The following is a 72,089-nucleotide window of genomic DNA, read 5'->3' on the forward strand; positions in this document are numbered from 1 at the left end:
GATATGCTAGGAGGTAAGTCAGGTTCCAAGATGTGCTTCAAGGATGATATCCGATTTTATAATTTCCTAGGACCTTGATGATCTGGTATTGGTGGTGGTGAAGGAATGGCATGAAGGCACAGACACTCTGTGGGGTTCCTGTGAATCACTTTTTATAACTATTCTCTTGGTCTATTTTCTTACTTTCTCCTAAATTGCCTTCTATCTCATTTCTTGGATGTGATGAACTAGGTTAAACCAATAGGAACGTCACCTTCCTAACTCGATTCACTCTCCCCTCCCCACCCATACCCATGTCTATGTGATCCCTGCCATCAGAATCAGATGAGATCAGCCTATTCCTTAAGATGCATCATCCATGGATTGAAAGCCTTTATATTTCACTCTCCTTGACTTGGCACACCACACCCTCCATGATAAGAATCCACTGACCAGTCTAGTGGTTCCCCTCTTCCTCGCTCACTCCACACTCACTTTCATCCCTGTATTCCAATCGGATTGAAGTTCATCAGCATAGCATGGCGTCCACACCTCATGAAGCACCATGTGACTCTCCCCCATGCAGTTTGCATACACACTTCCCCTACTCCCACCCCCAACATCTTTTATGATGCTATTACTTATGTTTTAATATCAAATCAAAGTGATCTCATCTCTTGCTTTAAAGCCTTCAGGCCTGACCGGTGCATCTGGCCATCTCCCAGGCAGCACCTTATGAAGAAGACAAGCTTTGGGATTAGACCAAGAGGTTCCATACCCTCATCAGGAAATAGCATACGCATTATGAACTTGACCAAAAAAAGATTATCTAAGTCTCAATGTCCTCATCCATAGGATGGGTCTACTAATACTTTTCAAATCGAGTTGTTAGGAAGGGCAAATGTTGTAGAATGTAAAAAGCACTTGGCTCAGTGCCAAGCACAGTGCTTACTCTGTGAAGAGAAGGGATGCTTGTTATCAGTCTTCTAGTTATCATCCTACTCGTCTCACTGTTGGGTAGCTGCTGACCCACGTGGATGTCTTTTTTCTAGATGTACACTTCTTGAGGATACTGTCTGCGTAATTGGTTTTATGTCCCAGCACCTGGCACACTGCCTGCCATGTAACAGGTGCTCAATAAACACTTATTGGATGAATTATAACTCAATTATCTGCCATCTGCTTTGTCCAGACCCACATATTAGCAGGATCTAGTCTAGTGCTCCCCTATTCCATCCTTTCATCTGCCTTTATGTTTGGAGAAAGGGGAATTTGGCTTGCCTCTCCTCCTAGAATCACTTCACACTGGTCCCGCCACTCTGTTCTCACTGCCTCCCAATGTTCCTAGCCAGGATACCTTGGGTTTCAGAGACTCTGACTGCTAGGTACCCTCCTGGAAATGTAGGATTACTGATTTCCCTCAGAGTGATGCTGCTGGCCTCCTGCTGACCCCAAAGCAGATATGATGTATGGAGACTGCAGTTCTCTTTCCTGTCCCATTCTGGTAGTGAGCACTTCATACACACTAACACCCTGACAGTGTCACTAACACAGACCATTGTAAGAAACACTTAGTCAATAAAGGTATGAGAGTAACAAAGGGAGCTTGTTTTGTGGCACATGGGACAACAGTAGATATTATCATTCCTGAAGTTGATGGACTCCTTTCTCAAGGATGGGTGTTTCTTTTAGCGATCAGCGGACTGACACTCTGCAAAGGGGAGGTTGCTCACCTTCCTATATAAGTATCCATACTTCTCCAAGGCCAAAGTGCTCCACCCTGCTTCTCCTGTGCTCTTTAGAGAGAATTCTCTAATTCCCACTCATGAATAGTCCTTCCTAACTAAAAGGACCATCAATATGCTATTCTAACTTCAAGAGCAGTCTCTGCTCAAAATCCTACCTTTAGTAACTCAAAGAATTGGTAGAAGGTTTGGAATTACATGTTTTCTTTAAAGACTTTGAATATCTTAGAACAAATGTTAAACAATCTCTCTAAATGGAAAGGACATAAAACATGCATTTTATCTTTGTGTAGAGCCAACTCCAGGATCAAACTATCCTTTTCTCTTCCCTCCGTTCCCCTCCCTTCCTCTCCCTTCCCTTTCTCTTCCTTTTTTTTCCCCTTTCCTTCCTCATGTCTCCTAAGCCATAGCATCTACAAGAAGCAGGGCATAGATGAAGATATGAAAATGGATCCACTTCAACTGGCCCCTTCTCATCAGTGTATGTGGGTAGGTTCTATGGCCTAAGTTTTCCAGGAAGCCCCAGGTAGACAATACTGCTGACTTCAGAAAATAATAATTTCCTTTTCTTTGGATCTTCCCTGCTCACCTGCCATCCTTGGCTCTTTGACTCCTCTGAGAGTTCTTTACTTTTCTGCTTTATCTTTTTTTTTTTTTTTTTTCCAGAGTCTGTTCTTCTCCCAGGTTTCAGCCATTCCATTTCATTTGGGTTGTGGGAGACAATTCAGATCCTGTAGCCAGAGCATTCCCAAGACAATCAGACACCTCATCCTAAAAAATGATTTTCTGCTAGAAGACCATCCGAATGATCAAGATGGTCTTTCAACTGAGGGCTGGTCAAACTGCCTCTTCTGCTACCCTAGTGTGGTATATGTCTTGCCCTGGAGGTGAGGCAGTACCAATCAGGAATAAATCAATCTTTGATATCCTCAACTAGAAAGCCAAAGCTTGTCTTTTGCCTCTCTCCTCCTGATGGACCTCCCTTGATAGACCTGGGTCAGGTCAAGGGTCTGGACCGTGCTCCAGGCAAAATACCCAATGAGATACTAAAGCTTTGAGAGAGGATGGATTAGGAAATGGCAGCACACTCCAGTATTCTTGCCTGGAAGATTCCATGGACAGAAGAGCCTGGCGAGCTACAGTCCATGGGGTTGCAAAGAATCAGACATGACTGGGCAGCTAAGCATACATGCATGGACACATGAAAGGCAAACCTCATTGTTCCTGCTGCTACCATTCTTAGGACTTTTGTTGCAAGAAGGTGATAATATGATCCAAACCTAGAGATCAGCTGGAAGGAATTTATTTCTGGCTAACGTACAATTTAACATGTTACAAAAAGTAAGGATAATAATACAAGGAATTTCTTCTCTGAAAAGTGATTTTTAAGAGTCCAAGACTTTCAAAACCTGATCATGAGCTGGAGAGGGGAGCATGGCTGAGCTGAATGTTGAGAGAGGCATCTAGTGCGGAAGCAATGCTCTGGAGGGCTGCTCTCTGAATGGTAGATTAAGTACAGTGCAAACTCAGTAATCGGAACATCCTTTATTTGAACTGTCCCATTATTCAAATGACTCCCCGAAGCCAATTTCCTTTACCTTGTATGCTCTGACGTGCTGAAATTGAAAATTTCTCTCATTCTTCCTTTTTAAAAAATATCTGCAAACTGTATTAGTCAAACTGAACACTTTTGAGCTCTGATTTGTTCAGATAATCAAGCTCTCCATATAGTCTTGAGTCTATTACCTGATGGTAACTTTGCTTATAGGCTCCCCATCAGATGGAAGGGGCTTCCCTGGTGGCTCAGAGGTAAAGAATATGCCTGCCAAGGCAGGGGATGCAGGTTCGATCCCTGGGTTGGGAAGATCCTCTGGAGAAGGAAATGGCAACCCACTCCAGTATTCTTGCCTGGGAACCCACAGACAGAGGAGTCTGGTGGGCTATAGTCCATGGAGTTGCAAAGAGTCAGACTCGATTTAATGACTAAACAGCACTAATCAGATGGAAAATAGGAAAAGGGACATGGCCAGCAAGCAGGACTGCACGAAGAGAATGTGTTTCCATCCCTACAGTCTTGTGCATGATTACAGTCGGTCAATAAGTCCTCTACTTACTGAACTTACTCATACGATTGACAGGATGTAAAGGAATAGCACCTAGAAGTAGTGTTCGTGTGCATTTAAACCCTAACTGTCCCACCTACTCTGTGACCTTAAGCCAGTTATTTAATCTCCTTGAGCTTCAAATTCCCCAATTGTAAATTTTTTTTAAAAAGTGATAACCTCATCCATGTCATTGAAGCTGACAATAAATGAAATATAGTGGATGCTTGAGTAACACAGATGGAATACAAGGGTCCATTTATTTGTGAATCTTTTTCAATAGTAAATACCATAGTGCTACATGATCTGCAATTGTTGATTCCATAGATGTAGAGGAAATTTAGGTGCCGAGGAACCAGGCATATACAGAGGGCCCAGTGTAAGTTATATGCGAATTTTCAACCACACAAAGTGTTGGCACCCCTAACCCCGTCACTGCTCAAGGGTTAACTCTATATGTACTTAACAAGGACTGGAGACCTAGTAAGAGCTTCATAAATGAGCTATTATTACTGAATTCCAAGAAGAATTCAAATAAGTATAAGATGTTGGCACTTCAATTAGAGAGTTTGAAAGCTATTTGGAAAGTCACCGAACAGCACAACCAAGCAACTAAATACAAACACATACACACATGCACATTCACAAAACAGATCACAGAAACGTGGTCCACGTATAATGAAGCCAAATAGCCCAGGTTCAAACCCTGTTTTTGGCACTTTTGAGTTGTATGAACGTGTAAAAGGTCACTTAACATCTCAATATGTCAGTGCTCTCATATGCTATAATAATATCTACATCATAGAGTGTGGGGGGTGATTAAGTAAGGTAACATGTATGCAATGTGCTTGGAACAGTGCCTGGCATGTAAAGAGTGTCAGCAATATAATATGGCCTTAATGCTAGTAGTTCGGAAAGGACACATATATGGGAAACAGGAGCCAAAAAAGAGGTACCGGGTTCTCAGAAATAGAACATGATCTGGAGGGTGAATCGCACACAGGTGGGAAAGAAAAAGAACATTCTATAATTGGAAAGGCATGAGCTTTCTTTGGCCGATATCTAATATACTCTCACCTTTATTACTGTCCCTGGAAAGGGACTTTTCCCCTCAACAAAAGCCAGTGCTACGGCAATGCTGTTTCCCAACTAAGCTCTCCAGTAAATGGTGCTTTCACCTCATTTGTAAGCAAACTGAGCAGTCCAGGGATGTCCTTACGTTTGTAATGTAGCTTAATGTTAGTCTATCAATCGTGTCCAACTCTTTGTGATCCCATGGATTATAGACCTCCAGGCTCCTCTGTCGATGGAATTTTCCAGGCAAGAATACTGGAGTGGGTAGCCATCCCCTTCTACAGGGGATCTTTGTGACCCAGGGATCGAGCCCAGGTCTCCAGCATTGCAGGCAGATTCTTTACTGTTGAGCCAGCAGGGAAGCCCCCATTTGTAACTTAGGAGAGTGTAAACTACTCTCTTCTGAAAATGTTCTCCCTATTAAGTCCTGAGGGCTTATTTTCTCCTGCTTCACCTGTGACAGCTTCTGCTAGGTCTCCTTCCCTAGCTCCTTAGACTGAGTCTGCCACTTGGCTGCTGGTGGCCCCTGTGGCTCTGCCTTTCTCCTTTAGCTCCATGTGTTCATTTTCTATGAATAAATGCATCCATCCTCATGACTCTACTGCCACCAAATGTAGAAATCTCTTACACTAATGCCTTCAGATTTAGCATCACTCTGCACTTCCAAACTCATCTGATTATCCTGAAGGCAGTAAAACAATAGTCGAAGCTGAAATTATTATGGAAAACATCCGTCTCTTCTTCCTTCCACCTGTTCAATAATGCTCTTCTTTTCCTTCTTAGTATCAGTAACATCATCACTTTCCACCTGTCTCTACTAGAATTCTGACATCTCCATTCCCACACCCATGTATTCAATCACTGAGTCCCTCAACCTCAGAAACTTTCCCCAAGCTCATTTTCTCTTTTTCCATGTTTCTGCCACTGCATTGGCAGCTCTCTCCTCGACTTAGAAACTATGCTTTCCATAAGTCTCTCCCCACTTTCTGCCCTTCTTCACACAGTTGCTGGTGTCGGCTTCTTGGAAAGCAAATCTGCAATTGTCACTCTTTTGTTCCAACACTTATCTTGGCTCCCTATTGCTGGGGGATTAAGTCCAGATACCTCTGGTCTGTCCTTTGTTCACTCTATTGTCTCAGGCCAACTATAATAGAAGCTGGTACTGGGATCTTTGCTTTAATAGAACTCTATACTTTTCAACTTCTTGTTCCAAACAAGGTCATAAATCATAAATGATCATAGCACAGGACATAAAGAGACAAATGACCTTGTTTGTTTTGTGAAAAGCATAGGCTGTAAGGTACCCAAAGTATAATGTGGTTTATCTGAATTGACTCCTTATGTGTTGGTGTTTGGGCTTCCCTGGTGGTTCAGCATTAAAGAATCCGCCTGCCAGTGCAGGAGCCACAGGAGACATGAGTTCGATCCCTGGGTCTGGAAGATCCCCTGGAGGAGGAAATGGCAACCCATTCCAGTATTCTTGCTGGATAATCCCATGGACAGAGGAACCTGGCAGTCCATAGTGTTGCAAAAAGCTGGACACAACTGAAGCAATTGAGTATGTGAGCACGTTCCTAAATGAATAGTCCAAGAGGAGAAAGAGGGTGTAGTCAGAGCAGTTGAGGTTGCAGAACTTTGTCTCCAACTCTGGCCTCTGTTCTCATCTGCTTTGTTTCAGTCTCAGACAGGTTTTCTCTGTGTGGCTCCAAGATGGCCCCTGTAGTCCTGAGCCTGTATCATTCATGTAGCTCATGATCCTATAGACATAGAGAATCTTCCTGATTGGCTAAGCCTGGGTCACAAATCTGACAAATTGAGTTGAAGTTCTAGGTCTGCTCCTACTCAAACCAAGTGGATTGAGAGCATTTCTTTTCTTTTTTGGAGTGGGTACAGAAGCTGGGGAGAGGGAGAATATGATTTCCCAGTGAAACAGAAAAATTCTATATGCCCACTATACCTCTCAACACACATATTTTTCTTCATCCATTATGCTGAAATGCCTACAGGAAATGTTTCAGATATTCAGGCACCGAGAATAGGGCTCATAGAAATGAGAAAGATTAAAGACAAAGATTCCTGACCTAGTGAACAAAGGTGGCAGAAAGTTTTCCCAAAATGGCATTCTGGTAACAACCGCAGCAAAAGGACCACTACAGCTTTGAACCTGAATTTGACTTTCTTCAGTGTGTCTAAATCTCTGGGATCATGACCCAGAATGTTCCCACAGATTTAGTAATAATGGGCCCAGATTTCTTAAAGCAGTTATGATTGAAAGTATTCTGTTCTGAGGCCACTCCTAAGTTCACTAGCATATGTCAGATCATAGGTAACAACTGGTGGTTCAGAAAGTAAGAGCTCTACAGAAAAGGATTTCCCTTTGGGGTTTTCATTTAGCTCAAGTCTTCAGAGATTCTAGAAACTCCAGAGAAGCCACTGCCCACCTCTGTGGGAGTTAGAGAGCAGAAGTAAGGCAGAGATTGTCTGCTATGTAAATTGATGAAAGCAGGAGTGAATCTCTCATAGACAAATAGTCAGATCGAATGATGTTAAAGTGAGAGGGAACAAGGGAGGAGGAATGATATTTGTAAACAGAAAAGCATCGAAGGGCCCTTTTGCCTGATAACATAAATACCCTGAAGAATAGAAAACTGTGGGTGGATGTAGGGCCTGGTTATAGTGAATCCTACATCAGGCATTTGTAGGTGATATAAAACTCTGATGTGCTGTAAAATTTATATCACTCCCCCAAATGATCTACTGGTAGAACATATAAATTTTGCAGAAACTGTTAAGCTGTCATAAAACCTCATTGCTACAGATATAGTAGGTGTTTCAGAAATACACACCAAAGCAGAGATTTGTAATCATTTCAGTGCAGTTCATAAAAAAAAGCACATTGTGTTTCAACATCTGAGAAACCACAAAGATTCCCTTCTTCCCAAGCCTTGTTTTATCTTATTTTGCATACTTAAAAAAGAGACTAGCAGAGACAAATAAACAGTCTAAATATTTAAATGCAGGCTTTTCCTTATATGCCTGCGTTGTTAGATTGGTGAGAGCCAATGATAATTTCTTTCCCAAGTTCACATGGAGTTGTTGACTCCGTTTAATAATAGTAGATCTTGTTCAGGCTGAACAAACTGGTCCCTGTGGGGGGAATGGCAGCAATAAATCAATGCCCCAGATGTAATCTTGGTGTATAGAAAGCAGAGAGAGATTTGGGTGCATAATGGTGCTGGTTTGTCTATTGTCATTCAGACACAGGCTACATCAGAAAGGGGCTTGTGGGAACCTGATAAGAGTTGGTCAAAAGTGGGTCATAAATCACAGAGAGGCAGGATTCTGCTGATTTCACACACACACACTTTCTGGAGTGAAAAAAAGGGGTAGATCTGCAATTTACTGCTTATCACATCTGCGAGTAGTTTCTTAATACAAAAGCCTGACCTTCAATGAATAAACGCCCTGGTTGACTACCTGCTTCTGTCAAGGAAATATGGTACCCCAGTCACTGAAAGCTGGAAGCCCTCTGATGACCTATTTAACAAGCCTGTCTTTGATGGTGAGCCATGCAGGAGTGAGTTTCATTGACAAGCATCTCCTCCTTGAACAAGGAGGGGATGGTACTTACTGAAAGAAACCTGGTATTTAACTCTAGGGGAACAAATGGACCCCACGGATCATATGGACCCCACACTTGTTCAGTGCTTGTTAACTTTCTGCAGATCACTGGACCGCAACCTCCTTTCAAAGGATAGGGGAGTGAGGAGGAAGAGTCAAGGGGAAGAGAAGGGTGAGGAACCAAGGAAGTTGCCGCAGCCCAGGGAAGGCAGGACAACCTTCCCAGGCAAAGAAAGAATCACTTGGAGAAGAGAAGCAAAAATTAGTGCAAGCTTGCAGTCCACCATGCTTTACCTAAGAGTTGCGATATTTCTGTCTCATATTTCTGCCAGGGAAAGGGTTGAAAGCATTAACCTTTTTTTTTTTTTTTTACTGAAGCATTTTGAAAATTAATTTATATGTGATCCTAGTCTCAATAGAGGATGATTCATCTCTAGTTAAAAGTGCATCGGAAAACAATATATCTTTGCAATTTTAAGATATGTAAAGCAAGTCAGTATTCAAAAAGTCTTCACATTCTCTCCTAGCTCCCTGAAAGAGTGAATCTCCATTTTCCTTAAAATACTCTTCCCTGAATTAATATGTTCTGCATGGATCCAAGTTTTACTAGAAGTCTAAAAAATGTTTAAAAATTGTTTGTTAGCTAAAAGAAGGTACCAGAGAAAGTCATTTCAAGCTTGGATTTGTAATTTCAAACCTAGTTTATAAAATATATCAATTGTTTTATACTTATGCAAATGAAAAAAAAAAACCTTCTTTCTTTCAACAAATATTAGTTATTTAGCTATTGTGTAGCAGATACTCTCATAGATGCTAACTATTAGCAATGAACTAGATAACAGAAATCCCTGCCTTGGTGAAGCCTACACTTTAAATGGGAGAATATAAATAACAACTAAGTAACTACAATATATAGTCTGTCAAGGCAATAGATGCTATAAAGTAAAGAATCAGGGCAGTGTCTAGAGAATTCTGGGGTGAGTGTGGGTGATGGGAAGGGTGTATATATTATTTAAATTTGAAATACTTCCCAGTGGCCAATAGTTTAAAATTTCTCCATCATACCTTTCAGCCATGATAACAACTAGAATTGGAACTGATCCATTTGAATTTCATCTCCTTGATGTGCTCTTTTCTACCTGTGAGTGGACAGAGCTACAGAATGGCCAACAGGCCAGGAAAACCAAGACAGTATTGGCTGATCAAGTCAGCTTGTTTTACTACCTGTTACAGCACCTCTTAAAGAGAAAATTGATGTGGGTATAGATGAAAATAAGTTGCTTCAGTTGTGTCCGACTCTGTGCGACCCCATAGACGGCAGCCCACCAGGCTCCTCTGTCCCTGGGATTCTCCAGGCAAGAACTCTGGAGTGGGTTGCCATTTCCTTCTCCAATGCATGAAAGTGAAAAGTGAAAGTGAAGTCACTCAGTCGTGTTCAACTCTTAGCGACCTCATGGACTGCAGCCCACCAGGCTCCTCCGTCCACGGGATTTTCCAGGCAAGAGTACTGGACTGGGGTGCCATTGCCTTCTCCCACACATCAGTTACTAGGTCTCAAAGGATACAGGACACGCCTATTCCATTTTCTGTACAATAGTTCTTTTTTCTCTCTCTTAGCATCTTGGCAAAAGTAACAAGATTTAGGTCCTATCCTTAATTCTATCAATCTGGGCTTTGTTACTGTCTTCCTCTATTTGAGGAAATATTAGATAATGTTTCTCGGTGTAGAGTATTTTGAAAGCTTATGAAAGACTACTTGGCAGGTTCTTGATGACCACATATATTTTTCACTCAATTCTCTGGAAGAAATTGTAACAGGTGGTAACAATTGTGATGCTTTGGCTGAAGTAACAAAAACCAGCTCCCAGTGGCTTATACAACAAGGACTCTCTAGGACTCACAGAACTGGGGGTCCACAAATTGGTGGAGTGTCAAATGTCATGCCTACCACGTTCATTTCCCTCCACTCTTTCAGCTCTACTCTGCTCCTTGTGCTGGTCATTTTGTCTTGTGGCCTCAAGATAACTGTGGTCATAAAGGGTTTAGATAGGGAAAAGGAGTGGAGTGGGGAGGAGAGACAGAGAGACAGAGAAAGAGAGAGTGGAGGAGGGCATGGATTTCCCTTAAGGGCTCAGAATTTTCTCCCTCAAAACTTCTGGAAGACCAATTTATCTGTTTTACTGGCCACCATTGCCTTAATTCAGCCAATCTCTAAGTCAACTGCAAGCAAAACCATTGCATAATTGACTTCAACTCAATAGAGCCTATCTCTAAATGGCAGGGACCTGCATCTTATGTAGGCATCTCGGACCAAAACATTATGATTTCCTGTAAAGGATACCCAGTTATATAATCTATTCATTCATTAATTTAATTAATTCACTTATTTAAAGTATATATCAAGCACCTACACTTTTCCAGTTCTCAGAACAAAGGATTTATCAGTTAAAAAATTATCAGTGGAAAATCAATATGTTCCTGTCTTCATGGAGCTTAAACCCCACTGGGGGGGATGATATACAGAAAACAAATAAGCCAATCAAATGATAGAGTTTGGTGAAATCTGCATGCTTCTTTTTAGTTGTGTCTGACTCTTTGTGACTCCGTGGACTGTAGTCCTCCATGCTCTCTCTGTCTGTGTAAATTTTCCAAAAAAGAATACTGGAGTGAGTTGCCATTTCTTACTGCATTTGTGAAACCTAGTGATCTTAAGAGTGTAACTCAGTTCACAAGAACTGACAATCAGTGGAAGATTCATGAATGTCTTTCTAAACCAGAAGTGAGCTGAATACCTCTCTTATCCTACAGACCTAGCTGATATATAAGATGCTCCAACAGGTACAGAACATAGTACAGAATCATGTTCAAATATCCACACTTCTGGTTTCTTAATTCTACTTATTCAGATCTTGTTGGCCCTCACCTACACTTGAGGTTTGGAGTCATTATTTCTTGCCTCTTTTGAGTCTTTACAATTTGCTGCTTTTTAAGTCTTTCCTTGTTTGTGAATACTCACCCACTGCTGGATGAATTGGATGATTTAGCCATATTCTTATTCTTCCAGGACTGGTGTTAGGACCATAGGAGATGCTCTGCTCCTTCATTTGATATACAGTGTTTGTAGTTCATAGCATAATTATCTCATAGATTGGAAAGCTGAGATCCTATGGATCAAACAATTTGTTCAGTGTTGCACAGATAGAAGGTACCAGGGACATGATTCAGGATCCATGCTCAAGGTTCTCTTGAGCAAATCTAATGCGAAATTCAACCTCTGTAAATGATTCTTATCATGTTAAGTGTGTCCCTCTTAAGACTGTAGAAACCATGTTATATACACATCTCTTATTTCTTCTTCACACTTCTAGTACCTAACACTGTCCTGAGAGTATAGTAAAATCTGCTAATTGATAAATGACTGAGGTCAGAGTGCCTCTTTTTTTATGTAAAAACAACATAATGTCAACCTAGGAATACTATTTTTCAAACAGAAAAGTAAACAGTTATTTTTAATCAGGCGACAGTTAAGATATTAAATAATAAATGAATTTACTCTGGTGGCTATGCAGATAGGTATTAATGTGGTATCAAAGCATTTCCATCAGTTATGTGGGCACACATTGGTTCTAAACGTGACATTGTAGAAGCATTGAGACCTTTAAAAATAGTGATTAGGGAACAACATGGATCATCATTTTAGAATTACCCTTCTTCATGTTTTAAAGTACAACTGTTACCAACAATCATAACAACTCACGTTTATGGTCAGAAAGCGATCGTACTGAGCAGTTGCTGCACTGCCTGATGCTCACGTGGGATCCAGAGACCATCAATCTGCCTCTGCCATTCAAATAATGCACACCCACTGCAAATGCTGCTTGGAATTTATGCCATTCCTGAATAGTCATTCATTCGGATGACCAACACCTCGCTCAACCAAAATTAAAAAACAAAACATTTCATATACTTCAGTATGATTTAGTACATATAAACATGATGATCATAAATCAAGAGAATTTCCCCAACAGGAAAAGCATAAATTTCCCAGATCCATTTTAGAAATCTAAACAATTCATGCTCTCGCCCTCAACTGTCATGGGATCATGAAGTTGTGGTTCATGGGAACCTGGAAAAGTGTGTGCAACCATCCCTCTCCCCTTTGCAAGGCCTCCTCTCAACAAGTCCAGGAACAGGAAAGAAATGTTAGAGACCTGCAGAATGGCTTTTAACAATGTTCCAATTTTTAAATTATAAAATTTAATTATATGTTACACATATGTTATTTTTTGCTTAATGGTGGTGTCATTTTTTAAAAATTTTATCAGAATATAGTAGTTTTACAATATCTTAGTTTCTATTGTACAGCAAAGTGAATTAACTATACATGTACACATATCCCCTCTTTTTTTTGAATTTCCTTCCCAGTTAGGTTACCACAGAGCACTGAATTGAGTTCCCTGTGCTATTCAGCAGGTTCTTGTTAGTTACCTATTTTATACATAGTTTCAAGGGAAACCATTCAATATCACAGTAATCCAAGTCTATGCCCCAACCAGTAATGCTGAAGAAGCTGAAGTTGAACGGTTCTATGAAGACCTACAAGATCTTTTAGAACTAACACCCAAAAAAGATGTCCTTTTCATTATAGGGGACTAGAATGCAAAAGTAGGAAGTCAAGAAACACTTGGAGTAACAGGCAAATTTGGCCTTGGAATATGGAATGAAGCAGGGCAAAGACTAATAGAGTTTTGCCAATGCACTGGTCACCAATGCACCAAAATGCACTGGTCATAGCAAACACCCTCTTCCAACAACACAAGAGAAGACTCTATACATGGACATCACCAGATGGTCAACACCAAAATCAGATTGATTATATTCTTTGCAGTCAAGGATGGAGAAACTCTATATAGTCAGCAAAAACAAGACCAAGAGCTGACTGTGGCTCAGACCATGAACTCCTTATTGCCAAATTCAGACTTAAATTGAAGAAAGTAGGGAAAACCACTAGACCATTCAGGTATGACCTAAATCAAATCCCTTATGATTACACAGTGGAAGTGAGAAATAGATTTAAGGGCCTAGATCTGATAGATAGAGTGCCTGATTAACTATGGAATGAGGTTCGTGACATTGTACAGGAGACAGGGATCAAGACCATTCCCATAGAAAAGAAATGCAAAAAAGAAAAATGGCTGTCTGGGGAGGCCTTACAAATAGCTGTGAAAAGAAGAGAAGCGAAAAGCAAAGGAGAAAAGGAAAGATATAAGCATCTGAATGCAGAGTTCCAAAGAATAGCAAGAAGAGACAAGAACGCCTTCTTCAGCGATCAATGCAAAGAAACAGAGGAAAACAACGGAACGGGAAAGACTAGGGATCTCTTCAAGAAAATCAGAGATACCAAAGGAATATTTCATGCAAAGATGAGCTCGATAAAGGACAGAAATGGTATGGACCTAACAGAAGCAGAAGATATTAAGAAGAGATGGCAAGAATACACAGAAGAACTGTACAAAAAAGATCTTCACGACCCAGATAAACATGATGGTGTGATCACTGACCTAGAGCCAGACATCCTGGAATGTGAAGTCAAGTGGGCCTTAGAAAGCATCACTACGAACAAAGCTAGTGGAGGTGATGGAATTCAAGTTGAGCTATTCCAAATCCTGAAAGATGATACTGTGAAAGTGCTGCACTCAATATGCCAGCAAATTTGGAAAACTCAGCAGTGGCCACAGGACTGGAAAAGGTCAGTTTGCATTCCAATCCCAAAGAAAGGCAATGCCAAAGAATGCTCAAACTACCACACAATTGCACTCATCTCACACGCTAGTAAAGTCATGCTTAAAATTCTCCAAGCCAGGCTTCAGCAATATGTGAACCGTGAACTTCCTGATGTTCAAGCTGGTTTTAGAAAAGGCAGAGGAACCAGAGATCAAATTGCCAACGTCCGCTGGATCATCAAAAAAAGCAAGAGAGTTCCAGAAAAACATCTATTTCTGCTTTATTGACTATGCCAAAGCCTTTGACTGTGTGGATCACAATAAACTGTGGAAAATTCTGAAAGAGAAGGGAATACCAGACCACCTGATCTGCCTCTTGAGAAATTTGTATGCAGGTCAGGAAGCAACATTTAGAACTGGACATGGAACAACAGACTGGTTCCAAATAGGAAAAGGAGTTCTCAAGGCTGTATATTGTCACCCTGCTTGTTTAACTTATATGCAGAGTACAACATGAGAAACGCTGGACTGGAAGAAGCACAAGCTGGAATCAAGATTGCCGGGAGAAATATCAATAACCTCAGATATGCAGATGACACCACCCTTATGGCAGAAAGTGAAGAGGAACTCAAAAGCCTCTTGATGAAAGTGAAAGTGGAGAGTGAAAAAGTTGGCTTAAAGCTCAACATTCAGGAAACAAAGATCATGGCATCCGGTCCCACCACTTCATGGTAAATAGATGGGGAAACAGTGGAAACAGTATCAGACTTTATTTTTCTGGGCTCCAAATCACTCCAGATGGTGACTGCAGCCATGAAATTAAAAGACGCTTACTCCTTGGAAGGAAAGTTATGACCAACCTAGATAGCATATTCAAAAGCAGAGACATTACTTTGCCAACAAAGGTTCGTCTAGTCAAGGCTATGGTTTTTCCTGTGGTCATGTATGGATGTGAGAGCTGGACTGTGAAGAAGGCTGAGCGCTGAAGAATTGATGCTTTTGAACTGTGGTGTTGGAGAAGACTCTTGAGAGTCCCTTGGACTGCAAGGAGATCCAACCAGTCCATTCTGAAGGAGATCAGCCCTGGGATTTCTTTGGAAGGAATGATGCTAAAGCTGAAACTCCAGTACTTTGGCCACCTTATGCGAAGAGTTGACTCATTGGAAAAGACTCTGATGCTGGGAGGGATTGGGGGCAGGAGGAGAAGGGGACGACAGAGGATGAGATGGCTGGATGGCATCACTGACTCGATGGATGTGAGTCTGAGTGAACTCCGGGAGTTGGTGATGGACAGGGAGGCCTGGCGTGCTGCGATTCATGGGGTCGCAAAGAGTCGGACACGACTGAGCGACTGATCTGATCTGATCTGATCTGATCAATAGTATATATATATATATATATATAACCCAACAAAATTGTGTTTAGGGACTAGCAGGGAAATACCTGCTGAAACAAACAGAACCTGAAATGTAAAACAACTGAAATACACTAGAAGATTTTTCTTATTCACATAACAGATAAGTCAGATGTTCTTTTTTCATGGTGGTGATGTTCCTTCATCCATGGAAACACTTACTAGTTCAACACCCAAGGCTGATCAAGGCTCTAACATTTGCAACACAAGTTCTCCGAAGCATCTGTGGTGTATTCCATCCTAGGCATCCTGAAAATCTTGAAGAAGCATGTGCAGAAACTGCCTGAAAGTGGTTTCCATCACCTCCCATCACATGGCATTGTCTGGGACTCTGCTCCATGGTGAACCTAGCCGCTAGGGAGGCCGAGAACACAGCTGTGGCTGTGTGTTTATAGAGAAAAGAAGAACGTGTCTTTTGGTGAACAGTGGCTCTCCCTGTTTCAGTGATAATTATTATTGCTCTATAGAAACTCTCCCCGGAGTTATCCTACATCTTGCTTCTCAGTGCCTCACAACTCCTTCCTACTGCTTCTCTAAATTCAGTATTTATTTTGTACAAAGTTAAAACTCAGAAGAAGGTAGTCAAAAGGCCAAAAATTCCAGTTATAATTAAGTACTAGTATATAATGTGGAATCTAATGACTGTAGTTAACATTTCTGTATAATACATACAGAGTATATTCTGAGTTCTCAACACAAGGGAATTTTTTTTTCTTTTTGTATATGAGATGATGAATGTTAACTAAACTTACAGTGACAATCATGTCACAATATATGTAAGTCAAATAATTATACTGTATAATCTGAACTTGTATCAATATCAATTATATGTATCAATTATATCTCAGTATCTATATATATCAATAAATAAATATCTATATCAATTATATCTATGTATAATTATATCAATATATCAATTGCTCTATATAAATTATATCAATTACATCTCAATATCAATTATATCTCTATATTAATTATGCTGCTGCTGCTGCCAAGTTGCCTCAGTCGTGTCTGACTCTGCGACCCCATAGACAGCAGCCAACCAGGCTCCCCCGTCCCTGAGATTCTCCAGGCAAGAACACTGGAGTGGGTTGCCATTTCCTTCTCCAATGCATGAAAGTGAAAAGTGAAAGTGAAGTCACTCAATCCTGTCCGACTCTTCTCGACCCCATGGAGCGAAGAAGCCCTACCAGGCTCCTCCACCCATGGGATTTTTCAGGCAAGAGTACTGGAGTGGGATGCCATTGCCTTCTCTGATATCAATTATATCTATATATAATTGTGCTCTATATCACTTATATCTCAATAAAACTGGAAAAAATATTAAGAAGAGAAGAAAGAACAGAGAAGAAAGTGATTGACACAGTTCTTTTTCTGCTAATGCCTACAACTGTTCTCCAGACTTTATGGACACAATACTGAAGACTATTTTATTTGAACTGAAACAGATAAACAGTGTCTTTGGCCTTCTGTCTTCTCATCTCCCCCCTAAATGTCAATGACCTTCTCTCAGAAGCCTTATGTGTAAATCAATAACTGTCTCCACAGTTTACCTCTGAAAATCCCCATCTCCCAGCCTAAAATGAGTTAATCAATTCACTCTTCAGCAATGCTTGTCATCATAATAGATATGCATTTGCAATATTTTGGGAAATTTCCTCTTTTACAGTTTCCTGCACGTTTACTAAGTTTGCTTATAAAAGGTCTAACAAATCCTCTGCCTAGCTCACTTCACCTTTCCACAGTAGAACAGACATCAAATCAAATTAATTTCCATGTCTGAGAATAAGTGAGATGGTGAGATGGATTTCCAAAATGAAGCAATTTACCCGAGTCTCTTTATGTACGTTCGGTTCAGTTCAGTTCAGTCGCCCAGTCGTGTCTGACTCTTTGTAACCCCATGAATGCAGCACACCAGGCCCCCTGTCCATCACCAACTCCTCGTATTTATGCAAACTCATGTCCAACAAGTTGGTGATGCCACCCAGCCATCTCCTCCTCTGTCATCACCTTCTCCTCCTGCCCTCAATCTTTCCAGCGTCAGGGTCTTTTCAAATGAGTCAGCTCTTCGCATCAGGAGGCCAAAGTATTAGAGTTTCAGCTTCAACATCAGTCCTTCCAATGAACACCCAGGACTGATCTCCTTTAGAATGGACTGGTTGGACCTCCTTGCAGTCCAAGAGACTCTCAAGAATCTTCTCCAACATCACAGTTCAAAAGCATCAGTTCTTCGGTGCTCAGCTTTCTTTATAGTCCAGCTCTCATATCCATACATGACTACTGGAAAAAACATAGCCTTGACTAGACAGACCTTTGTTGGAAAAGTAATGTGTCTGCTTTTTAATATGCTGTCTGGGTTGGTCATAACTTTCCCTCCAAGGAGTAAGTGTCTGTTAATTTCATGGCTGCAATCACCATTTGCAGTGATTTTGGAGCATAGAAAAATAGAGTCTGCTACTGTTTCCACTGTTTCCCCATCTATTTGCCGTGAAGTGATGGGACCGGATGGCATGATCTTAGTTTTCTGAATGTTGAGCGTTAAGCCAACTTTTTCACTCTTTTCTTTCACTTTCATCAAGAGGCTCTTTAGTTCTTCACTTTCTGCCATAAGGGTGGTGTCATCTGTATATCTGAGGTTATTGATATTTATCCTGGCAATCTTGATTCCAGCTTGTGCTTCATCCAGCCCAGGACTTTGCATGATGTACTCTGCATACAAGTTAAATAAGCAGGGTGACAATATACAGCCTTGACGTACTCCTTTTCCTATTTGGAGCCAGTCTGTTGTTCCATGTCCAGTTCTAACTGTTGTTTCCTGACCTGCACACAGGTTCCTCAAGAGGTAGGTTAGGTGGTCTGGTATTCCCATCTCTTTCAGAGTTTTCCACAGTTTGTTTTGATCCACATGGTCAAAGGCTTTAGCATAGTCAATAACGCAGAAATAGATGTTTTTCTGGAACTCTCTTGCTTTTCCAATGATCCAGTGGATGTTGGCAATTTGGTCTCTGGTTCCTCTGCCTTTTCTAAAACCAGCTTGAACATCTGGAAGTTCACAGTTCACATATTGCTGAAGCCTGGCTTGGAGAATTTTTAGCATTACTTTACTAGTGTGAGATGAATGCAACTGTGCTGTAGTTTGAGCATTCTTTGGCATTGTCTTTCTTATGTACGTTAGAGACCACAGATCCAATCAGAGACTTGAGGTACACTCTAAGGGAGTCCCTGAAGATTCAGCCAGAGTTTTATAAGGTAAAAGAGTTGAAGTCAGACAGAGAAAGACAAGAACTAGATGATATCATCTATATGTAGAACCTAAAAAAGATAAACTTGTGAAAACAGAAGGTAAACGATAGTTGCCAAGGGATAGAGAATGGGGAATATTAGAGATTCTGTTTAAGGGTACAAACTTACAACCAGTGGTAAATTATCCATAGAGATCTAATGTACAATATTGTGAATATAGACAAAAATATTGTATTGTAATCATCAAACTTGCTAAGAGACTACTATTCATTATTCCAACCACTAAAAAGGAAGGATAATTACATAATGTGGTGGAGATGCTGGTTATCCCTACAATGATAATATTATAATATATAAATCCTATCCATATTACATATAAGGTGTTGTGCACTATAACTTTACTCAAGGTTGTATGTCAAATACATTTCAATACAAATTTTCAAAAATATCTTTTAAATTGTTGACGTCAGTGTACCATTTAACTGTGTTTGAATGCCCTGTTGATTCCAACGATAGCAGAGGCCATTTCAAGTGTAGCACATCGACTCAGTGAAGAGCCTGTGTACTTTATGTACTTTTGCACCTATGTTACTCATGTTAGGGAGGAAATGTCCCACCCCCAGGACTTTGAAATTCACTGAATAAATATAAAATCATAATCCTGACATTTTTGGAGGACTCCACTTCATTTTGGTATTTCTGAATTCATAGGAAAACTTTCCTATGAGTTTGTCTACCCTATTTTTCACTAATATTTCTTCCTTCTCTTTCCCTATTCCTGTTGAATTTCTTTCTTTTCTCTCCTTTAATGTATGAGGGCTAGAATTGGTCCTGATGAAGAACAAAGCAGAAGCAAGAGAATCCCTTGAAATGTTTCATTCCCACCACCTATTTCCCCTGCACTGAGACTGTCCCCAAGGAGATTTTAGCCTGGCCACCTCCCTTCCATCTTCCCCTTCCTCTTCAAGTATGTGCAGATGGCAGCAACATGATGGATCCCAGGATGGTAGATTTTATCCCCTATAACTAATGTCAAGAAGATCTCCAACTCTCAGTAAATATGTTATCAAGACATTTATTTTAATTAGTACAGGTATTGCTCTCCAGTTGTCTCCCAGACTCCAAAATTTAAGGAATTCTTGAATTCTTAAATTAAAACATGCCATCATGCTGGGAACAGCACATGGTTATGGTGTTCCCATAACAGCATATGAAACAGTTACGGTTTCAAAACTTAAGAACCCCATTTCTTCATTATAATTTGATGATCTCATTCTTAAACTGGTAAACATTCTTAAACAACAATTGTAATGGAAGCTTTGGAGTTTTATATTAGAGAACCCCAAGTTGAAATATGGGCTCTGTCACTTAGTACTAGCATGATGCTGCTACTGCTAAGTCACTTCGGTCGTGTCCGACTCTGTGCGACCTCATAGATGGCAGCCCACCAGGCTCCCGCGTCCCAGGGATTCTCCAGGCAAGAACACTGGAGTGGGTTGCAATTGCCTTCTCCAATGCATGAAAGTGAAAAGTGAAAGTGAAGTCGCTCAGTCGTGTCCTACCCTCAGCGACCCCATGGACTGCAGCCTACCAGGCTCCTTCCGCCATGGGATTTTCCAGGCAAGAGTACTGGAGTCGGGTGCCATTGCCTTCTCCGAAGCATAAGCCTGGGCAAATTACACGCCCACTCTGAACCTTACACATTTCCAAAATGGGAATAATAATCCCTATATTTTTAGGAATGGTGATTAAATGACAAACTGTAATACTGTGCTCGACATTTTAGAGATGTTCAATCTTATCTGGGCTTTATGGGCATCTTTAGAGTAGTGACCTTGTATCTGACCTTGTATTAAAAAATAAGTGAATGAATGGATGAGTAAATGAACACGTCTGTGGAATCAGTGTGCAATCAGAATCTTTCTAAACTCAAAAAACACCACTTGAGGCCCTTCCCTGGTGGTCCAGTGGCTAAGACTCTGTGCTACTAATGCAGGGGGCCTGGGTTTGATCTCTGGTCAGGAAACTAGATCCCATATGCCAAAACTAAACCTGGCACAGCCAAATTGAAAAAAAAGAAAAACGCCACTTGATACACTAACGGCCCCAAATGAGAAAAATATTAGCAGCTAAATAAAGCAATTTGGTCCAAAACAATCACAAAATATACAAACAGTTATGACCTTTTCAAAGCCATAAAATCATTTGCTAAATAACATCTGTTTCTGCAAACACCAGCACAGAACCCCCCAGGGAAACAAGAAATGCACACTTTGGGGACTATATTTCACACTGTCCTCTTTGTTGCCCTAGTATAAGGATCCAGATAGAGATAATTGGAGCGAGAACACAGAAGTCCAGAAAAAGTGTACTCCACCTCATCGCCAACCCCCTGCAAAAAAAAAAAAAAAAAAAATTTTACCTAGACTATCAAGTCAAAAATTAAGGTAATTAAAGTCGATTAAAACAAAAAACCATCCTTAGCCAAATGTTCTGATCATTAGGAATTGCTTTCTTAACATCAACTGTGATGTAGAAGTTCAGATTGAGGCAGAAGAGAACGCTGCCAGGATTTCTCAACCCTGTATTTTTATTTCTATGTTAGTATTTGAGTGCAGAATACTTTTAAACATATCTTGAGTGATCATTTTTTCCAGATATGATTTGTTCCTTTAAATACATGTCTTGAAGATATTTTCCACATTCTGACCTGTGATTTCATTGTACTCGGGGCCAGCTGCTTTCCCGTAGACTGTAGCTCTGACATTTATAATGGAATTGAACAGTGAAACAGGATTCACTTAACAAAAATGCTGCTGTGACATGAACTTTACAGGACCTTCCATTGAACAAGGGAGGCCTGTTTTAACACTGCCTTGATGCTATTTCATAGCACAAGTGGAAGCAACAAAAACACAATAGCTGGGTCTCTGCATAAATGAAGCCACATCATTTTTCTTTTTAAAAATTATTTATTTATTTTTATTGAGGTATAGTTGATTTAATATGTTGTGCTGGTTTCAACTGTATAGGCGATTTATATATATATGTATATATATATTTGAATATATATATATATTTGAATATATATATATATTCAGATTTAGATTCTTTTCCCATGTAGGTTATTGTAAAATATTGAGTATGGTTCCCTGTGCTATAATGCAGGTCCCTTGGTGAGTATCTATTTTACACATAATGGTATGTATCTGTTAATCTCATGTTCCTAATTTATCCCTTCCACCACCCTTCTTTTGGTAACCATAGGTTTGTTTTCTATGTCTATGAGTCCCTTTTTGTTTTGTAAGTAAGATCGCTTGTATCTTTTTTTTTTAGATTCCACATATAATCCACATATGATATTTGTCTTTGTCTGTCTTACTTCACTTAGTATGATCATCTCTAGGTTCATCCAGCATATCATTTCTCTATGGTAGAGACACAGTCATAAAATGATGGCAAATGTACAGCATTTCACCTTTTACTCTTTGGTAACTAAGATTCTCTGTATCTTTGTATACTTATGGAGGAGAATATTTTTATATTCTTCCAAAACATATAAGTGATCCAGTCGCCTCCTCTTTAAACCCTCTCCAAGTCTTCCAGAGTTCCTGAATCTCTGGAGCTCTGCTACTGCTTCCAAGTAGCTAATGTGATGTTATTTTACAATACTCTGCCAGAGCTGCTTTCTCTCCAACAAGAATCTTACTAGCTTTACCGTTTGGCAGCCTGTAGCATGTTAAAAAAAAATCCATAAACCAGATGGCGGAAATATAGAGTAATGTTTGGGAAACCCAGGTTATAAATATGTGCATGTTGGGAAAAGGGCAAAAAGTTGAGGTAAAACAGCTGATGCAGCTTTCGGGCTGGGCTCCAACTGGGACATTTTTAGACGGGTGCCCTGAGAGATGTCTATATGTTTATTTTCTATTGTATTTTTCCCCTTCAGGCTCAGGAAGAAACCACAGAAGCTCACTTATTTTCCCACACTGGAAACCAAACTGAATCCTGACTTGGAAGCTTTCGTCAAGGTTTTATCTGCAAAACGTATATTCTTCTGTTGAAGTGAGAGAAGGTCGATCACTTGAATGTCAACTTGCAAGTGAAGTAAGGCTGAAATGAAAATCCAAGTTAACCAAGAACGAACGCTGTGATTTACAGTTTGTGGGTGTGTTGACTGGAGTTGGGGGTGAGTGGACAGGTGAGATATGTAGTTAAAAGAATTAGGGTACAAAATGATTGGGCTTCCCTGACGGCTCAGACGGTAAAGAATCCATCTGCAATGTGGGAGGTTTGGGTTCAATCCCTGGATCGGTAAGATTCCCCTGGAGAACAGAATGGCTACCCACTCCAGTATTCTTGCCTGGAGATTTTGATAGACAGAGGAGCCTGGTGAGCTACAGTCCATGGGGTTGCAGAGAGTCAGACATGACTGAGTGGCTAACACATACACACACACACACACACAAACACATATAGACAAAATGATTGCTACAGTAAGTTTAGTTAAGGTGTATCACCACACACAGCTGCAAATTTTTTGTGTCATGAGGTCTTTTTTAAAAAAAATTGTATTGGAATATACTTGCTTTACAATGTCATATTAATTTCTATAGTACAGCAAAGTGAATCAACTATATGTATACTTATACTCCCCTTTTTAAAAATTTCCTTCGCATTTCAAATCACTCTGTTGTACACCTAAACCTATTAATAAAACAACATTATATGTCAATTACATCTCAATTAAAAATTCTAAAAGAAAAAAGAGTGTAACTTTACACGTGTGAATATGTGTTTATGTGTGTGTAGATGGAGTGACACACACGTGTAAAGATTATTACATTCATGTGCATAACAAGACCTTTTCATGCCTTAGCTGCTGAATCACACCCTTCTCTCTTCCTGTGGCCTTCGAGAGTCACATTATCACCACCATTGACTATCTTGAGCCATCAAAGTGCTGCTCACTAATCTTCCTGCCATGGCTACTATGGCTATACGGTGTACTCTTCGGGCATTGTGGATGGACAATTAAATTGCGGTAGCCTTCCTTCTTGAGATGTATGCCCTTCCATAGCACCATCCCTGCAGTCATATAAACAAAAGACTCACAAGCAACTGCAGTCTTTACATCCCTGCCCTCACCACCTTAAGGAAATGGAAAACTCGGTGACGTGTTAGCAGCAGTGGCAGGCACACAGCCCACGGGGGACAGTAAGGAGCTTAGCTATATTCATTGCTCCCTTTGTCTCCAAGCACTCCTGAGATCTCGCCCAAGTCTTCCTGGGGACTCTGGGTCTCCCTTCATTGCTGTCCCTCCTGGCCTCTGCCACCATCTGACAGGGGTGGCTGTGGATGCATCTTATTTTTCTCATAACCTCAGCAACACTGGTATAATATCACTGGACCTCTTCCTATAGCTGCTGAATGGAAGCAAAGAGAAAAATCCTCTTCCCACTGGTGTTTCATCTTTATCGGTGAAGTTCAAACAGGCAAGCTGTGTGCTTTCAGCCTCTTTAGTACTCATAGAGGCAAGTATATTTCACTGTTTACTTCTTTCAGTTTTTTGTGTCCTTCCTCTTCTTCTTGGGGTTAATCACCAATGTCAAAGGATGTGATAGGGACAAAATTCAAGTTAGCAAGGTGAGGGCTATGGCCATGGTCAATTTCATCTATCCTATTGAACCTCCAACCACAGCCCAATCACCTCCACCTTCCCAAGGACAGGGTGTTCAGAAAGTTATTATTAAATAGTTCTCTTGGATCTTCTCTGGAGATGAGCCATAAACTCCAAGAGCCTGCCAAGATAATCCTCCACAAATTGGAGATAATCCTCCAATTTTCAAGTGGTTTTATAGTTTAAGCTGTTATTCTTGCATCCTTTCCATGTAAATATTCCTTACAATGGTTCCATGTTATTATTTAGAGCTCACCATGATGAAGAGATAGTCACCTTTACATAAACTTACATATTATTTGTATCAATAAATCATAAATGGTTATTTACATTAGCTGAAAAAATGGATATTATAATTTTAGAATGTTTACAGAGATCAACGCTGTTGAATATCAAGAAAAGAACCAGCAATCTTCAGTTCTCATGAGATTCTCTAGAACTCTTTTACTAGCTTAAACAGGTATTCGAAGCCCACTGTCATTTGGCTCTGCTTTGTTCTGCCTTTTCAATTATCTAAGTAAGACAAGCCCTGGTATGGATTGAATTGTGCCCCTTCCCCCAATTTATATTTTGAAGCTCTAACCCCCAGTGCAATATTTGGAGATACGACTTGTAGGAGGTAAGTAAATTAAATGAGGTGTATGGGTGGAGCCTTGATCTAATGGATTAGTGTCCTAAGAGGAGACACCAGAGAGTTCTCTCCTCCCCCGACTTGCTCTTCTTCCTTTCACGTGCCACAGAGGAAAAGCCATGTGAGGTCATAGCTAGAAGTCAGGTGCCCTTTAGCCCGAAAGGGAGTTCTCATCAGAAACCAACTGTGTTGGACCTTGATCATGTACTTATAGCCCCCAGATTGTGAGAAACCACATTTCCAATATTAGGCCATCCAGTCTATGGTGGTTTGTTGTGGCAGCCCATACAAAATAATATAAGCCCATCAAAATGGACCTGATATCTAGTTCCACCAAACCAGTGTTCCTCCATTAGAGGAGCAAAGCAAAGAAAAACAAACAAAACACATGCCAATCTGTTTTTGGGAAGAGAAGAGGAGAGAGAGAGGACCTAACAGCTCAAGAGAAGTGAGTAAAGTGGGGTATAGAAGACATTTCCTGTGAAGCTCTATTCAGAGGCAAAATACAAAAGCAGAGAAAGCTAGATACCCTGGAGTAGGGGAAAAAAGTTAATTTATCAAACTTAGGAATATTTTTTTAGAGCCAAATGCAAGCTTCTTTTTTTTTTTGTCTGAGAAAGGTTCCTTCTTGTTTACAAAATGCAAGTCTGGCCCTATCCAGCAGTTCATTTATAGCTATGGACTTTGGATGTGTAGGAGGACTTTCCAGCCAGAATTTTTCCACTTTCCTTGCAAATATTTCCATCCTGGCTTGAAAGAAGACAGAAGATTTTCAGGCTTTTATCTGTGTAAGAAAAAAAAAAATCTCTTTCATAAGGAATTGGATTCTTTATTTACTGCATTGTATCTTCTTCCCTGGTTCTTTACCATCATGTTTTCATGCCTTGATTTTTCAATCTTTCTGTTGCAATCTCTTCTGTTTTAGCTCTAAGAACTTTCGTATATACTATTACTATATTAATTTCAGTTCAGTTCAGTTGCTCAGTAGTGTCTGACTCTTTGCGACCCTATGGACTGCAGCACATCAGGTTTCCCTATGCATCACCAACTCCCAGAGCTTGCTCAAACTCATGTCCATCGAGTTGGTGATGCCATCCAACAATCCAACTATATTACTTCTATTATATTCTATATAACAACTATATTACTTCATCCAGCTATATTACTTTTGTTGTATGAGTTTATCCTTCTGTGTGTAGATTAGTCACAAATCTATGTTTTCATCTTGATCTTTCTTGTAAGTTCAAGATCCATAAATCCAAGGGACTTGTAGGTATTTCTTATAGAATATTACACATAGTCATCTCTTACATCTCATATCCAAAATAGAAGTCATTGTTTTTTCCCCAAAACTATCCTACCTCATGTATTCAAGACTCGATTGCCTCATCTATCCAAATTTCTCAACCAAATGAAAGACACATTCAGCTTGTCTCTCTCCTTGGCTCCCTCCAGTCTCATGCTCTATAATCTAGTCACTTATCAGATCCCTTTGTTCCCACCACAGATATGAGTCTCAAAACTTGACAGTCCATGTTTTTCGACCATCGCTGTCACTGCCTTAGTGAAGATTTTCTTAGTTTAGTGTCCATATTCCCACAATCTCCTGGTTCATCTCCCAGCCTCAATACCACTAGAGCAGGGGTTTTCCAGATTCAGACTCACACTTTGAGTCTCCACAGGCTTTTATCCTGAGCCCTTTCTCAAAATTATCTTATCAAAGTTGCCAATTATGCCTCAGATATAAAATCCAATGGGTTCTTTTCTGTCACTTTTATCTTGGCCTCTCATTAGCATATAATGCTGTTGACTACTTTATTCAATAAAGTCTCTCTTAGCAGGTCTTGGACTAGATTTCCCTGGTTGGTTTTCTACTTTCTTATAATTTCTGCCCATCTCCATTGTTGACTCTTCACGGTGACTTTGACATTGACTAGATGTAGTAATTCTCTTCAGTTTGTTTTTTAATCTCTAGTAATGCTTTTCCTTTAGGGACTAGCTTGCTTGACATGAATATTAGTCATAGTAGCATATAACATGTAAATTACTCTGCTTTGAAGAAATTTTGTTTTCCTCAAATGTTTGCTTTTATGAAGAACCTTGGGATGAGCTTCTTTATTTACACATTTTGTAAGTCTTGGTGGCTCAGATGGTAAAGAATCTGCCAGCAATGTGGGAAACTCGGATTCAATCCTTGGGTCAGGAAGATCCCTTGGAGAAGGGAATGGTTACCCACCCCAGTATTTTTGCCTGGAGAATTCCATGGACAGAGGAGCCTGGCAGGCTATAGTCAGTGGGGTCACAAAGAGTCAGACACGACTGAGTAACTAACAACACTGAAAATTTTCATTTCTTGTACAAATTCCTAGAAGAGAAATTTCAGCCTCAAAGATGTATTTTTAAACATTTTGTAATGCATGGTTATTGCTGAGTATTCCCACTAGAAAAAAATGAACCAACTAATACTCTTATCAACAGTTTAGGAGAATGACCTTTTCCCAATTCCTTCATCATTAGCAGAACCTTTATCTCTGATATTGTGACAAGTAAAAACAAACAAAAACAAGGGGTCTTTTGTTATTTTATATTTCTCATGTTTTCAGGCTTTTTAATCATATAATGTACTCATTTTAAAAAATATTTCTTTTTGATATGTAAGAAACCTATGTAGTTAATAGTGATATTAACTAACCCCTTTTCCTATGTGCATGCTGTTGCTTCAGTCATGTCTGGCTTTTGCAACCCTATGACCTGTAGCCTGCCAGGCTCCTCCATCCATGGGATTCTCCAGGCAAGAATACTAGAGTGGGTTGCCATGCCCTCTTCCAGGGGATCATCTTAACCCAGAGACTGAATCTGTGTCTCTTACGTCTCTTGCATTGGCAGGCAGTTTCTTTACCACTAGTGCCACCTGGAAAGCTCCTCTTTCTTATACCCTTGAGATATTTTTAAAATTTGTTATTTTTTTTAAATTTTGTTAAGTGTTCTTTTGTACAGATGTCTACTTTTATATTTCTCAGTAACAAAATATAATACTCTCTTTATTTTTAGATTATCTTTATTATATTTAGAATGATCTTCCCTCCAAAGATCATAAGATAAATGTTCAATTATAATTTTCCTAGATCTTTTATATATAGTTTATAGATTTTTTTTCAATATCACTTGTGATAAATGTCTTAACTCTGGAATTTCAGTTGATAAATTCTTTGAATACGATTTCTTTTTCAAATAAGTAATTAGGAATTGTGTAATAACAGTTCCTAGTTACTTTTTTGAAAAATGTATTATATATTCTTTTTTCACTGATGTGCAGTGCTACATTTATTGTAAATTGAATTATATAGATTCTCCATTTGTTTCTAGACTATTTTTTCTCATTCACCTATTCCTTTTTAGACTGTTTCATTGATTGTCTGTTTGCTCTGTGATTAGACCATACTCTTTTAAATATCATTCCTTTATTATACATTTGATTATCTAACAGTTTAAGTGCATATCACTTTTTATATTCGAATGTTTATGGGATATTTTTGTCTGGTTACTTTTTCAGACAAACAATTGTGTGTGTGTGTGTGAGTGTGTGTGTGTGTGTGTGTGTGTGAAATCTTTTCCCCCAAATATCCTTTTGGGAATTTGATTAGACATATCAATTTTACAAAGTAACTCAGGAACTAAGACTCTCCTATATGGCATAACTTTAATTCTAGTTAATGGAAAAGTAGAAATGATGACTAGTTGATGCTCTACTTATGAGAAGTAGGTAAATAACATAAGCATTTCTGTAAGAGATGATTCTCTTGCTTTTGCCCTGCATCTCATAGACATAAGGCTTGGAAAGGGGGTTTTCTTTCAGGGTCTTCCGTGCCTTTTCCCCATGTAGAACATTTCACAGCTTGTCTCATTACAGCATTTATAAAAACACAGTCTGAAAGCAGTGGTGCATAAATGAATTATTTAAGTTTTGCAGCAAATCGCCCTCATCTTGCTTGCTGCCTCTTAATGCACTTTAAGTGAGCCCAGGGAAGCGAATCATAGAAGGCATGGCGTGGAATGTAAACCAAGTTTTATTAGCCACAAAAAGCCACACTATAACATTTATTAAGTATCAGAGACAGTGTGTTTAAATAAGTTTGATTTGCTGAATAATCACCAATGTTGCAGCCATCTTCCCCAGATAGGAACACTCCCTTGTCAAAAACATTTATTTTCTTGTCACTTCTGCTAATATAATGGGCTCTTGGGGTTTTGTGAGTTTCTTAGCAAATCGTGATTTTCAGCAAATTACTATGTGTCTCCCACTGAATACAGCTTTAATAGCTGGGGGTGGAGGAGAGGAAAACCACACACATCATTGACTGAAAATGTATCATCCTATTATGGGTGCAACTGTTAGGGGTTGCAGCTGCCCTAAGAAAATGAGGAAACAAACACCCTCTCAAGTCCATTCCAGTCCTTCCACCAATGAACAACGTCAATAAACTTGATGTCCCCACTTCAGACTGGCCTGAGGCTGAATTCTGTTTTCTTTTCTTTTTTTTTAAAGAGGTGAATCAGCTCTTAAGACCAAATGATTTATACTGTAGTTACCAACTCTTCCTTTCCCATCTTATTCATTTCCCTGATACAAAATCAAACAGACAGATGCTCAGAACATTTCTGAACCTTGGAGCACCTTCCTAAACTTGTATCAATGGGGTGAGCTGAGGATAGGTGATTCTATGATGCTCTGCTGTATACATCTGTGTTCTAAGTCCTTTTTCATCTTTGACTAATGCCACTGTTTTAATTTCAAATGGAAAATAACACAAACAAATTAAATATACCTAGGTACTCAATGGAGAGATGCTGACTAGTAAATATGCAATGCAACTGGGAGCCTACCTTAAATACTGTGAAACACGGCATATGTGTTTCTCCTCAATGACCAGAGGGTGCCAATGTGCAACTGGTAATCTGTAAGCATGTGTGTAGGTGTGTGTGTACACACACAGGCATGTGTATCCTTAAACCCTAACTCTATGAGGAAATGAAGGAAGAATAAAAGGCAAGGAAATAAGGAAGGAGATAAATGCCCCTTCATCCTTTCTTGTCTTTACTGGAAACAAGCCTTTTGACAGGGAAACCCATCAGTAGCTTTCTGTTCATTACACACAGACCTGTGGCATTGCATTTCCAGGGATATTAAGTGAAGATCTTAGGATGAGGCTTACGAGTCATTGAGTGTCACTGACCACTAAGCCCTATGACATCAGTGAAGAAGTATTTTCCTCAGTAAGTTGCCTCTAAAGATTGTGGTTACGGGTGAGAAGGAGATTATTGTTATTCTGGGTTTCTAACTCTCTAGGAAATTCAGGCTTCTTGTTTGGGACATGAGCTTGTCTTGGGATATTGATTCAAATTTAGAGCCTATGGCATTGAGATTCATTCATTCATCACTTAATCATTCACAGATACTTTTGAAATTCCTGCTATAAGCTAAGAATTCTGCTGATTTTGTGGATATTTTTTATGTTCAAGTTGTTCATTATTTGCTGAGTGATTAGAGTAAGAAAGAGGAAATTTGTAATGCAGGTAATACCTCAGATGATGCAAGTAAACATAGGAGATTACAGGAGCATATAGGTGGGACCTTGACCCAGTGACCCCATCTTGGAAGAGATGTGAGGCTGTGGAGGGCTGAAAGAGCCATGGGGAGATACAAAATCCAAGCTGAGACTTGAGTATTTAGTAACAGTTGAACAGGAGTAACTGCATATGCAAAGGGTTAGAGCCACGGGACTCAAGGGATAAAACATGAGGCTGGGATGTAAGCTATGGTCTGTTCAGGAACAGCCTTAGCGCTGCAAGAATTTTCACTCAACTCTTGAAGACATTGCATTGTATTAGAGATTTTAAGCAGGGGAGTTAATATGATCAGATTTCCAACAGAAAACTTTATTTATTTTATTTAAAACTTTATTTAAAAATAAAACACTGCTTTATTTTTATTACAAGGATGTATTCAGAAAGAAAGACAGCTGTTTCAATGAAGGGAGTAATTTGGAGGGGGCAAGGCTGGAGTCCGGGAAGGAAACTAAATGACAAATTAAGCTGAGAGCTGATGGGCTGACTATGACTATCTCATTGGAAAGAGACAGAGGTATGTGTGTGTGGTGGGGTGGATGTGTGTTGGGGGTGAATCTGTATGTTGTACCATTTTTCAAACAATACTGATGATTTTTACTGAATTTATCTGGAAAGAGAGAGGAAAGAGTAAAAAAAGACCAGGAGAGTTACTAGATGGATGTGAAGTGTGTAAGTGTTAGTCACTCAGTTGTGTCTGACTCTTTGTGACACCATGGACTATAGCCTATCAGGCTCCTCTGTCCATGGAATTCTCCAGGCAAGAATCCTGGAGTGGGTTGCCATTCCCTTCTCCAGGGGATCTTCCTGATCCAGGGGTCGCACCCAGGCCTCTTACATTGCGGGCAGATTCTTTACCATCTGAACCATCAGGGAAGACTACTAGATAGATGTCAGACTTTAAATGAAATCTGACAGGAAAAGGAGCTGGTTTCTGAGGAATCCCTATACAGTCAGAACCCTTGGAGGGGAACAAGGTGAAAATACCTTGTAAACAGTGTAACCTCGGGTCTGGAGTCCAGTAGAGAGAGTCTAGTTCTCACTTGCCCTGATTTTAATCACTCCATAATGGAAATAGTTAATAAGATCATCTTTTTACCTTCAAGGAACCATTTGAAACATCTCCATGAAGAGATAGGATCCAACATTCAAATAAAAATTGGCAGGCAATTTTCCTTTTTGTTTTTGAAATATAGTATCAAATATTGCAATATTAGGAAACTCCCAGGTTTAGGAATTTTTTTTAAGTTTTTTTTTCCCCTCAAACATATGATATTGTACACAGGAAATAAATGCTCATTAGGTAGAGATGTTACCTAAAGTTGAAAAGGATTCTTAATTTACAGTAACATGACACACCTGTGTATTAAGCTATTTGCCTAAATGAGGGTTTGCTATGCTAGGAAACTGAAGCAGAATTAAATAGGAAGTTCTACTTACTGGGAGTTTGAGGTGCCGTGGGGTGGAAAGGTGCAGAAACAACCTTGTTGGAACACTTGGATTTATTCGATGTAGTAAAACAAAGAAGAAATTCAGGTGGTGATTGGATAAAGTAAATCTGATTCCAATTCACATCTTTTTCTTGGTAGGGGGGAGTTATTAGAAAGTGAGAATGGGTATAAGCACCTCTGGAAGAGTTGACAAAAATGAATATCCAATAGTAGATTATTTTTGGTGATGAATAATTATCATCTAAGGAGGCAGGTGAAGAAAGCAGAGCACCGAAGAATTGATGCTTTTGAACTGTAGTGTTGGAGAAGACTCTTGAGAGTCCCTTGGATTGCAAGGAGATCCAACCAGTCCATTCTGAAGGAGACCAGCCCTGGGATTTCTTCAGAAGGAATGATGCTAAAGCTGAAACTCCAGTACTTTGGCCACCTCATGCGAAGAGTGGACTCATTGGAAAAGACTCTGATGCTGGGAGGGATTGAGGGCAGGAGGAGAAGGGGACGACAAAGGATGAGATGGCTGGATGCGATCGACATGAGTCTGAGTGAACTCCAGGAGTTGGTGATGGACAGGGAGGCCTGGTGTGCTGCGATTCATGGGTTCGCAAAGAGTAGGACACGACTGAGCGACTGAACTGAACTGAAGGAGGCAAGATTGATAAGAAGTCCTTCCCTGAGTATTCTTGTGTGTGTGTGTGTATTTCACAACTGTTTCTCCCCATGTCTATTTTTGCTCTTTGTTGGCCCAATCTTATTCTGACTGTATCTGTAACACAGTTATTACTAATACCTTTTCATTTTATTTGTAATGTTGAATGAGATGCTCTGGTTTTCTGTAAACTGAATTAATAAGGTTTGGAAGCCTATTCTCTACCTCTAAGGTGATATAGAAGCAGTAGGTATGGGTCAGAACATGGATTGAATCAAAGGACTGATAAGAAAATGAAAGAAGGAAGAGAAGGATTCAAGCAACGTTAGAATAAATGCACACGACGGATGCTTAATGAGAGAATTAGAGACCATAGTTCTTTCCCAAAGGTACAGGAGACAGACTTTCCTGCTGGATCAGATGGTAAAGAATCTGCCTGGAATGCAGGAAACTGGGTTCAATACCTGGGTCAGGAAAATCCCCAGGAGGAGGAAATGGTAACCCTCCCAGCGTTCTTACCTGGAGAATTCCACGGACAGAGGAGCTTGGCAGGCTACAGACTAATACACACAAACACAGAAGAGCAGGGAGTGTGGAGGAATCAGAGATCTGTAACTATCTGGCCAAAAAGGCTCAGAAAACATGTACTTTTTCCCCCCAAAAAAGTTGCATAGTAATTCTTCAGTAGCATGGTTTAAGTTGGTGGATATACCTTTCTAATAATCTTCAATATCACTTTCTATCACCAGTGTTCGTATACATGGATGACAGTCTGCTCCTCATATCTCATTCTGGAAGTCTTGACTTCTTTAGCAGCTTAAGGCAGTATGATATCAAGACATATTGAGAACTACTCTGGTTTATGCAAAAGTTAAATAACTGTTCTTGAATATCAATGAGAAGCTTTTGTTAAATTGTTATTGAGTACTTAAGTTATTGTACTTTGTGAAATTTATGCCAGTCACACCAAACTCTACCTTTTGGGAAATCCTATATGCCATTTCAAAGGATTCGTTGATTTCTACTGGTTTTGTCTTAATTGTCTCGTGTCTATTTTTGTTTTGCTTTTACAATCATCTTTCCTTTCAAAATTGGTTTATAACGTAATACTTAGAGTATATTTGATGCTATGCTATGCTATGCTAAGTCACTTCAGTCGTGTCCGACTCTGTGCGACCCCATAGACGGCAGCCCACCAGGCTCCCCCGTCCCTGGGATTCTCCAGGCAAGAACACCGGAGTGGGTTGCCATTTCCTTCTCCAAAGCATGAAAGTGAAAAGTGAAAGTGAAGTCGCTCAGTCGTTTCCGACTCTTAGCGACCCCATGGATTGCAGCCTAACAGGCTCCTCCGTCCATGGGATTTTCAAGCAAGAGTACTGGAGTGGGGTGCTATTGCCTTCTCCGAGAGTATATTTGAAGTGAACATTAAATGCTCCCAGTACAAACTAACTCAACTGAAGTAAGAATGGAATGAACTGATTGCTTCCATGACAATCATGCCACAACTCACTCACTGTTCTGTCTCGTGACTGATAATTTTTTTAAAGAATTTTATTTATGGATAGGCAAAACACATAATTGTATGGTAATTTGAACATTAATTCCAAAAACTCAAAATAATGAAAAGTACATTTCCTGGTTCCCTTTCCTAATGGCTAGCACTCATACCAGTTTCTTATGTGCCATTCACATATTTTCTGCCAACTCCACTCATATACTTTTGTACATATTATGTGTTTGTTTACCCAGATGATAGTTATATTCAATTTTTATACTTTGTTTTAACCTAATACTTTATCTAGGAAATACTTTCATTTCGGTGCCTGTAATTAACTCATTTTTGTTTACACTTGGAGAGTTTTATATCATTTAAACTTGCCGTAATTTATTAAATTGATGTCTTTAGTATTGGAGATTTTCATTGTTTTTAGTTTTAAATTTTGCAAATATTTTTGTTAACAACAATGTAGCACCAATCATTCATATATATGTATACGTAGACACATTAACATATATACATATGTACAGGATAAGTTCCTACTAGTCAAATTGCAGGGTTGAAGAAAACAAACATTTTAAATTTTGTAGATTTTTGACAGATTGTATTCTACCATATACAGATTGTACCAAAGCATATTTTCACCAGCCTTGTATGAGAATACTACTTTTACCAAACTCATACACTGTACAATTGATCATTCAAATCTTTGTCAAACTTTTAGGCGAAAAAAAAATACTATCTTACATTTTGTGTTTCTCTTATTATGAGTGGGATTATCATTGTATATTTTAAAGAATAAGTGTTTCCACTTTTTTAATGATTATCTGCTCATACTCATTGCCTAGTTTTCTAATGGTTTGTTTTTTCCTTATTGGATAATAGGAGCTCTTTATATAGATAAGAATTTATCACATTGCCATGATATATATTTTATATATTTTTTAACCAGGATTTTTAAATCTTCCAAGTTTTCTTTTTATTACCTCTGTAATATGATAAAACATTTGACTCCCTTGGCATTTGTTTCACATATGATATAAATTAGAGGTTCAATACTTTTAAATGGATTTTCAGTAGCCTTGACATAAATTATTGACTAAATCTATTTTTTAAAATATTAAAAGCTTTATTTTGCTTCTCAGTGTTATTTTAATGCTTGTCCTTTTATAGATTTTAATATTATATATAATATATCTTGTTTTTTCCTTATATCTTTTATTGTTACTAGTTTGCTATTGTAGTTGGGATAATTTGTGGCTATTTCTGTATAGGAAGGTCCTGGATTTTGGACTTAGCTTTGCACTCATCCACATTTATACATTACCTTATTGCCTGTAATATATCATTCAGCTAAGTTTTGGGGATTTTCTGTGTGTGCAATCATAGCATGAAAAATAACAATTTTGCCTTCTATTTTCCAATTTAAATATTTTTACTTCTGTCTTCCTTCCTCACTAAAATGGTTAGGACCTCAAGAACAGTGAAAATAATGGTGATACTGAAGTCTTGGTGGTGTTCTGGATATTATGTGAATGGCGCATAAGAAACTGGTATGAGTGCTAGCCATTAGGAAAGGGAACCAGGAAACGTACTTTTCATTATTTTGAGTTTTTGGAATTAATGTTCAAATTACCATACAATTATGTGTTTTGCCTATTCATAAATAAAATTCTTTAAAAAAATTATCAGTCATGAGACAGAACAGTGAGTAAGTTGTGGCATGATTGTCATGGATGCAATCTGTGTTTTTCCATTAGACATGATATTGACTTTAGCGTTGAAATAATATATGTGTCAATTCCCATTTTCTTAGGAAACATTATTTTTCCTATTTTATTTAAAATATTTGTGTATTTTTTTTCTTTTTTTGGTAGCCACATTTTTCTTTTTTTAATTTTATTTTATTTAACTTTACAATATTATATTGGTTTTGCCATATATCAAAATGAATCTGCCACAGGTATACTTGTGTTCCCCATCCTGAACCCTCCGCCCTCCTCCCTCCCCATACCATCCCTCTGGGTCGTCCCAGTGCACCAGCCCCAAGCATTCAGTATCGTGCATCAAACCTGGACTGGTGACTCATTTCATATATGATATTATACATATTTCAATGCCATTCTTTCAAATCATCCCACCCTCTCCCTCTCCCACAGAGTCCAAAAGACTGTTCTACACATCAGTGTCTCTTTTGCTGTCTCGTACACAGGGTTATTGTTACCACCTTTCTAAATTCCATATATATGCGTTATATACTGTATTAGTGTTTTTCTTTCTGGCTTACTTCACTCTGTATAATAGGCTCCAGTTTCATCCACCTCATTAGAACTGACTCAAATGTATTCTTTTTAATGGCTGAGTAATACTCCATTGTGTATATGTACCACCGCTTTCTTATCCATTCATCTGCTGATGGACATCTAGGTTGCTTCCATGTCCTGGTTATTATAAACAGTGCTGTGATGAACATTGGGGTACACGTGTTTCTTTCAATTCTGGCTTCCTCAGTGTGTATGCCCAGCAGTAGGATTGCTGGATCATAAGGCAGTTCTATTTCCAGTTTTTTAGGGAATCTCTACACTGTTCTCCATAGTGGCTGTACTAGTTTGCATTCCCACCAACAGTGTAAGAGGGTTCCCTTTTCTCCACACCCTCTCCAGCATTTATTGCTTGTAGACTTTTGGATCACAGCCATTCTGACTAGCGTGAAATGGTACCTCATAGTGCTTTTGATTTGCATTTCTCTGATAATGAGTGATGTTGAGCATCTTTTCATGTGTTTGTTAGCCATCTGTATGTCTTCTTTGGAGAAATGTCTATTTAGTTCTTTGGCCCATTTTTTGATTGGGTCATTTATTTTTCTGGAGTTGAGCTGTAGGAGTTGCTTGTATATTTTTGAGATTAGTTGTTTGTCTGTTGCTTCATTTGCTATTATTTTCTCCCATTCTGAAGGCTGTCTTTTCACCTTGCTTATAGTTTCCTTTGTTGTGCAGAAGCTTTTAAGTTTAATTAGGTCCCATTTGTTTATTTGTGCTTTTATTTCCAATATTCTGGGAGGTGGGTCATAGAGGATCCTGCTGTGATGTATGTTGGAGAGTGTTTTGCCTATGTTCTCCTCTAGGATTTTTATAGTTTCTGGTCTTACATTTAGATCTTTAATCCATTTTGAGTTTATTTTTGTGTATGGTGTTAGAAATTGGTCTGGTTTCATTCTTTTACAAGTGGTTCATTTTTTCAATCAAAAGTTCATATAAAAAATTTTAAATGCTTTGTCAACACTTGTAGAGCTGCTTATCATTTCTCCCATTTAATATATTGATGCAGGACAGCATTGTTGCACCCTTGTAATAATCCCACTTGGTCAGGAATATGTATTCTTTTCACACAATGTTAAATTCCCTCTAATAATATATCATTTAGGTTTACTTGTATATTCATAAGGCATATTGATCTGCTCTGTTCTTTTTTATTCATTTTAAATCTTTAATGTGATATATTTGCTTCATAAAATAATTTATATGCATACATTTTTACTATTTTTAAATGCTATCCCATAGTCACTTTTTTCATAGGTATTAGAGGAAACGAATGTGTTTTCTTTGTTTTTAGGGCATAAAGTTTAATATATATGGATCTAATCCACACCATAAAGGTCCCAGAAGGTTTCATCTCTAACCCATTGTTATTAATTTCCTGCTTACTCTTACAGAGAACTATTTCATGTATACAAAAGCAGAAAAAAATTGATATATATTTTTCAAATAATGACATACTATGTAAACTCTTCTGTGCCTTGATTTCTCACTTAGTATTATACCTTGGAAATCTTATCATTTAAACATGTTTTTCCTCAATTTTTTCTGATGCCACACACAATTCTTGTGTATACACGTACATTGCTCAATTATCCCTTTTTAATAGGCTCTCATGTTTTCTCCATCTTTATATATTTAAAAAAATGCTCCAATAAATAACCTTATACATAAATCACGCGTGCATGTATATTTAAGGATACATTGAAGAATAAATTCCTAAGAGTAATTGCTAGTGTATTTACTAATATAACAGACAAATGGTATGGGCACTTGAAATCTTGATGCCTTCTCACTTTATAAATGTTAAATCTAAGAGATATTGTTACAATTTATAATCCCTTGCCATTAGTTCTGAAAAACAAAAGCCCCTTTATTATAATGAGCACAGTGATAGGTGGTGACTCAAATGAAAGGAACCGAGAACACACTAAATTATAAAAAGGTTAGAAGACTTGGAAAAGAAAGAGTAAGGGAAGAAAACAAGAGTAGATGTAGACACTAGGAAAGGGGCGAGAACCACAAGGGAAAATAAGACAGAAGAGAGTATGAGAAAGAACAACGTAGCAAGGAGGTTGTATCTGTCATAAGGATTTAAATGTTGGGGAAAGAGGAAGGTGCTTAGGTAACCTGGGGGTAAATATGGTGAGTGATATGTACTATAACTCTCCCCCATCTGTCCATCTGTCCTTGAAATCTTAAACACCTTTAAATGTTCATTATCAGCCATGGTTTATATGATGAACTCTTTTTGGAGGGATGGTATAACAAACTATAAAACTTATCAGTTGTTTTTAAGTGACAGGAAGACCAGCCAAAGGAGGCCCTAATACATTTGGAAAGGAGACACGTATGCTGTAGGTGTCAAGGGCAGTTTGTATGTGCACATGTGTATGTATTCTCACACAAACTGTATTTGTGTATATACACACATATTTAATAACTATTCATGTTCTCTTATAGTGAAGAGTTTTATTGTGGCTTAAATTTTTGCTGTTTGGTCATTTGGTTATAAAAAATATTGGTGATGGTTGGATGGCAATATGAATTTACTTAACACCACTGAACTGTACACTTAGAAATGGTTAAGACGCTTAATTTTGTGTTATATGTATTTTATCATGATTAAAAAATGAAAAAAAATATGCCAACATGCATAATGCATAGCCTGAAAGATACAGGAGAAGAGCAAAGAAATAAATTAATCTCTATAATAACACATACATATTGAGTGTTTGGCAGCCTGAGATGGAAAGAGCAGTTAGAAGTCAGAAAGACAAGGGTAGATTAGAAAGAGAGAATCAGAAAGTAGCAGCAAGCCAGGGTTTGAGAGGGGAGGGTTTCCAAGACATTCCCGGTGGAAGGTATGGTCAAGAGACTTTTAAGAATTTGGAAGTCTAATAAATTCAATGTTAAGATTTTTTTTGTTACTGTTTTGAGGTGTTAAGCATCTCTTTCGACACACGTACACCTCTAGCCTCTACTGTTAGTAAAAATCTATTTTGATCTGGAGGCACTTCAGGGGAAGGTAAAGGACTGAACATGGAGCAGGGTCTCCACATTGTGATGTGGCAATACAAGGCACATAAGACCTACATCAGGAATTCTCAGAGACTTATTTGGAAATAGGTTCATATGTATCATTTTTAGATTTCACATATAAGTGATATCATATGATATTTGTCTTTCTCTACGTTAATTCACTCAGTATGATATTACCTAGATCCATCCATGTTGCTGCAAATGACATTATTTCATTCTTTTTTATGGCTGAACTAAATGCCCATTGATGGGTGAATTAATAAAGACATGGCACACATATAAATAGAATGGAATATTACTCAGTCAATCCACTGTTTGCTAGTGCAATTTCCTTGCTCCTGCTCCCTTCTGCCTCTAAAAGTCTGTTGTTTTGTTCAGCTCCTTGGTACTCCTTTCTATTTGCTGGTTGGTGCTATCTGATTCTGGAGAAGGCAATGGCACCCCACTCCAGTACTCTTGCCTGGAAAATCTCATGGACAGAGGAGCCTGGTAGGCTGCAGTCCATGGGGTCTCGAAGAGTTGGACACGACTGAGCGACTTCACTTTCACTTTTCACTTTCATGCATTGGAGAACGCAATGGCAATCCACTCCAGTGTTCTTGCCTGGAGAATCCCAGGGATGGGGGAGCCTCGTGGGCTGACGTCTATGGGGTCGCACAGAGTCGGACACGACTGAAGCGACTTAGCACCAGCAGCAGCAACAGCAGCAGCTCTCTGATTCAAAGACAGTACAATGAAGCCAATAAGATCTTTAAAATGTACTCAGTTGAATTTTTTTTTTTTAAACAAAAGTATCCTTCCAGGAGATAAAAATACACAAAAGAGAAATCATCATCTGGGTCTCATCTGTAACCTGCCCATCAGGTGTGGAGAAAAAACTATTACCTGAACTTGTAAGTCACACATTGAAGATAGCTACTTTCAAGTATTCAGACTTCACTGTAAGGCAAATGTTTATATAAACCCCATAAAGATATTTAACATTCTAATGTATGCATCACTTATGATCAAACTGGACCTTCTGTGGAAACATTATATTTGATTTGTGGTTTACATTTTACTTGCATTGTAGTTATTTTGGTTTTACACTGTGAATCATAAATATTTTCTTCTTTTAGGAATAATCTATTATGTAATTGAAAAGAGGAATAGAGGAAGGGGAAATTGGCAAATTCCTTAGTGTCCAGCACCCCACAGTTTCTTAATCTAGTCCTGGTGGGTTTTGGCTAAGAACTCTATTTTTGTAATGTTATAAAACTAGGCTATGTGATACTGTATCATTAGTGTTGTACACCAAGACCCATAATTATAATTATTAGCATTCATAGATCTACCTTTAACATACGAAGTCAAAGAGGAACAAAGGCCATGACTAATGGTCTCACATATTTGGCTTAGAATATCAATATTTCAGAGTAGGAAACACAGGCAATTGTCAAATTGTGTCATAGAGAAGGGCAAGTGTCTGGTGTCAGTTGGTGGGTTTAAGGATCATGTGATCAAACTTAAAGAACTTTCCTTATATGTCAGTACTTATTGTGCTGTATGGGTGCCAAGTCTTAGCTAGCCAGCCAGTTAAAGAGTATCAAAACTCCAGACTACATCTAATTTGCTCTATTTCAAAAGTGAACTTGTTTTGAACAAGTCTAACTTTATTTTTAATATTTCTATGCCTGCAAACCTTTTACTATTATTAGAAAGGAAAATTCAAGCATGGGAGACATGAGGAGAGGTTGTCTTTGGCTGGCATCTGGTGTCTTATACAAAGCTCACTGAGAGTCTGTTACAAAATATTGTCTGTCGTCTGAGTTGCTGGCTGGTTCTACTCTTTGGGAGCCACGGGGATGTAGGGCATGAATTTGGTATCTGCTGAGTTCTCTCAAAAAAAGATTTTGTTGAGCTCTTAATAAAGAAATCACATCAACAGTAATTCCAACTCCTAAAAACCAAATCCAAACCTGGAAAATGTTATGGGTATAAATTGTTCAGTCACAGCATTTGAAACAGAAGTTAGGGACAGCAGTACAGAGTAAGACCCAAAAGAGTGTCTCGGGAAAAGATGAAAGGTGGGCTTAGTTTATAATGATGGCTACTGACCCACAGCTTCATTACATTACTGGGCTGGTTGCCAAATCTCCAGAGAAAGCCAACAACTGGGCCAGGAAATCTAAACTTGCTTTGAAAGTCCTAAGATCAGAAATATAAAACAAAATGTACTGGTTAAGACTTGGACTCTAGAGTCAGACAGATTTAGGCCTGCATCCGGTCCCATCACTTCATGGGAAATAGGGAAACAGTGGAAAAAGTGTCAGACTTTATTTTTCTGGGCTCCAAAATCACTACAGATGGTGACTGCAGCCATGAAATTAAAAGATGCTTACTCCTTGGAAGGAAAGTTATGACCAACCTAGATAGCATATTCAAAATTAGAGACATTACTTTGCCAACAAAGGTTCGTCTAGTCAAGGCTATGGTTTTTCCTGTGGTCATGTATGGATGTGAGAGTTGGACTGTGAAGAAGGCTGAGCACCGAAGAATTGATGCTTTTGAACTGTGGTGTTGGAGAAGACTGTTGAGAGTCCCTTGGACTGCAAGGAGATCCAACCAGTCCATTCTGAAGGCGATCAGCCCTGGGATTTCTTTGGAAGGAATGATGCTAAAGCTGAAACTCCAGTACTTTGGCCACCTCATGCGAAGAGCTGACTCACTGGAAAAGACTCTGACGCTGGGAGGGATTGGGGGCAGGAGGAGAAGAGGATAACAGAGGATGAGATGGCTGGATGGCATCACTGACTCGATGGACATGAGTCTGAGTGAACTCTGGGAGTTGGTGATGGACAGGGATGCCTGGCATGCTGCGATTCATGGGGTTGCAAAGAGTCGGACACGACTGAGCGACTGAACTGAACTGAACTGAACTGATAACACTTACTAGTTATGTGACAATGAGAAAGTTGATTAACTTTTCTAAGCCACAGTTTGCTTCTGTTTCCTTATCTGTAAAATTGAAATAATAGTATTGATCTCATTTATTAGTTAACGTTTTATGGTAAGGTGAAGCTATTTATTCATTTATATCAGTATAAACATGCAGATTCCTATTTTATTCTAATTATTATGATCTCCTACTATAAATATTTATTGGTATACTGAAATTGTCCCAGGTTTAGCCAATGAGGACTCCTTCAAGAAAATATCTACATTCTTTTGACATGATTTTATCCTTGTTTAAGCCTTTCCTTACTTTCTGGTCCCCAGAGTTATTTCAGTACATCTAGTTTTTCCCTCGAATCAGTCTTTTTCCAAGCAGAAATCAACAGTTGGGTGGTAAGTGTGCTATTGCTACTGGGTTGCCACCACCTTAGTCTCCCTTAGTGGACAGCACTAGGAAATTATACATATTGTAGAGAGTTTATACTAAGCTCTTCATTTCCAGTACAAAACTACAGGGTTTATTTTACTTTCTTCCTTTCTGTATTCCTATCTCCTATTTCTGATGGTGAGAACACTGACTCCTAGTATCCTCAACATAATTATTTGCATGTGCAAGTCCCTGTGTGTAACACACATCTGAATACGCTGACTGCTTTCTTGCTTAAGTTCCTTTTTTAATGTGTGCACACTCATCAGTTCAGTTCAGTATCTCAGTCATGTCCAACTCTTTGTGACCCCATGGACTGCAGCATGGCAGGGTTCCCTGTCCATCACCAACTCCCAGAGCCTACTCAAACTCGTGTTCATTGAGTCGGTGATGCAATCCCACAATCTCATCCTCTGTTGTCCCCTTCTCCTCCCAATTTCAATCTTTCCCAGCATCAGGGTCTTTTCCAATGAGTCAGTTCTTCGCATCAGGTGGCCAAAGGATTGGAGTTTCAATTTCAGCATCAGTCCTTCCAATGAATATTCAGGACTGGTTTCCTTTAGGATTGACTGGCTGGATCTCCTTGCAGTCCAAAAGACTCTCAAGAGTCTTCTCCAACACCACAGTTCAAAAGCATCAATTCTTCGGTGCTCAGCTTTCTTTATGGTCGAATTCTCACATGTGTACATGACTACTGGAAAAACCATAGCCTTGACTAGACAGACCTTTGTTGGCAAAGTAATGTCTCTGCTTTTTAATATGCTGTCTAGGATGGTCATAGCTTTTCTTCCAAGGAGCAAACGTCTTTAAATTTCAAGGCTGTAGTCACCATCTGCAGTGACTGTGGAGCCCAAAAAATAAAGTCTGACACTGTTTCCACTGTTTCCCCATCTATTCGCCATGAAGTGATGGGACCAGATGCCATGATCTTCGTTTTCTGAATATTAAGCTTTAAGCCAACTTTTTCACTCTCCTCTTTCACTTTCATCAGGAGGCTCTTTAGCTCTTCTTTGCTTTCTGCCATGCGGGTGGTGCAATCTGCGTATCTGAGGTTATTGATATTTCTCCCAGCAATCTTGATCCCAGCTGGTGCTTCATCCAGCCTGGCATTTTGCATGATGTATTCTACATATAAGTTAAATAAGCAGGGTGAAAATATACAGCCTTAACATACTCCTTTCCTGATTTGGAAACAGTCTGTTGCTCCATGTCCAGGTCCAACTGTTGCTTCTTGACCTGCATGTGCATTTCTCAGGAGGCACATCAGGTGGTGTGGTTTTCCCATTGCTTTAAGAATTTTCCACAGTTTGTTGTGATCCACACAGTCAAAGGCTTTGGTATGGTCATTAAAGCGGAAGTAGATTTTTTCTGAACTCTCTTGCTTTTTTGATAATTCAACGGATGTTGACAACTTGATCTCTGGTTCCTCTGCCTTTTCTAAATCCAGCTTGGACATCTGGAAGCTCACAGTTCACATACTGTTGAAGCCTGGCTTGGAGAATTTTGAACATTACTTTGCTAGCGTGTGAGATGAGGGCAATTGTGCGACAGTTTGAACATTTTTGGGTACTACCTTTCTTTGGAATTGGAATGAAAACTGACCTTTTCCAGTCCTGTGGCCACTACTGAGTTTTCCAAATTTACTGGTGTATTGAGTACAGTGCTTTCACAGCATCATCTTTTAGAATTTGAAATAGCTCAACTGGAATTCCATCACCTCCACTAGCTTTGTTCATAGTGATGCTTCCTAAGGACAACTTGACTTCACATTCCAGGATGTCTGGCTCTAGGTGAGTGATCACACCATTGTGATTATCTGGGTCATGAAGATATTTTTTGCACAGTTCTTCTGTGTATTCTTGCCACCTCTTCTTATATCTTCTGCTTTTATTAGGTCCATAACATTTCTGTCCTTTTTTGTGCCTATCTTTACATGAAATGTTCCCTTGGTATCTCTAATTTTCTTGAAGAGATCTCTAGTCTTTCCCATTCTATTGTTTTCCTCTATTTCTTTGCATTGATTGCTGAGGAAGTCTTATCTCTTGTTGCTACTCTTTGGAACTCTGCATTCAAATGGGTATATCTTTCTTTCTTTCCTTTGCTTTTAGCTTCTCTTCTTTTCTCAGCTATTTGTAAGGCCTCCTCAGACAACCATTTTGCCTTTTTGCATTTCTTTTTCTAGGGGGTGGTCTTGATCACTGCCTCTTGTACAATGTCATGAACTTCTGTCCATAGTTTTCAGGCACTCTGTCTATCAAATCTAATCCCTTGAATCTATTTGTCACTTCCACTTCCAGTGGAAGTGTGCACTCATATGCCCACATAATGACTGTTGCTTTCTCATCTCCCTTGGGTCTATAGATTTCCAATTTAAAAGGAAGGAAGAAAGGAAAGAAGGAAGGAGAGAGGAAGGGAATGAGGAAAGAAAGGAAGAAAGTGTAGGAAGAGAGAAGAAAGGAAATGTTTCTAAATAGGTTTCAGTATATCCTCACAAACATCTGAGCTGGGAGAAAGTGTAGATAGTAATGATTTAGTTCTTATTAGTATAAAATAGCAAATGAAACAACTGACAAACAACTAATCTCAAAAATATACAAGCAACTCCTACAGCTCAACTCCAGAAAAATAAATGACCCAATCAAAAAATGGGCCAAAGAACTAAATATACAATTCTCCAAAGAAGAAATACAGATGGCTAACAAACACATGAAAAGATGCTCAACATCACTCATTATCAGAGAAATGCAAATCAAAAGCACTATGAGGTACCATTTCACGCTAGTCAGAATGGCTGTGATCCAAAAGTCTACAAGCAATAAATGCTGGAGAGCGTGTGGAGAAAAGGGAACCCTCTTACACTGTTGGTGGGAATGTAAACTAGTATAGCCACTATGGAGAACAGTGTGGAGATTCCTTAAAAAACTGGAAATAGAACTGCCTTATGATCCAGCAATCCTACTGCTGGGCATACACACTGAGGAAACCAGAAGGGAAAGAGACATGTGTACCCCAATGTTCATCGCAGCACTGTTTATAATAGCTGGGACATGGAAGCAACCTAGATGTCCATCAGCAGATGAATGGATAAGAAAGCGGTGGTACATATACACAATGGAGTATTACTCAGCCATTAAAAAGAATACATTTGAGTCAGTTCTAATGAGGTGGATGAAACTGGAGCCTATTATACAGAGTGAAGTAAGCCAGAAAGAAAAACACTAATACAGTATATAATGCATATATATGGAATTTAGAAAGGTGGTAACAATAACCCTGTGTACGAGACAGCAAAAGAGACACTGATGTATAGATCAGTCTTATGGACTCTGTGGGAGAGGGAGAGGGTGGGAAGATTTGGGAGAATGGCACTGAAACATGTATAATATCATGTATGAAACGAGTTGCCAGTCCAGGTTCGATGCACAATACTGGATGCTTGGGGCTGGTGCACTGGGATGACCCATAGGGAGGGTATGGGGAGGGAGGAGGGAGGAGGGTTCAGGATGGGGAACACAGGTATACCTGTGGCGGATTCATTTCGATATTTGGCAAAACTAATACAATATTGTAAAGTTTAAAAATAAAATAAAATTAAAAAAAAAATAAAATGGGCAAGACTTTGGCTTTCAGTGAAGTAAAGAAAAAAGTGAGAAATGCTAAAAGAGATAGATGAGAAACATAAAAAGACAGAGATAGATAAATAAAGAGAGATATAAAGCAAAATGGAACATGCTACCCAGAGCCAATACTTTTTAGTCTTAGCCTTAATAGAAGTGTGAGAATCAAAAGTAGAAATTACTAAAGGAAAACTGAAACAAAACCTTTGAATTGTGAAGCCTTAAGAGAAAGGTTTGGGTTTCCCTGGTGGCTTAGACAGTGAAGAATCCTCCTGCAATCCATAAGACCTGGGTTCGCTCCCTGGGTTGGGACAATCCCCAGGAGAAGGAAATGGCTACCTGCCGGGGTCCAGCCCCGGCTGATCCAGGATATTCGAAGGAGAGATGGCATAGGCGACCTATTTATTTAAATATTTATCAAAGATATAAAGAGTAATAGACTGAGGATAGCTCAGTAGGAAAATTCAGTGGAGAAAAGAGGCTGAGTAGCTTGGTTTACGCGGGAGACCAATAAAACTTCAAGACAAGAAGTTTGCACCACTTACGTAGGCCGCAGGCATCCTTCCGTTCTCCCGAAGGAGAGGAGACACTGAGGCCTCCCCAGTCGGATCTTAGAAGCCCAGGCATAATTAGCAAGCATGGCGGGTTCCGCGCTCCAGATGGAGACTCAGCCAGAATTTGGGAGAGAGAGCGACATGGGGAGACCAAGTTTTAGTGAACAAGGCCCGCACTTTATTTTCCAAAGTAGTTTTTATACCTTAAGTTGTGCATAGAGGATAATGGGGGAAGGGGTAGATTCATGCAAGGACAGCAACTCCTGGTTCTAATCGAAGCCAGGCTTTCAAAATTATCATATGCAAAAGTTCAGGTGATTTACATCATCTTCTGGCCAGGAGGCCTGTTAACATTTTAAGAAACTTATCTTTCTCTAAAGGTGATTATTCCAAAGTCAGGCACCAGCCTCCAAAAAAGCATTGGACAAAGCTGCATTCCTATAGTGAAAAGGTGAGGTGGGCTCAATCAAGAAAAGAATTAACTCAAGGGTCCAAGGTTACAAACATTGAGGCTACTACTTACATTTCTATACACCCATTATATCAATCAATACACTGCCAAGGACACAGTAGGTAAGGAGTATGGAGACAGCAGCAAACATTGGCCCAATAAGTGAAAAAACCTTTCACCAATACAATTTCTAATCAATCTTTTAACTACTCAAAGGACTCTGTGTTTAGACAGTTTAGAACATCTCCTGCCTCTCACAGTTGGGAGGCTCTGAACAATCACATGTGGCAGGAAAAACCTATTCAGGCAGGCTAGAGGATTTTCAAAGGAGTTTGTAGGTTGAAACACTGTCATACCCAGGAATTATTAACTGGAGCTGTAAGCTAACTCTTTTTTCAGAGAGAGGTCATGGGGGACAGCCCCCCGTAAAGTCAGAGGTGTAGGTGAAAGCACAAAGCAGAAAGTAGGCAGACTCTGGTTTTGGGGATAGATGCTCGAGAATTTCCAGGGGGACTCCTGAGGCTCGATCCCTCCTTTGCGTATGCCGAGCCTCCTTCCTCATGACCTTTGTCATGGGTGGAGCTCCTCACGCTGGCTCCCGGCAGTGATAGAATTCCAGTTGAGCTATTCCAGATCCTGAAAGATGATGCTGTGGAAAGTGCTGCACTCAATATGCAATATGCACTCAATATGCAATATGCCGGCTCCCGGCAGCTACCCACTCCAATATTGCTGCCTGGAGAATTCCATGGACAGAGGAGCCTGGCAAGCTGCAGTTGAGATCACAAAGAGTCAGACACAACTGAGCAACTAACATTTTCACTTCATTTTTCAAGAAGAATAAGGTTGTGTTAGTCTTCTAGAAAAGAACACTTTTGCATTGAAACTACTTCCCTGGTGGTCCAGCGGTTGAGAATCCACCTGCCAATGCAGAAGACGTGGGTTGCATCCTTGGTATGGGAAGATCCCACAAGCCATGTGGCAACTCAGCCCCTGCAATTACCTGAGCACGCTAGATCCCGTGCTCTGCAATAAGAGAAGTCACCATAATGAGAAGCCCGTGCACCACAACTGGAGAATAGCCCCTGCTCACTGCAACTAGAGAAAACCCACGTGCAGCAACGAAGACTCAGCACAGCCAGAAACAAAAACTAAAATAAATAAATATTTTAAAAGACTATTATACTCTTCCAAATCACTCTCTTTCATTATTCAATCTATTTTCTTTCACTTCCTTCATTTTATTTCACTTTCCTTTGCAAGATATACTTGGAAATAAGTATATCTTGGAAATACATGTAAGTTTTGGCTCTCTACCAAATCTTCAGAATTACTCTTTCTGAAATATGGTTGATTTACAGTATTATATTAGTTTCAAGTGTAGGACATAGCAATTTGATAATTTTATAGTTTATACTCCATTTAAAGTTGTTACAAAACAAAGCCTATTTTTCCCTATGTTGTACAATATATCCTGTTGCTTATCTATTTTATTCACGGTGATCTGTTCATCTTAATTCCATACCACCATCCTGTCCCTCCCTTGTTCTTTGTCCCCACTGGTAACCATGAGTTTTTCCTCTGTATCTGTGAGTTGGCACCTGTTTTGCTTTATACTTTTATTTGTTTTGTTTTTTAGATTCCACATATAAATGGTTTCTATAGTATTTGTCTTTCTCTGACTTATTTCACTAAATGCAATACTTTCTAAGTCCATCCACATTCCTGCAAGTGCCAGAATTTTATTCTATTTTATGGCTGGGTAATGTTCCATTGTATTTACATAACCACATCTTCTGTATCCATTCATCTGTTGATGGAGACTCGGGTTGCATCCATGTCCTAGTTATTAGAAAAAATGGTGCTATGAACATTGTGGTGCATGTATCTTTTCGAATTAATTTTTTTTCTTGATATATACCTGGGAGTGAAATTGCTGGATCATAAGGTAATTCTATTTGCAGTTTTTTGAGGAAACTCCATACTGTTTTCCATAATACCTATACCAATTTCTATTTCCATGAACATTATTCTAGTGTTCCCTTTTCTCCACATCCTTGCCAACATTTGCTACTTGTGGCCTTTTTGATGTTACTCATTCTAACAGGTGTGAAGTGATATCTCATTGTGGTTTTGATTTGCATTTCTCTGATGATTAGTGATGTTGAGTATCTTTTCATGTGACTGTTGGCCATCTGTTTGTCTTTTTTGGAAAAACATTTGTTCAAGTCTTCTGCCCACTTTTTTAGTTGGGTTGTTTGGTTTTTTGGTATTGAGATGTGTGAGCTATCAAGAGCTATCATGTGCAAATATTTACTCCCATTCAGTAGGTTGTCTTTTTGTTTTGTTAATGGTTTCCTTTGCTGTGCAAAAGCTTTTATGTTTAATTAGGTTCTGCTGTTTATGTTTGCTTTTATTTCTATTGCCTTAAGAGACAGATCAGAAAAAAATGATCATTGTCAAGGAGATTTCAAGGAGTTCTATGGTTTCAGGTTTTACATTTAGGCCTTTATACCATTTTGAGTTTATATTTGTATATGGTGTGAGGAAATGTTCTAATCCCATTTTTTAAGATGTAGTCATTCAGATTTCCCAGCACCATTTGTCGAAGATACTATCTTTTCTCCAACATAACTTCTTGCATCCTTTGTTGTAAATTAATTGACTATAGATGCATTTATTTCTAGGCTGTCTATTCTGTTCCATTGATGTGTTTGGCTGTTTTGAGCCAGTACTATGTTGTTTTGATTCAGCTCAGTTCAGTTAAGTCGCTGAGTCGTGTCCGACTCTTTGCAACCCCATGGACTGTAGCACGCCAGGCCTCCCTGTCCATCACCAACTCCCAGAGTTCACTCTTAACTCATGTCCATTGAGTCGGTGATGCCATCCAACGATCTCATCCTCTGTCGCCCCTTTCTCCCCCCGCCTTCAATATATTTCTAAATAAAGTATTTGTGAATTTGAGAGTAATACTTTTATTTATTTACTGAAAGATTCTGTTTGTGCTTTTTTTCTTCTCCAAAGAAATTTTATATTTAACCTTCAGAGAATTATTTTGATTGGCTTATACTTTAGATGGGCTTCCCTGGTGGCTCTATCTGCAATGCAGGAGACCTGGGTTCATCCCTGGGTAGGAAAGATCCCCTGGGGAGAGGAATGGCTACCCACTCCAGTATTCTTGCCTGGAGAAATCCATGGAGCCTGGCAGGCTACAGTTCATGGGGTTGCGGAGAGTCAGACATGACTCAGTGACTGTCATTCACTCTCATACTTTAGATATACAGTAGAACCATTACCAAAAGTTAAATCTATCTGTTAAATCTAGATGCAGATAGATTTTAAAGCAAATTAGAGAAATCTTGGCTATTTTACTAGCCAAAGATCATTTGGTACTAAATATGTCACCATTCCCTGGTGGACTACAGCCATGGTGTCACAAAGAGTTGGACATGACTGAGTAAGCACATGTCACCATTATCCTCATTTTGTTGAATATGTATCAGTTTTTTTGGCCATACCTCATGGCTTGTGGGATCTCAGTTCCCTGACTAGAGATTGAACCTATGCCCTTAACAGTAAAACATGAAGTCCTAACCACTGGATGACCAGGGAAGTTCCTGTCTATGAATTTCCACTGAGATATTTGTAGATAATGAAAGGCTATGACTAGCCTAAGGTGAGCCTGTTTGAATTTTGGAGGCAGCTGAAAGAGATCTTAGTCCTAACCCTTACCTGCAATATATACTCAGAAAAATAAAATTTTCTAACACAAAGATAACCATAAGGCATTGTGCAGCTTTAAGAGTATGCTTCTTCTAACTCCAAATTGTGATTAAGCATTGGTTATTGTGGTTCCTGGAAATATCTTACTGCTTTACTGATAACCTTCAAAAAGATCTTCTACCTGCTTTTCTTTAAAAAAAAAAGAAAAGAAATTGATCCCTTGAAACATCTTAGTATACACTTTAAGACTTTATATTTTTTTAAGTTATAAATAATCTTTTTAAAGTCAATCTCCATTTTTTCAGAAGAATTAATTGTTCCTTTTGGCAGTCAAAAGAGTGCCCTACACATATTAGAATCTATATCTACCAGAACTTCTCTCTGTGACTTGAAATTTATATTCCCATTATTTGATTATAATCTTTCTCAGTGTTACTTGATTTTCCTTCCACCGAATTGGGAGGACTGAGATTATTAAATTATCTGAGTAACTTGTGTGTGTGTGTGTGTTAGTTGCTCAGTCATGTCCAACTCTTTGTGACCCCATGGATGGTTGCTCCCGGGTTCCTCTGTACATGGAATTCTCCAGGCAAGAATACTAGAATGGGTTGCCATTCCCTTCTCCAGGGGATCCTCCCAACCCAGGGATCAAACTCAGGTCTCCTACACTGCAGGCAGATTCTTAACCATCTGAGCCCATTTGAGTAGCTTATTGATTTTTTTTCTATTAAAAACTAAAGATATAGCTTATAAATATTGCCTTGAGGGTAAAAATAGGAGCCATTATTAGAAAATGCATAATATGCAAATATGCTTTTAGTCAGCATAAAGCATACTTCTCTGATCCTTTGCATAATAATTCAATTCAAACTTGAACAAAATTGAGATCCCAGCTACTTCACATATATTGATAAGCTAAGTAAATAAATACTATTTCAAAGTTGAATGACCAACATTTGAATAAGCTCTCTTCAATAATATGCTTTTTATATTGTAGAATTTTGTCTGTGTCTTCCAGTTTGTGTCTTTATATAACAAGTGCTGAGTGTTGACAACATTGATTTCTCCATCTCCTATTTTCTCAGTTAAAGGCTTTCTCTATCTTTGGTGTGATTACAAGCTTTTATGTGTAGTTCCCCCTCAATCCCCGTATATCCTTTCTTCTTGAAATAACTTCCAATAACTCTTTGGAAGAGGGTGGTAATCAAAATAAATATTTAGTTCTTTTCTAGAACTTTAATATCATGGCAAGCAATTGGTACAGTGTATTAATGGGGGGAAAATAAGCTTTATCAATAGTCACTCAAAGATACATATCTATTACACTTGCGTGCATACTCAGACAATTCAGTCTTGTCTGACTCTTTGTGACCCTACTGTAGCCCACCAGACTCCTCTTTCCATGGGATTCTCCAGACAAGAATACTGGAGGAATTCCATGCCATCCCCCAGGGGATCTTCCCAACTCAAGGATCGAATCCATGTCTCCTGTGGCTCCTTTGCAGGTGGGTTCTTTACTGCTGAGCCACTGTGTACATACAACTGTCAATGAACACAAAAACATTTCCTACATTATTAGTTATCTAAGAAAATACAAATCAAAACCACAATGAGATATCACTTCACGTTCATTAGAAACAGTGTTGATCAAGACTTGGAGAAATCTCTAACTTCATAGTCTGCTGGTGGAAATGTAAAATGATACAGATATTGGAAGACAGTGTGATAGTTCCATTGGTTTGATAAATGCATAAAGTTATATCCACCACCATAATGGTATAGAATAGTTTTATTATTCCCTAAATTTTTTTCAAACTACTCCTTTGGAATCAGCTTGTTATGCAAGTCTTACTCCTAGCAACCACTGTTTTGTAATTTCACTATCAGTTCAGTACAGTTCAATTGCTCAGTCATGTCCGACTCTTTGTGACCCCATGGACTGCAGCATGCCAGGCTTCCTTGTACATCAGCAACTCCTAGGGCTTACTCAAACTCATGTCCATCGAGTCAGTGATGCCATCCAATGATCTCATCCTCTGTCATCCCCTTCTCCTCCTGCATTCACTCTTTCCCGGCATCAGAGTCTTTTCCAATGAGTCACTTCTTCACATCAGCTTCAGCATCAGTCCTTCCAATGAATATTCAGCACTTATTTCCTTTAGGATGGACTAGTTGGATCTCCTTGCAGTCCAAGAGACTCTCAAGAGTCTTCTCCAACACCACAGTTCAAAAGCACCAACTCTTTGGCACTCAGCATTTTTTATAGTCTAACTCTCACATCCATACATGACTACTGGAAAAACCACAGCTTTGACTATACAGACCTTTGTTAGCAAAGTAATGTCTTTGCTTTATAATATGCTGTCTAGGATGGTCATAGCTTTTCTTCCAAGGAGCAAGTGTCTTTCAGTTTCAAGGCTGCAGTCAACATCTGCAGTGATTGTGGAGCCCCCAAAATAAAGTCTGTCACTGTTTCCATTGTTTTCCCATCTATTTGCCATGAAGTGATGGGACCAGATGCCATGATCTTAGTTTTCTGAATGTTGAGTTTTAAGCCAACTTTTTCACTCTTCTCTTTCCCTTTCATCAAGAGGCTCTTTAGCTCTTCTTTGCTTTCTGCCATGAGGTTGGTGCAATCTGCGTATCTGTGGTTATTGACATTTCTCCCAGGAGTCTTAATCTCAGCTTGTGCTTCATCTAGCCTGGCATTTTGCATGATGTGTTCTGCATATAAGTTAAATAAGCAGGGTGACAATGTACAGCCTTGACATACTTCTTTCCCGATTTGGACCCAGTCTGTTATTCCATGTCCAGTTCTAACTGTTGCTTCCTTTTTTTTTCTTTTAATTTATTCGTTTTTTTTTTATTTTTTAATTTTACTTTTAAACTTTACATAATTGTATTAGTTTTGCCAAATATCAAAATGAATCCGCCACAGGTATACATGTGTTCCCCATCCTAAACCCTCCTCCCTCCTCCCTCCCCATACCATCCCTCTGGGTCGTCCCAGTGCACTAGCCCCAAGCATCCAGTATCGTGCATCGAAACTGGACTGGCAACTCGTTTCTTACATGATATTTTACATGTTTCAATGCCATTCTCCCAAATCTTCCCACCCTCTCCCTCTCCCACAGAGTCCATAAGACTGTTCTATACATCAGTGTCTCTTTTGCTGTCTCGTACACAGGGTTATTGTTACCATCTTTCTAAATTCCATATATATGCGTTAGTATACTGTATTTATGTTTTTCCTTCTGGCTTACTTCACTCTGTATAATAGGCTCCAGTTTCATCCACCTCATTAGAACTGATTCAAATGTTTTCTTTTTAATGGCTGAGTAATACTCCATTGTGTATATGTACCACTGCTTTCTTATCCATTCATCTGCTGATGGACATCTAGGTTGCTTCCATGTCCTGGCTATTATAAACAGTGCTGCGATGAACATTGGGGTACACGTGTCTCTTTCCCTTCTGGTTTCCTCAGTGTGTATGCCCAGCAGTGGGATTGCTGGATCATAGGGCAGTTCTATTTCCAGTTTTTTAAGGAATCTCCACACTGTTCTTCATAGTGGCTGTACTAGTTTGCATTCCCACCAACAGTGTAAGAGGGTTCCCTTTTCTCCACACCCTCTCCAGCATTTATTATTTGTAGACTTTTGGATCGCAGCCATTCTGACTGGTGTGAAATGGTACCTCTATCAGAATCCAACAACACATTAAAAAGATCATACACCATGATCAAGTGGGCTTTATCCCAGGGATGCAAGGATTCTTCAATATCCGCAAAACAATCAATGTAATACACCACATTAACAAATTGAAAAATAAAAACCATATGATTATCTCAATAGATGCAGAGAAAGCCTTTGACAAAATTCAACATCCATTTATGATAAAAACTCTCTAGAAAGCAGGAATAGAAGGAACATACCTCAACATAATAAAAGCTATATATGACAAACCCACAGCAAACATTATCCTCAATGGTGAAAAATTGAAAGGATTTCCTCTAAAGTCAGGAACAAGACAAGGGTGCCCACTTTCACCATTACTATTCAACATAGTTTTGGAAGTTTTGGCCACAGCAATCAGAGCAGAAAAAGAAATAAAAGGAATCCAAATTGGAAAAGAAGTAAAACTCTCACTATTTGCAGATGACATGATCCTCTACATAGAAAACCCTAAAGAGTCCACCAGAAAATTACTAGAAATAATCAATGACTATAGTAAAGTTGCAGGATGTAAAATCAACACACAGAAATCCCTTGCATTCCTATACACTAATAATGAGAAAACAGAAAGAGAAATTAAGGAAACAATTCCATTCACCATTGCAACGGAAAGAATAAAATACTTAGGAATATATCTACCTAAAGAAACTAAAGACCTATTTATAGAAAACTATAAAACACTGGTGAAAGAAATCAAAGAGGACACTAATAGATGGAGAAATATACCATGTTCATGGATTGGAAGAATCAATATAGTGAAAATGAGTATACTACCCAAAGCAATTTATAGATTCAACGCAATCCCTATCAAGCTACCAACAGTATTCTTCACAGAGCTAGAACAAATAATTTCACAATTTGTATGGAAATACAAAAAACCTCGAATAGCCAAAGCGATCTTGAGAAAGAAAAATGGAACTGGAGGAATCAACCTACCTGACTTCAGGCTCTACTACAAAGCCACAGTTATCAAGACAGTATGGTACTGGCACAAAGACAGAAATATTGATCAATGGAATAAAATAGAAAGCCCAGAGATAAATCCACGCACATATGGACACCTTATCTTTGACAAAGGAGGCAAGAATATACAATGGATTAAAGACAATCTCTTTAACAAGTGGTGCTGGGAAATCTGGTCAACCACTTGTAAAAGAATGAAACTAGACCACTTTCTAACACCATACACAAAAATAAACTCAAAATGGATTAAAGATCTAAACGTAAGACCAGAAACTATAAAACTCCCAGAGGAGAACATAGGCAAAACACTCTCTGACATACATCACAGCAGGATCCTCTATGACCCACCTCCCAGAATATTGGAAATAAAAGCAAAAATAAACAAATGGGACCTAATTAACCTTAAAAGCTTCTGCACATCAAAGGAAACTATTAGCAAGGTGAAAAGACAGCTTCAGAATGGGAGAAAATAATAGCAAATGAAGCAACAGACAAACAACTAATCTCAAAAATATACAAGCAACTCCTACAGCTCAACTCCAGAAAAATAAATGACCCAATCAAAAAATGGGCCAAAGAACTAAATAGACATTTCTCCAAAGAAGACATACAGATGGCTAACAAACACATGAAAAGATGCTCAACATCACTCATTATCAGAGTAATTTATTTGTTTTTTATTGAAGGATAATTGCTTTACAGAATTTTGCTGTTTTCTGTCAAACCTCAACATGAATCAGATATATATATATATATATATATATATATATATATATATATATCCCCACCTTTTTGAAGCTCCCTCCCATCTCTCTCCCCATCCCACCTCTCCAGGTTGATACAGAGCCCCCGTTTGAGTTTCCTGCGACATACAGCAGATTCCCATTGGCTGTCTATTTTACATATGGTAATATAAGTGTCCATGGTACTCTTCCCACGCATCTCACCCTCTCCATTCCTCTCCCTAGGTCCATAAGTCCATTCTCTATGTCTCTTTATCCATTGTTGCCCTGTAAATAAATTCTTCAATTCTATTTTTCTAGATTCCATATATATGCATTAGAATATGGTATTTATCTTTCTCTTTCTGACTCACTTCACTCTGTATAATAGGCTCTAGGTTCATCCACCTCGTTAGAACTGACTCAAATGCATTCCTTTTTATGGCTGAGTAACATTCCATTGTGTATATATACCACAACTTCTTTATCCATTCATCTGTTGATGGACATCTATGTTGCTTCCATGTTCTAGCTATCATAAATAGTGCTGAAATGAACAATGGGATACGTGTGTCTCTTTCAATTTTGGTTTACTCAGGGTATATGCCTAGGAGTGAGATTGCTGGGTCATATGGTGGTTTTATCCCTAGTTTTTAAGGGAATCTCTGTACCATCTTCCATAGTGGAGGTATCAATTTACATTCCCACCAACAGTGCAAGAGTGTTCCCTTTTCTCCACACCCTCTCCATCATTTATTGTTTGTAGACTTTTTGATGGTCATTCTGCCTGATGTGAGGTGATATCTCATTGTAGTTTTGATTTGCATTTCTCTAATAATGAGCAGTATTGAGGATCTTTTCACGTGTTCATTAGCCATCTATATGTCTTCTTTGGAGAAATGTCTGTTTAGGTCTTTTCTCCACTTTTTGATTGGGTTGTTTTTCTGGCATTGAATTGTATGAGCTGCTTGTATTTTGGAAATTAATTCTTTGTCAGTTGTTTCATTTGCTATTATTTTTTCCCATTCTGAAGGTTGTCTTTTCACCTTGTTTATAGTTTCCTTTGTTGTGCAAAAGCTTTTAAGTTTAATCAAGTCCCACTTGTTTACTTTTGTTTTTATTTCCATTACTCTAGGAGGTGGGTCATAGAGGATCTTGCTTTGATTTATGTTGAGTGTTCTGCCTATGTTTTCCTCTAAGAGTTTTATAGTTTCTGGTCTTACATGTAGGTCTTAAATCCATTTTGAATTTATGTTTTTGTATGGTGTTAGGAGGTGTTCAAATTTCATTCTTTTCATTCAATTTCATTCTTTTACATGTAGTCCAGTTTTCCCAGCACCATTTATTGAAGAGGCTATGTTTGCCCCATTGCATATTCTTGCCTCCTTTGTCAAAAAACAAGGTACCCATAGGTGCATGGGTTTATTTCTGGGCTTTCTATCTTATTCCACTGGTCTATATTTCTGTTTTTGTGCCAGCACCATACTCTCTTGATGACTGTAGCTTTGTAGTATAATCTCAGGTCAGCAAGGTTGATTCCTCCAGTTCCATTCTTCTTTCTCAAGACTGCTTTGATTATTCGGGGTCTTTTGTGTTTCTATATGAATTGTGAAATTTTTTGTTCTAGTTCTGTGAAAAATGTCATTGGTAATTTGATAGGGATCACATTAAATCTGTAGATTGCATTTGGTAGTATAGTCATTTTCACAATATTGATTCTTCTTACCCAGGAACATGGAATATATCTCCATCTGTTTATGTCATCTTTGATTTCTTCATTAGTTTCTTATAATTTTCTGTGTACAGTTCTTTTGTCTCCTTAGGTAAGTTTATTCCTAGATATTTAACTCCTTTTGTTGTGATGTTGAATGGGATTGATTCCTTAATTTCTCTTTCTGATTTTTTCATTGTTAGTATATAGAAATGCAAGTGATTTCTGTGTATTGATTTTGTATCCTGCAACTTTGCTAAATTCACTGATTAGCTTTAGTAATTTTCTGATCAAGGTGCCAATTAGGGAATAAAGCAATGAAAGTAAAACTAACAAATATGTTGAGAGGACAGGAAAGAAATAAAAGAACAAATATTCAAAGTTAAATAGAGGTAGATGAAGAAGATTTAAACACATTAAAGATTAACTGCAAGGGGAAAGGAATAGTAGGAAAGGCAAACAAAAACATAAATGTAGAAAAAATAATAATAGGTTTTAAAAAGTAAAATTTTAAAAAGTGAAAAGAAAAAAAGAAAGGAGGAAAACTCCACAGAACTGCAAAAGCCCAATGTAGAGGCAGAGATTTATGACAACATACAAAATGGGACTGAGAAAAACAAAAACAAAAACAGCTCAATAGCTTAATTGGATTTCTTAGTGCCAATAAAATCAACAACTACAACAGAGGGGCAAAAAAAGGAAAAAGAAAAAAATCCAAAAGAATCTACATTGATCCTTCCTTTCACTCAGCTTCCTTCCACCATGCCCAAAGCATTCCTGCTGCTGGCTGGTGCCCTGGTGCTACCTGGGCTTGTGCAAGGAGTCATGCTGAGAAATGAAGAAAAATGGAAGCCCCTCAACATTCCTAGAAACCGAGATCTGTTTTTTAGAACTCTTCAGGCATATTTTAAACGAAGAGGTCTTGACCTTGGGAGGTTTTCAGATACTTTCTCCACGAACGAGAATCCCAGGCCTCTCTCTTTCCAGTCAGAACTTATTGCTTCTGCATTTGCAGATTATGAACAACAGAAAAACTCCCTCTCCAATTACCTCAAAGGCTGACTGTTTCCTCTGAGTGCAGAAGTCTGGTGGTTTTAAAACTACAGATGAAGCTTCTCATTAGAAAAATTCAGTCTTGATCATGGCTAAGTTTTTGTGTGTGTTTCCCTCTCCACTTTTATCAGTCTGTTATGATTTTATTCTGTATTTCCAGATTTACATGTAATAGTTTGAGCTTTGGGACATATGTGACTTATGTGCATGGTTTTTTTCCCACTCAATAATCATAGATATCAATATAGCACTGCATATATTTTCAAGGGTTACAAAAACACCATAAAGTCAAAGGAAATTCCTTTCAAAAAAAAAAAAGAATCTACAGAACAAGTCAAAAAATAAGAATAATAAATGTTTTTCTTGAGTCTCTGCTGTCAGCATCCTTTCCCTTGCTGGGAGTCACAGTCCACCTCACCTCCCTAGGTGCCCTCCAACACTGTGCTGATCTCTGGATCTGCTGTGGGGGCAGCTCAGATTCTAATCTGGTCCTACTCCTGTGTGTTCTTGCCTCCAATGTCCACAGCTATCAGAACTAGTGTATTTTCTTTTGGGGGAGCTCTCAATGGCCTTTTATATATTCTATAGACACAGAGTCTGCCTGGTTAATCATGTGGACTTAATCTGCAGCTTGTACAGCTGGTGGGAAGATTTTGGGTCTTCTTCCTTAGCTACACTGCTCCTGGGTTTCAAGTGTGGTTTTATTTCCACCTCTATGTGTGGGTCATCCTCTGGAGTTTAGCTCTTGAGGCTGCCCTGGAGGGCTTGAGTTTGCCCCTGTGAGGGCCAGATGTGGAGGTGATACAGTTGCTTAGGTTCCAGGGGTTCTCATGGGGGTTGGTGGCTAGAGCAGCAGGAAAAACAGTGTTCTAGAAGGGTATGGCAACCAATATTGGCCAGCTCTTGCCTTGAGGACTCCCTCTCTGATAGAGAAGCCTGACAGGCCACAGTCTACAGGGTTGCAAAGAGGTGGCCACGACCGAAGTGACCTTGCATGCATAAATGCAAGACTGTTTTTTGCCTGTGGCAGCTCTGCATTACTTTGCTAGTGTGTGAGATGAGGGCAATTGTGCAGTAGTTTGAACATTTTTTGGCAGTGCCTTTCTTTGGAATTGGAATGAAAAATGACCTTTTCCAGTCCTGTGGCCACTGCTGAATTTTCCAAATTTGCTGGCGTATTGAGTGCACTCCGCTAACTTTGTTTGTAGTGATGTTTCCTAAGGTCCACTTGACTTTGCATTCCAGGATGTATGGCTTTAGGTGAGTGATCACACCATTGTGGTTATCTGGGTCATGAAGATCTTTTTTGTATAGTTCTTCTGTGTATTCTTGCCACCTCTTCTCAATATCTTCTGCTTATGTTACTATTATGCTTCTTCCATACCACTTCTGTCCTTTATTGTGCTTATCTTTGCATGAAATATTCCCTTGGTATCTCTAATTTTCTTGAAGAAATACATAGTCTTTCCCATTCTATTGTTTTCCTCTATTTCTTTGCATTGATCACTGAGGAAGGCTTTCTTATCTCTCTTTGCTCCTCTTTGGAACTGTGCATTCAAATGGGTATATCTTTCCTTTTTTCCTTTGCCTTTAGCTTCTCTTCTTTCCTCAGCTATTTGTAAGGCCTCCTCAGACAACCATTTTGCCTTTTTGCATTTCTTTTTCTAGGGGATGGTCTTGATCACTGCCTCCTGTACAATGTCACAAACCTCAGTCCATAGTTCTTCAGGCATTCTGTCTATCAGATCTAATCCCTTGAATCTATTTGTCACTTCCCTTGTATAATTGTAAAGGATTTGATTTATGTCATACCTGAATGGTCCAGTGGTTTTCCCTCCTTTCCTCAATTTAAGTCTGAATTTGGCAATAAGGAGTTCATGATCTGAGCCACAGTCAGCTCCCAGTCTTGTTTGTGCTGACTGTATAGAGCTTCTCCATCTTTGGCTGCAAAGAATATATAATCAATCTGAGTTTGGTATTGACCATCTGGTGATGTCCATGTGTAGAGTCCTCTCCTGTGTTGTTGGAAGAGGCTGTTTTCTATGACCAGTGTGTTCACTATAGTTTTGCCTTTTTCAGAATATCAAATAAATCAAGTTACATAATATGTAACCTTTTGGTTCTCAATATTCTCACTAAGCAAAGTGAATCTGAGATTCATCCAGTGTTGTGTGATTCAACATTTTGTTCCATTTTATTGCTAAATAGTTAAACATTCAACTGTTTGGATTGCAGCACAGTGCTTTCATCCATTCACTAGTTGAAAGACATATGAGTAGTTTCCAATTTTTTGTCAATTACAGCTAGGTATTCACATTAAGGTATTTTTGTGAAATTAAGTGATTTTTCCTTTTAGGTAATCAACTGTGAGTGAAAATTCTGGGTAAAATGAAAAATGTATGTTTAAACTTCATTTAAAAAGTTGCCAATTTTTTATATAGTACCAATTTATACTGTATATTTGTGCATAGTGAACATTTTTTTGTGTACATATTATATTTCCACCAGTTATATATGAAATTTCCCCAGGCTTCACAACTTCATCAGCACTTGACTTTGCATGTTTTTTCTTTACTTTTTTGCAGTTCTACTAGGTATGTAGTATTATCTCATTGCAGTTTTTTTTATTTCAGTTCAGTTCAGTCGCTCAGTCATGTCCGACTCTTTGCGACCCCATGGACTACAGCATGCCAGGCCTTCCTGTCCATCACCAACCCCCAGAGTCTACCCAAACTCATGTCCATCAAGTTGTTGATGCCATCCAACCATCTCATCCTCTGTCATCCCCTTCTCCTTCTGCCCTCAATCTTTCCCAGCATCAGGGTCTTTTCAAATGAGTCAACTCTTCACATCAGGTGGCCAGAGTATTGGAGTTTCAGCTTCAGCATCAATCCTTCCAATGAACACTCAGGACTGATGACCTTTAGGATGGACTGGTTGGATCTCCTTGCCATCCAAGGGACTCTCAGGAGTCTTCCCCAACACCACAGTTTAAAAGCATCAATTCTTCGATGCTCAGCTTTCTTTAGAGTCCAGCTCTCACATCCATGTGAGGACCTAATTCTGGACTTGGTATTCCATTCCATGGGTCTGTATGTCTATCTTTATGGCAGCACCACATTGTTTTGATAGTTGTCAGTTTATAATAAGTTTTGAAATCAGAGTATTAGAACTCCAGTGATGTGTTCTTTTTCAAGGTGGTTTTGACTATTCTTTGAGACTCCATATGAATTTTAGGATGCATTTAAGCATCAGTGGGATTTTGATAGGGATTGCTCTGAATCTGTGTATCATTTTGAGTACTATTGACATCTTAGCATTATTAAATCTTCCAACTCATGAACATGGGATACATTTTTATCCCTGTCTTTCTCTTTGTGCAGATTTCTTCTCTACAGTATTCTCTGAAATCTAGATGCCTTGGTCTCCCTACACTCTCAGCTCTATCTCCCCAACTCAAGGAGTCCTCCAGGATTTGCCTGTTTCTCCTTCCTGTCCCACAACCTAGAAAGTCTCTCAAGGTAGAAAGTTGGGCACTTCTAGAGTTCACCTTGGGTGTTTCTCATCACTCAGGGGTTTAATGATATTTTCACCTGTATTCAGAGAAGGCAATGGCACCCCACTCCAGTGCTCTTGCCTGGAAAATCCCATGGATGGAGGAGCCTGGTAGGCTGCATTCCATGGGGTCACTAAGAGTCAGCCACGACTGAGAGACTTCACTTTCACTTTTCACTTTTCACTTTCATGCATTGGAGAAGGCAATGGCAACCCACTCCAGTGCTCTTGCCTGGAGAATCCCATGGACAGAGGACCCTGGTAGGCTGCAGTCCATGGGGTCACTAACAGTTGGCCACGACTGAGCGACTTCACTTTCACCTGTATTCAGTGTCACTGTATGTAAATCACTGTATAATATATTTTCATAGCTTTTGATTATTTTAGGTAGATCAATGAATCTTTTCTCTTTTATTATATCACAGTCAGAAACTTCAGTCTTAAATCAGGGTTCCTTCCCAGCCATAAAAACCTCAGAGACTGACTCTTTCCTGGATGTTATAAAGTCTGTCCTGCCTTGGTACCACTCTGATGCCCTCAGTTAGAATTTCTTAGTATTTTTTTTCCCAGCATGTTTTTTCTCTTGTCTTCTCAGCATTTTTTTTTCTTTCTGCCATAAGAAATTTTGGTCTAGGATGAACTAGTTCACTATCACTGAAAGCCAAACTCCTATTGTTCAATGAATTTCTGATCTTCACAATTAATTTTACCATGACCAAATTCTTGCTGTTTTCTAAATCATTGCACTGACTGGCCCTTCTACCCATAGTTGCAGAAGTTCAACAGACACTCCTTTAATATTAATAACAACTCTGTGTAAGGCATTATATAAAGCAGTGTGAGAGTTACAATATGATAGAAGACTTTGTCCCTACTCATGTAGATTTTTAAGGGCTAGTTCTAAAAAGTCCTAATTAATTTAGAATAAAGATATGTATATAGCAAAACCGTGTACCTTAATAATATTGAAGGCACTTAAGTGCCCCCAAAACATATAATGTTAAAATATTTGTAACAGTGTTTGCACTTCAGTGTCAAGGCAAATTTTTGTTATCTGTAGGTATAAATAGAGCAATTAATAGATCAAGTCAAATCAAATTGTTCCCCTAGCTTCTATATCCTCAAGCAAAATTAAAGACTTGTAAGATGCAACAAATCTTATAAGGTATAGCTTTCATTTTTTCCAACTACTTAATTTATTCATATAATATGAATGGTGAATATCTGCAATGTTGTTCTAGACCCTAAAGTAGCAAAGAACACTGAGACAAATAAAACACACAAAACTAGAATAAATTAAGGCACAAATATATGCAGTGCTGCTGTGCTGTGCTAAGGTACCTTCTTTGTGACCCTATGGACTGTAGCCTGCCAGGCTGATATACAGTAGTTAGTACCAAAAATAAAACTTTAAATGGGAAAACAAAACAGGACTTTTCTAATTTAATTTCAGTTCAATTAAAAGAAAGAACACTCATCAAAGTATATTTGCAAACTCATACAAATGCATGCACATGTATATACACAAACAGATACTCATAAATATAGTAAACAGAAGGACAGGGATGCACAAAGAGAAGTCACAAAAGGAATTGGTTATTGGATCTCTCAATGTTATATGAGATACTGAAGTAAGTATCTATGAAGGCTTAGGAATAGAGAGGTTAGTATTTTTTTTTTTTAATAAATCCAAGTTTTAAGATACAACTTAAAACAATTTCAAATATCTTTATAAATGAGATGAAAGGAAAAACAAATTTGATATGACTCTCAGGAGGCAATCTATTGACACTGATGAATAGCTTTGAGAGCTGAGGAATTGTCCTTCTGTAGAGTATGCTTTCACCTAGATACTTCACTGGCCCAAAGTTGGTCAATGGCTCATCAATAAATGAACCCCCCACCACCCAAAAATTACCTATAGGAAAAGTGCACCAAAGCCCACTGGGGACCAAATGCACTGGAGCTTGAGGCCTCTCAGAGGATCTCATCATGTCCATATTTCAGTTAGGACACGGTCAGAATTGCAGATTCTTTTCCTGAACAAGTCATGATTAACTCAGAGACCAGGACTACAGTTTACAAGTAACTTTTAATTTTTGATAATTAAAAGCCATCTTCCTCTTCCCCCTCCTGACCTCAAGAAAAGTCAAGAAAATAATTTTGTCAGAGCTCTCTGATCCCAATCTTCAAGTAACATAACAGTTCTCTCTGTTTTCACCCGTATGTGTCTCAAACTGTACTGCACAGGGCTTCCCTCACAATTATGATTTTAAAGTTGAAAAAAGAAATAGTGAATTGTCTTTCAAAAGCATTTTGGGTAACAGAATTATGAGGATACTTTTCTTGTATGAAAATTTTTCAGTTATAAGACTTTAATTTCAAGTTGTACATTCCACTCAAAGAATGAAGGGTTTTAATAGCCATGATTTTGTAAAAATATTACTTTCATGTTATACTCATATACCATTCTTTCAGTCTACTTTTAGGTTTGAGAAAAATGAATACAATGGCCTTAATGTGATCAGAGATTGCCCTAAGTACCTACATAGGAAAAGCAATCTCTCATTTGATATATACATGCATACATGCTATATGGCTCTATGGATATATGCTTATGTATATGCGTGTGTCTATGAGTGTATATATAGAGAGGTTCTGGTTCACTACATCCATTGTGAAGCCAGATAATGTGTGACAAGGAATTCATAATGTTCAGACATTCATTTAAACAAATTCTTCATTCCATAAACATTGCCTCAGCTTTCAAACATAAATAAGGAAAGATGAACTATTCATATCATCTCTCCAGATGTTTTGTGTTTTGAGACTGCATATCACAGCTGGACCAGTGATCTCTGAATCCTGGGAAACAGAGAACTCTGTAGTTCAACTTTAATAGGGAAAAGGTTCTTTGGCTGAGAGGTGGAAACAGGTGGACTCCATGTTCTGCATTTTTGCACTCACGGAGCCAAATTCTTCATTAAGCAGTAGGTGACAGGGAATTGCCACAACTATTATTTCTTAAATGCATTAAAAAAATCTTAAGCAGTGAGTTTAGATTTCTGATATGACTTGTTTATGTATTAGGCTAAATACTGACAAAAAACATATACAAAATTCATGAAATTAATGCTTGGTTTCTAAGACCTATATATAGTCATGTTATTAATGAACCTTGCTAAAATTAGCCTTTGAGGTTATAAAGTCCAAATACACTCATTACTCAGTGAGTTAGAATATCTGTCAATTATCTGATTAAGTGAGCTACAACTTCATGTAAGACTTCCCTGTAGCTCAAATGGTGAAGAATCTGCCTGCGATGCAGGAGACCAGGGTTTGATCCCTTGGTTGGGAAGTTCCTCTGGAGAAGGGAATGGCAATCCACTCCAGTATTCTAGCTTGGAGAATTCCATGGACAGAGAAGCCTGGCAGGCTACAATCCATGGGGTCGCAAAGAGTCGGACACGACTGAGTGACTAACACACACATGCAACTTCATGTAAGGAGCTGAAACACTCTCTTGAGAAAGGATTTGCCCCTTAAAGTTCTTGGGATAGTGGCTAAGAAAACTCAGATTACCAAGGTGATTGTGAACTTGCCCTTCATAATAGAATGGAGAAGAGTTAATATTAGGGATGTGGAGGAATATCTAGTCTTCTAAAGGGTCCAGAAATATCAGTCATTTTGAGAAAGGGTGAAAGATGGCAGAAAAATTTCATTGGGCCATTTGGTAGAGGAAGAACTATAAGTTTTCTTTTCTAAGTTTGACAAAGCATCAAAATCTCTAGAGTGCCTGAGAAGAATGCAGATTATTCAACTTACACCAGACCTACTGGATCAACATCTCAAGAGACGAAGCTTTGAATTTTCATTTTCAACAAACGTCACAGGTGATTACTATACTTAAACAAAACAAAACAAAACAAAACTTCGTAACTACTGGAATCAGAAGAACAGAGATATCAAGTAAGAATTTGGGAAAAGAAATAGGTACAATGGAATAACGTGAATATATCTTCAATAAAGTAGACTCAAATTATGAAATGCTGGATGAGCAAGGGTTTCTTGTAGAAAACAGTGAAATAACTGAGTTCTGCTAACTAATTTTTACAGTACCCAATCAGTCCATGTGATTGAAAGGCAATTGTCATCAAATTTACAGTAAAAAATATTTTGTTTCACATTTGTAAAAAAAAAGTGTTCTCTAATATGAATCTACTATTTTCATAGGAAGGACAGTTAAGTGACGATAACCTAATTTTTCCTTGATAATGGAAGATCTTGCACTTTCTCAAGGTTATAATTATGATCATCATTTTACATTTGTCAGTGATCATAGGAGTAGGTGTTAAATACATTAGGAACTGGGCTAAATGTTGATGTCTACACCAGGTGGTGCTAGTGGTAAAGAACACACCTGAAAAAGCAGGAGACATAAGGGACACAGGTTCGATCCCTGGATTTGGAAGATCCCTGAAGGAAGGCATGGCTGCCCACTCCAGTATTCTTGCCTGGAGAATCCCATGGACAGAGAAGCCGGGTGGGCTACAGTCATAGCAATATTGCTTCAGTCGTGTCTGACTCTTTGCGAGTGAGTCAGAATAGTACCCACCGTATTCTCAGAGAGCAAATGGCTTCAGTGAGGTAATAGCAGATATCAAAAATGCTGATTGAAGTCTGGATTTCCACAACCATAGAGGATGTGGATGGGGCTAGACTGAGCTTCGGTCAAGTTGTCCAAACCCCAAAGTAGTCAAGTCATAGAACTGGGTTGATGAAAAGGACAACAAGGATACCATGGCACTTGAGCACTGAACACAGTTCCCCAGTAATTTGGAATATAAATAAAATATTTTTTTGTCCTTATTTTGCTGTTCATAGCACTTCTAAGCACTATACCATTAGTGATTATCTAAAAACAGCTCAAAACATGCCCTTGATTAATGTATATGTGTCTCTGTGTATGTGTTTGTGTGAACTAAATTTTTGATAATGTTTGGAAAGAGAATAGTTTGGTTCACTGAGGAGACCAATAAGTTAATGAGCCTCAGATCATGCATTCTTTCTTCTTTGCTCACATTTTGCTGGCCATTTTTCAGAATACCTTTATTAGGCTGAGGGGCTTCCGTGATAGCTCAGTTGGTAAAGAATCCACCTGCAATGCAGGAGACCCTGTTTCAATCCCTGGGTCGGGAAGATCTGCCGGAGACGGGAAAGACTACCTATTCCAGTATTCTTGGGCTTCTCTTGTGGCTCAGCTGGTAAAGAATCTGCCTGCAATGTGGGAGACCTGGGTTCAGTCCCTGGGTTGGGGAGATCCCCTGGAGAGGGAAAAGGCTACCCACTCCGGTATTCTGGCCTGGAGAATTTGGAATCTCAAAGAGTTGGACACGACTCAACAACTTTCACTTCACTTCACTCACTTATTAGGATGAAGGATGTGTCCTTTTACTATCATGAAAAAGAGGACTCAAGGCTGAATAAAAGATAATAGCACAAGGAATTATCACTGAATAAAAAGAATACAAATTTGTGGCATCAAATTCTTCCTTTTTAAATTTTTTTTGAAACGGAGTATATTTCACTGTTTTCTTTTTAGTTATAAAAGAATGTTCCTTTGAAGAAAGTTTTGAAAAAATGGAAGAGTAAAAATTATAATAAGTATAATAAAAATTAATAATTATAATAAACCTCTTAAGCCTATTATCTTGAAGATTAATATTGAAAGTTCTGGTAAATATATTTTCAGAATTGTTCTGTGCATGCAAACATATATATTCAATATTTTTATTTTTATTATCTACAAAAATGGGGTCATTTTTTATTTTCATAACAAATGAGTTGTATTAACCACTTTTGACTTACAAAAACAAGAATTTCATATGATTCAATTCTATGATTCAATCTGTTCCTCTTCTCTTTAAAATATATCATGCAAAATACATCATGTATATATTTCCATAATAAATTAAAATTTTGCATGGTTTTCCATTATGTGGAATTTATTAACTGATCCTTTGTCATTAGACATTTAGATTTTACTTTTTCCTGTTCCTAATACTGCTTCCATAAACCTTCTTATAGCTAAATCTAGTCCACATACTTCCATGTCCCCCTTATTGAGGGACATATTTTCATAAGTGGAATTCTTAGATGAAACGATATGCACAAGTTTATATTTATAGTGTTCTATTTTTCTACAGATATTCTGTGACATTGTTTACTCTCCAAGGCTACATCTACACACAGAAATGGATTTTGTTATTCACTACTTATACTAATGAGGGACAGGGAGGCCTACATGCTGTAATTCACGGGTTTCGAAGAGTTGGACACAACTTGGTGACTGAACCACAACAACTTATACTAGCTACTATCGTGTTGAATGCAATAAAGTGTTTAGAAAAAAGCTTTTAAAATGACTTTTTAAATGCTGCTTTTGTTGTCATGGTGGGTTGGCAAAATTACAGGCTCTAAATGTATGTGTATCACTATATTTTCTTTATTTTCTTGGTTCACAATTATTAACACTGTGATATTTAGAGACTAATTTAACCAGATGAAACTGTCTCTCATTCTTCAAGTGAACCCCTCAGGTGAAAACTGGTATTGAGTGAGAAGGATTTAAATAATTTTCTGGCTTCTCTTCAATGTTGGGCCTGTAGAAACCTTGTCCATAATTGCCTTTTCATTTTCCAGCATTCATGTCTCAGCCCCCCACCCCCCATCATAAACATCAACTAAATCTTTAGAAGTCTTTCCTCACCTGTCCTTGACGGCTTAGTCAGAAAGCAAAGATAATAAAACTTGCGACATCAATTTGTGTCATAACCCGGAGGCAGGCTTCATGTTGAAGGACTACAGAATTATAAAGTATTGTTATCAGTTGCGTTGAAAATAATAATTGAGTAACTGCAGCCATAGATCATTCAGTGGTTCAAGAAAGCTACGGAAGCAATTATGTGGCTGATAAGGAATTCAGGTAAATATCCAAGAATGTGGTGTCTGCCCATAGGCTTGCAAAGGTTAGGGTGGATCTAATCATGACCTCCTGGTACTGAGCCAGAACTGGAAGTGTCTGAGGGGCTGGAAGCTTGTCACGTACTCTAGCTGGTCTCTAATTCTATTCTCTAACTTGCCTTGCCATTTCTCCAGGGTTAATGAGTCGACTTTTAGCTGCCCTAAGATTTCACACATGCCTCTCCACACTACCATGGAGTCACTTTCTGTGGTGTCTGTTCCCTGTATGTCACGGGAAACCATTAGGGTAAGGACGACAATGTGTTCCTCCCTTTCTATGCAGCCCAGTGATTAAAACTCTGGCAGCCCCAATGAATGGATGAATAATGCAGTGCTAATTTTTTAAAAAGTCATAGTCCTTTGTCAATTTTAGTCAAAGATTGGATCAACAGTAGTCCAAGATGTGCTAAGTCACTTTAGTCGTACCCAACTCTTGGTGACCCTTGGGACTGTAGCTGCTAGGCTCCTCTGTCCATGATTTTCCAGGCAACAATACTGGAGTGTGTTGCCACGCCCTCTTCTAGGGGATTTTCCCAAATCAGGGATCAAACCCAAGTCTCGTCTCTCCTGCATTGATGAGCGAGTTCTTAACCACTAGCACCACCTGGGACACCCCCAGGAGTAGTCCATGTGTGCTCTCAAATTAGGGACCCAAGCTAGGAGTGTTAGAGACCTCAGCTGAAAACAACTATTATTTTATTAATTCATTTTATATCACTAGACAATATATTTAAAAAGCATAAAGAGCAGCATTGAAGGGAAGAAGTGTCAAATTATGACAAAAAGACAAATTATTAGAAGGCAGGGAGTTAAGGTAAGGGTTAGGATGGAAAGGACTAGGGGACTGCTACCAGAAAACCAGCTCCTTTCCTCCCACCATGTATTGGTCTTTTGCTACTATATAGGAGACAAATGAGCCATTGACTTCAGATTCATAATTGTATTTTGGAGAAGCTCAGTTTTGATTTTAGCTTTCTTGATGATCAGGTCCTGGGAGAGATGCAGAGGAAATAACCAGAGAAAGCTGATAGCTAAGTACCTGGCTAGCTGAACCCAGGCCACTCTGAAAATCAGAGTTAGATGTCACAGGTCTAGGTGTTGCCTTCAAAACACAGGTGTGCCCACACATGCCCCGTCAAAGATGGGATGCCAAAGCTGCCATCCAGTAAATTTTGTGTTTACAGTGTGGAGGCCACCCTAGCTTTTATAGCGTTTTCTTTAATATCTCTATTTCCTCATTTCAGGCCTTTGTACTTAAAGTTCCCTCTGATAAAAATGTCCCCATCCCCTCACACACCTAGGTGTTTCTTATCACTCAGTTCAAATGTCGCATTCTCAGAGTGGTCTTCCCCAATCATTCTATCTCATTAAACTGCTGCTCCCCAAACCCTTTTTCTCAATGTCCACCCTCCATTTTATTCTCTCCACAGTACTCACCAATATCAGAAACTATGTCAAGTGGAGATGTGTCTGTTGCCTGTCATTCCCCATTGGAATATAAGTTCCCAGGAAAATAAGCATTCTATCTCAGTCACCACTGCATCAATGCTGGTGGTGGAAAAGACCCAATATGTATTGAACGAACGAATGAATGAATGTGTATAAAACTTCAATTCTTTACAATAGGCTTATATCTTATCTCAGTATCTTATCACTTAAAGAGAATTTTGTTCAAACAAGGTGAGATAGGCCATGTGGTACAAGCAAGTTCTTCTCCTTAGGAATTCAAGAAACAAGAATTAGCCAGAGGGACACATGGGCTGGCTTTGGACACATTTCCTGAATGAGGGTAATGAGAGGGAAACCACCATAGAAGCAAAACCTGGGCTGCAA

At 38.8% G+C, this 72,089-nt stretch overlaps 1 pseudogene; it reads left to right on the plus strand.

Moving 5' to 3' along the window:
* The first annotated feature begins 4,659 nt into the window (after nucleotides 1-4,659).
* On the plus strand, nucleotides 4,660-59,792 carry LOC113900840 (annotated as a pseudogene).
* The last annotated feature ends 12,297 nt before the right edge of the window (nucleotides 59,793-72,089 follow it).

This window comes from Bos indicus x Bos taurus, chromosome 11 (genome assembly GCF_003369695.1).
Source record: "Bos indicus x Bos taurus breed Angus x Brahman F1 hybrid chromosome 11, Bos_hybrid_MaternalHap_v2.0, whole genome shotgun sequence".
In the NCBI taxonomy this organism is placed as follows: Eukaryota; Metazoa; Chordata; class Mammalia; order Artiodactyla; family Bovidae; genus Bos; species Bos indicus x Bos taurus.